The 72,089-nt window shown below is 36.0% G+C and overlaps 3 protein-coding genes across 3 annotated transcripts; all 3 read left to right on the top strand.

Annotated features, from left to right (window-relative positions):
* Nucleotides 1–1,320: 1,320 nt before the first annotated feature.
* LOC146136214 (uncharacterized) lies at nucleotides 1,321–6,720 on the top strand. The gene is made up of 5 exons (XM_083396182.1): nucleotides 1,321–1,724; nucleotides 1,794–1,931; nucleotides 2,637–2,718; nucleotides 2,954–3,082; nucleotides 5,890–6,720. Exons 1-5 carry the CDS (start codon nucleotides 1,321–1,323, stop codon nucleotides 6,436–6,438), a joined length of 1,302 nt encoding a protein of 433 aa, XP_083252308.1. The 3' UTR covers nucleotides 6,439–6,720.
* A 15,836-nt stretch (nucleotides 6,721–22,556) lies between these two features.
* On the top strand, nucleotides 22,557–42,938 carry LOC146136213 (adenylate cyclase type 8-like). Its single transcript, XM_083396181.1, has 28 exons — nucleotides 22,557–22,646; nucleotides 24,084–24,212; nucleotides 24,299–24,381; nucleotides 26,369–26,563; nucleotides 26,622–26,769; nucleotides 26,964–27,115; nucleotides 27,189–27,357; nucleotides 27,950–28,411; nucleotides 28,532–28,689; nucleotides 29,769–29,870; nucleotides 30,425–30,606; nucleotides 30,678–30,844; nucleotides 31,037–31,273; nucleotides 31,611–31,725; nucleotides 31,796–31,918; nucleotides 32,820–33,040; nucleotides 33,538–33,706; nucleotides 33,764–33,905; nucleotides 34,076–34,277; nucleotides 37,727–37,858; nucleotides 38,014–38,198; nucleotides 38,363–38,492; nucleotides 38,704–38,820; nucleotides 39,428–39,574; nucleotides 39,727–39,896; nucleotides 39,974–40,116; nucleotides 40,258–40,382; nucleotides 41,738–42,938. The coding sequence occupies exons 1-28, from the start codon at nucleotides 22,557–22,559 to the stop codon at nucleotides 42,059–42,061; spliced, it is 4,719 nt and encodes a 1,572-aa protein (XP_083252307.1). The 3' UTR covers nucleotides 42,062–42,938.
* A 10,555-nt stretch (nucleotides 42,939–53,493) lies between these two features.
* LOC146136212 (protein FAM8A1-like) lies at nucleotides 53,494–64,614 on the top strand. Its single transcript, XM_083395481.1, has 7 exons — nucleotides 53,494–53,729; nucleotides 54,762–54,908; nucleotides 54,967–55,042; nucleotides 56,441–56,555; nucleotides 61,431–61,566; nucleotides 62,231–62,361; nucleotides 62,563–64,614. The coding sequence occupies exons 1-7, from the start codon at nucleotides 53,712–53,714 to the stop codon at nucleotides 62,696–62,698; spliced, it is 759 nt and encodes a 252-aa protein (XP_083251607.1). The 5' UTR covers nucleotides 53,494–53,711; the 3' UTR covers nucleotides 62,699–64,614.
* Nucleotides 64,615–72,089: the final 7,475 nt, after the last annotated feature.

Below are 72,089 nucleotides of genomic sequence, written 5' to 3'. Positions count from 1 at the left end.
AGTTCTCGTAGACGGGGATGCGAGCTTTTTTTGCACAACTTGATCATAAATGTGCACTCAGAAATGTGCGCAGATTTAAAGTGCAATCAAAATGTGCGCACATTTTAATGTGTATTCAAAAATGTGCGCACATCTTGAAATAGGTAATGTGGGCGAAAAAAAAATTTGTCTCTTGAAAATTCAAGCAAAAGCTTCACATTAAAATCCATATTTAATTAATGCCTGGAAACTAATTATGTGTTATTTTCTATTAGTATTTTGGTATTATAAGAGTTTATATATTTGGCATACTCCAGTGTGTGTTTGTCGGGTAGGCCTAGTTAAGTTTTTATAAATGATGTGGTTTTTGGAATAATTCCAAGCATACAGAGTACTTCTACGCTTACACTAAGGTAAAATAAAGGTTAAGAAATACTAACTTTGATTAAAATAGAGCATTATTTTTAGGTGTGTTTATTTTACAATTTTTACCTTTATTTTAAACAAAATTCTGAAATTTTTTTGAATATTGCTTTGATGAATAAGAAACAAACATATTCCGTAGTTTGTTCCCCGGCGGAAAAAACTAATTCTTTGGAACATCATGATGATTACCAAAAAATATGCTACAAGCGCAAACCGAACACCAACCAAGAGAATAAAAAGCCTCTCAACATATTGCAAGTCAGAGGGAAAAATACGCCGACAACAAATGTGTCTGCAAGAAAATGCAAAGGTCCGTCAGCAAAAAAACTACCTCGATCCTTATCCAGTAACTTCGATAAACTCCTTAATGGACTTGAATATTCGAAAACAAAAAATTCTAAACCTGTCGAACCATTACAGAAAACCAGTATTTCGATAAATGATAACCATTGGAACACTATGGCGAAAAAGAAAACAGAACGTGCGTTATCCCCAAATAGGAAAAGAAGCTTCAGTAATATTAATCAATTACAACTGAAATGCGCAAAGCCTTATAAAGGTGAGCTTGATAAAATAGGCATTTGCTCACCATCAAATAGAAATGAAAAATTTCGGTGTGAAAAATCAACAACTGTTTACAAGACGATCAACTCTTCAACATTTACTACTCCAAAGAAGAGTAAAAAAGTGACGAGAACTCCAATGCGATCTCTGAGTCGTCCAAGAACAATCGTCCTGCCTTATAATAACAAAGTACGATCGCCAATGACCAGAACTACGATTTCAACGTCATCATCTGAAAGAAAAGCAGCGTTGTATCAAACGTCGAAAGACCACACCAATTGCAGGCGATGTCTGTCAATCAGCAAACCAACTAATTATAAAACCAGGACAGAGCTGCCAAAACAAGGAGATATGCCAGACGCAGCAGTGATGCGACCACAGCGCGAAGCTCGGGCTGACAAAGTTAAACGTTTGCAAGGTCACTTCTGTGATGAGAATAACAACAGCTCCGATGTCGACTTAACAGATGACGAACCTTTAGTGCTTGGAGTTATTCCGCAAAGTTTGCCAAGTTTACCACGCAATTCTGCTAGCAACGAATGGATATACTCGGAACTCCATTCGACATCGAAGGTTATGGCACAGCTCTCCCCTAACCTGAGCGATGATAGCACTCCTCGTGTTCCACATGTTGGGGCGTCCGCATCGTCGTCGAGTATATCGGATAGCGATGTGGTAGTTCAGCAGCCAGTTCAAGACGCAGTTGAGTCTTTGAAAAGTAGTTCCTGTGGCCAAACAAGCTTAACAAAAAAACGGTTTGATACATTACATTATATTTTCGTTCATTTATGCAAGTTTGCTAACGTATCATGTTTGCTCAGTAGAGAGAAGTCTGCCAAGAAGAAAAGCGGTAACGGTTGGATGCGAAATAGGTCGTTTTTTCTAAGAATGATGGAAACTAGGAGGAAACAACACAAGAGGCAATGGGAGAACAACAAAGGAAGCGCAATTTGGGAAAGCAGGTAAACTATATTCCTATAAATATACGCGGTAGTTTCATATCGGACCTTGACTGATGATTGCACCTAGCAGGTGGCTAGACACAAAAATATTTGAAAAAATATCTCGTAGTGTAATTATTTAAACATAGTTATTGAGGTACCATGGTCTTTTTTTATGATGCGATTATGTCACAAAACGCAAATTTCGTGAAATAATTTTCTTTGTTGGCATTTTTTTTTATTTAAAGGGGTAGGCCTACATTTAAATAAATTAAGATAATGCCCAATATTATTGATACAATAGTTTGTTACATGCGCAAAAATAAAGGCATCCTTTGGATGTTTTTTTATATGCTAAAACAAATGAAAAAAGACTAGAATATCTTGCTTGTTGCTGGATAAGGAATTTAAAAGCTAAAAAGGTCGAGTAGATCGACATAAATTTGATTAAGACGTTTCGATACTAGGTGGTATCATCTACAGTTAATGTTTGGTTACATTTATACTAACTAAAGATGATACAAGCTCGTATCGATGACGTCGATCTACTAGACCTTTTTTACTTTGCAATTTATTATCAAGCTAGATTGCAGATCCGTATATAGTATACCCAAATATATTGATTATTTTAGTGAGAAATTCCTTTCAATTAAGCCTAAGGTATTATTTAAATATGCCAAATCACATTTAAGCCTAATGTACCCTTATTTTTGTGTTTTTGGGCAGTTCATTTCTTTTTCAAAAAGACTTTACTATTGAAGCATTGGCTGACAAATTGGAAGAAGCAAACAAAATAATTTATATGCAGGTAGCATACAAAGTTACATTTTTTTACGAAAATTCCTTGATATGTGGTATCGTGTATAAAACATTTTACATCGGTGTGCCCTTCTTTTATATTGACACTACAACAAGTATAAAGGTTATATATGAACTAAGTAGTATTCATACAGAATTAAATATTCTGTTATACATTCTTTTAAAAAAAAAGCATAACAAATATTTAAAGAGCGTCAAGTTAAAATTTACACTATATTTTACAGGAATCGGAAATTACCTTTTTAAAAAGTGAAATATCAAAAGCCAAAGAAAATGCTGTAGAAGAGGAATGCCTTCGTGTGCAAGCCGATATTTATAGAGACAGGGCAGAAAATGAAAATCGTTTACTTAAGGTAGATACATTTATTCTATGGTTTAATCCATTTAAGCAATATTACTGTTTAAACGTGAGGTAAAATCCAAAACTAAATAAAAGTAAGACGGCATGTTAAATCATTTCGGATGTAACTATCGCATTTTATCTTTTTTCGAACACACCCGGAACTAGTTTTATCTACAAAAAAATTAACAACAATAACTGATCACTTTTGCCTTTGCGAAAAACGACGTACAACCATTTTTGGTCATACATTACATGAATTAACAATGTAAAGGACAAAAACTGAAGCGTTCATATACACAATGTGAATTCTGTGATCAAGCCCTTTTGGAGTCGTAGGGGAAGGTTGCACTAGATGGGACGTTGCCTGAGTCGGTACTTGGGGATTACATCCACGTGCCATTAGGTAGCGCCAATTCCTAATTTTTTTGGAAGCACCCAATTATAGCCAACCTTTTAGCACAAAACCATTTAAGTAGGCTGACGGCGTTTTTACGACATATCACAAATAGGGGTGTTTTCTTGCTGGTTTTATTATTTTTATATCTGAGTTATTTCATATTTGTTGAAGTTGTATAAAATTCATTTTTTACTAATATATGGGTAATTTACCAGGCTTACTTATACAGGGAAGTTTTTCATATTATCTTGTACCTATAAGCATTCAGTATATCTTCTGTATATGGTGATGTGGGGTGCGTAAGATGGGACAGGCCGTTCCCAAGTGAGGAACTATTTGTTGCAACCTACATTTTGGGGTATTGTGACAAAAAATGGACTTACCATTACCTCTTTTTAAGAAGCTAACATTTTGTTATAGTTCAAAAGTTTTCAACTAACAAATTTTAATATGGTTGGTTATAAATTTTTGATTTATGACGTAAAACATTTTATACGTTTTCCCTATCCATAAAATAGAAATGCACCTGGACAAAATTATTGTTTAAAAGTCCACTAAATACAAACTAGCAAACAGACAAGAATTGGCCTAGGTCGTGTGTGTTGAAAGCTATCACTACAGGCAGAATATTTGTATAATGTATTCAATGTAAAAATATAGACACAACAAAACTAAAGTTCCAAGACAGTCACTCTTTGCCACACACTTGTCCTGTTAATTTAAAAATATTGATTTTCGCTTACCACAGCAAATTCGTTCTAAAATTCTGAAAAAATGTTCTAAACAGGCTAGTTTTAAACTTATGTAAGTGTAGCAGGTGGAGTTAAAGTTGTTTTTAATGCTTGTGGTACAAATAGATCAATTTAAAACAACGGATTATTCCAGTCCCATCTTGCAAATCACACTGTCCCATCATATGAAACTCTGGTTTCTAAAGACGTGACACAACAACGTTTTTTCTAAAACGATTTTATAAAAAAGTTAGAACGTTAGAGGCAAAGTTATAGGTGTTTTTAACCGTAAAGGGTATAGGTATCAAGTAGGCATGATATTATTCAAAATTATTGTTATAACTGAAAACTACAATCATTTGAAAAAACGTGTCCCATCATGGGCAACCTTCCCCTAGTGGCCAACGTAAAGGCATACATTATTATAGTACATTGAAAGCTTTCTGAAACGTTTATCAAAATTAGTCAGCCTAATCAAGAATATAGTGCAAGCAAGGCATGCAAAAGAACCATATCCTATGGTAAGGTTCGTACTCACGGCCTCTGACCATCCAGGAACTATCGCTTTACCGACTGAGCTACACAAGCCTGTCCGAAGTCATACGGTGTACTTAATGTGTACCGTTGGCGTTGGCCACTACGACTCAAGAAGGGCTTGATCTCAGAATACACATTGTGTATACCGTATATCAGTGCTTCCCAACCAGTGGGTCGAATTGGTGAGTCGCGAAGCTGTTTCAGGTGGGTCGCGAAGCATTTCTAAATGTTACAGTTTTCTATTATATCGGGAAATTATTGCATTATTATCGGTAACAAATGCGTAACCATACAATATGCAAGCTCAAGTTTCGCCCTAATAGTAAATTGGTTGTGTAAGTATTGTTTCTTTTGTCATAAATTTGTTTGTCTTTCGTTTGGTCTTATTTCATTCGCGAACTGAAAAAGGTTGGGAAGCACTGCTCTATATGAACGTTTCAGTTGCTACAAATACAGTCAGTTCATCCCCTTCAATTAAGGTTTTGCTTAAGAACAGGATGTAGTATAGGCAATGGTTCTTTTATCGTTTCTCGAGGCTGTGTAGCTCAGTTGGTCGAGCGACGTTCCCGGTATGGCCTGAGGTTGAAACATTTGTTGTTGTCGAGCAAACTCGCAAATCTGCAGTAATGCAGTTCATTAGTACAAAGTGCGAAAAAATGTTTTAATAGGTTTATATGCGCAAAACTTTTAAATTGAAAGAATATGTAATTCATTTGTAAAAAAAAGAGATTAGCATATTGCTTGAGGTAACAGCATTATTGCTTGGGGTAACAGCAAAGTCCATCTAACTTGTAGAATTTACGAGTCACACAGCCCAACATGTCATGTATAGCGCCTTCGGGATGATTTTCCTAAAGCGGTAAATGCAAAAATATAAACTGGCCTGTTGCAAGTAATCACGAACATAGTTCTACAAAAGAAGATGCATTGACATAAGGGAATTTTCAGGTTCTACAACCTTACCAATAAAAATGAGATCTAGTTTTCTAGACCCAAACATATTTATTTTTTGCTGATTTCCCTAACATGTCGGTTGCACTGTGGGTAAATATTTCCACTTATTCCAGGTTAATGAAGCATTAAACATTTCTTTGTATAATACAGATTATTTAAAAAACAAATAATAACAATAAAATCACGTGACTTAAACAGGCTACAATCGAAGATCTTCAAGAGCAGTTGAATCAAAATGAAGAAGAAGATCTTTCTAACGTAGACAGAAAATCTAATGACGTTACCATTATTAACAAAGAAATTTCGACGACATCTCTTTCATCTATTATTTCTAAAAGAGATTTGGGTGCACCTGACTGCCCACACTTGTCCTGTGATTGTGATCATGAATGTATTGTTAAATCAAGACTGATTTGTAATGATGTCAATCACACAACGCAATATAAAGGAAAAAATGTGAGTTGTTTTACCCGCGATACGGTGATTCGAACGGAGCACGACAATATAAGTGCAATAAACAGTTCATTAAAAAAATTTGACAAAGGAACTCGATTTTACCCCACAATTTCGGTTAAAAAGATGATAATTTTGGCTTTGCCTTCTCTGTTTTTATTGGATTTTATGCTAAATAAATCCGACGCTACTTTGATTGACATAATTCCACTTCTCTCTAGATTTGGTATTTCGCATAGGTGGAATACAACATTTAAAAGTTCGGTTGATAAAATTACTTTTTATTCGTCGTAAAACATTTCAAGCTTCGTGTCACTATTTTTATATAGGTTAAGTTATAATTATTATTACAAAATAATAAAATTTATATAAATACATTTTTCTACCAACGCTTTGTTGCCTTTCGTTTTGCCTTTTATCATCAATCGGTGTTATAATCTAACGAAATATTTGGTTATCAGTATGGTATTCAACAAAACGAAACGCTTCTGCGTGAACTGTGCTTATACATGTATACGTGAAAAATTTGTTACAACACTATTTACGCATTTACGCATTTATGCCGATCACGATACAAGTAGCGTAAATAAACTTTGCCGATTGAACTGTTCGCAATTGTCCCCCTGAAATTTGATCTTTCAAGGGGTTCTGGCGATGCGTTTTGCGTTCATCTTTCGGATTAGGTTTAATAGTGTTTGTCAATTTGCTGCGACCAACACAACGAAAACATTTAGAGAACTTTTTGAACAAACACACGACAATAAATTCATTACAAAGACTTTTGGGGATGAATTCGTATTTTTTTTAAAAAGGTGAAAGGTAAGGTTAAAAACTTTAAGCCATCAAATAGGTCAAGAAGACATACTGGAAAGTTCAACGGGTTTTTGAAACATTTTTGCATTTAGGTGCTTAAAATAGAGTTGGCTTCCTGGCATAGGCTATTCTAAAAAGTGCCAACATTACTATCTAAATCAGTTGACCTTAATTGTGCCATACAATGCAACCGAAAAATGCTTTTTTGCTTGTGTTTTCCAGAGTTAGTAGAATTATTATTAAAAAGACCAAGGTATAGGAATAACTAGATTATATACAGTAATACCAATTCAAATCAACTAAAGTACATTTTGGGTGGGGTTGATACTCGCGTGCCTTTGCATATTGGAGCAAGTTACGAGCAGCAGGTCTTTTTTACGCAGATAAATTGAAAAACATTCGCTAAAAACAAAAGATAACAAAAAATGTGAGATAGAATTAATAACACTTAAACCCACCTTAACCCAAACGCTTATAGTAGCCACTTCGTCATATTGTGTTTACACAGAGAATTTTTGTTTTTAATCGATGTGTCGTAACGGAAAATTTTCAGTAAAAATCTATGGCCTAAATTCTTTGCAATCCTTTAAATGTTTGCGTTACTCCTTGCAGCCAATGTGCAAACGATAAGCGGAAAGTTTTCGGTAAAATTCCGTTACGTAGATTTCTTGCAACCACATGCTAATGTTTGCGATACTCCTTGCAGCGAATTTGCAAAAATTCAAATTGCTGACACCAATTTTTATGCGTCAGAGCTGTATGTGATGTGACGTATATCCGTTTAAAGTTAACGCATGTTTTGAAATTTGCCTTATTGTCAACAATCCGGTATTTTTTAGAATCGAACGCCAGTTACGTCGCAATGTAGATCGAAGCGCTTTTGTTCAAGCCATATTGGGACAAAAATATTATTTCCGTCTATAAGAGTCGAGAGAAAAAGGTTTAGACCACGCCTTGTTATCACGTGATATTTTGTTAAGTATTATAAGAATTAATGACGTAAATCTTTCTCTGTTCGCAGAAATTTTCTTAACTGATTCTCGTCTATAAATAGCGTGTTCAATCAATATAAAATGAGAAGGCTTTTACAGCTTTTACTAAGACAGCAAAATTGACTGTTCATGTATCTGAACTGAAGGAAAGAATTGGACCTATCTGGCCTCACGAAGACAGGCCATCTCAAATCTTGTAGGAGTGTGGTCGATTCATCTTGGCAATTATATAAATGAAGACTCATTAATCAGACCATACCCCTACACGCTAACCCGAATTCTAACCCATATAATCTGCATTAATAAAAAATTATTTAAACGCTGGGAAAAAAATCTCAAACTCGGGTTGGCATCAGATGTTTCTCGATCATGGTATTAATATAGGATTGTTAAATCACAAATTGAGGTATTGGGACCTAAAGCGTTTATGTACTTTTTAAATCAACGCACATTATTTGATGGTTAGCGTTTGGGTTTGGGTGGGTCAAGTATTATTAAACCTAATCTTCTTATGCACATTTGTTAAGTCAAGCAAGTGCATTGTCCAAGACCTCAATGTCTAAAAGTCAGACTTTTATATCCTTTGGATGCACTAATTGTTGTAGACCAGTGGTTCTTAACCTTTTTTCAGTCGCGCCCCCCTTAGATAATTTTCTGATGCCTTGCGCCCCCCTATGAAAAGCAATTCGACATTTTGCAATTATATATCACTTAGACAAAATAAAAAGAGTAAAGGGTATTGTTGGTCGCGCGAAGCGCGAAAAAATTGAATTTTAGTTGGTCGAATTGGATAAACTGTAACTTAGGAGGCGTTTCGCATTGGGCACACAACAAATTGCTCGTGCTCGACACGAGCTGATTTTGACAAACGTGTTGTGAGGGCATTGACTCCACAGTTGTAAGGTTGTATGATGTCGAGCGCAAAAAAAGGTCAAGCGCAAATATTAAACATTGCGTTATCCTGTTTCAAAAGATGTAACGACACACAATACAACGGCAATATTGCAAAAACAATATATTTTCGCGCTAAAAAATTCGACTCCCCATGTTGCTAGCCTGTTGTCATATATAAAATATAGATGAAAATAGTCCGAAAGGGCGATAACTTTTATCGTTTATCTATAAGTTAATGAAATAGTGCGGTGATACCGTCGATGATATGTGTATTACAAATAGACAGAAAATATGCAACGGCACTCAAAAAAACATTGTTCTAAAACGGAACTAGAAGACTCGCGCGGAGCGTGAAAAAATTCGGCAGGTTTAATGTTAAAGTTGACAAAAAACAGAGTTTGTATGTAGAAGTTATGCTTAACCCAAACGAAACCAATAAAATCACTGCAAAAAATAAAAATATTGAAGTCGAGCTCGCGCCCCCCTTAGAATTGCTTGGCCCCCCCCTAGGGGGGCGCGCCCCCCGGTTAAGAACCGCTGTTGTAGACCTTTTTGCTTAAAACTGCACTAATTTCTGACGAATCGGGTGTTTTTGCGCTTTGCGCAAACATCGCTTCTATTATATTTTTTCCGCTTTCAGAAAATTAATTCAGCGCGCCATTAAATTGGATTTTGACTGCCTAATGGGGGGCGAAAAGGCGTAAAAGTTGGAGAACCACTGTTTTAGGCATATTCGTCAGGTATAATCGCAAATAACCCCGTTTTATATTGGAATAGCGAATGTTTTGCTTTAATAACAATGGCGTTCTGGCTGAAAATCTTCTGGGTCCACAATATTCTTCGCATATTGAACGCGGGCCGCACACACCAAGCAGGGTGGATCTATTATCTTTTGTTGGGCATTTTTAAGACGACGTCGCAAAGATATGTCATACCGTGACGTGTGACCTCATTAATGTTTAATTTTCACACAAATCTTTCGCACACTGCTCAAAGTAATGGCGTATTTAAGATGCTCTTGTATTTTCGTTAACAAATATAATTTGACAAAAACAGCATTTTGGAGAAAGTCTACGACAACCCGGCCGTAACGTGAACACAATTGTTATTATACTGTATAGTTCTTAAAAAAAACAGAAAAAAACATTTATAAAATGCATTTGTATAGGTTAAACCAGGGCTGGGCAACCTACGGCAATCCAACGTAAATCACCCGGCCCGCCGCCTCTAAAACTAGGCACCTGGCAATAATCGGGCTATATTACCAAAATAAATACAATATTTGCGCTTTGCGAATCTTATTTGACATTCTGGGTTGTTTGCAAAATCATTTTTACCCTAAAAATTTTGAACACTGCTGGGACCTCGCCCGTTTTGTTATATAGGAAACGTAGAAATCTTCTCCCTATGTAGTAGCAGATATCTCGTTCAGAAGTATTGAATGAAGCATGTTGTATTTCGAAATCATGGCTTGTTTTGCCCTTTTTCTTCAACAAAAATGGGAAAGGCTCAGCACTGACCTATTTAAGTTTTGACTGTGAACCGTCAACATAAAATTTTTGCTAAAATCCTTCATCTTTCTATTTTGATTATAAAACTACAATACACTATCTAAACTTAACTCGAAATTTTGTAATGTCAAAAACGTATGTTTTACTTTTTTCTTCGGCAATTTTCCGAAGAGACAATAATTTATCAATAATGATGACGTCGACCCCCAAAACAATATGCAACCTATTGATATGAGACTGACCACCTCGTGATGTAGCAAAGGATTTTTTTTACGATTCGCATACATACTTTTTTTTACACGTCTGATTAGGACGAAAAAACGATTTTTTATTGCAATAAGGATTTGGTCCATGGCTTCATCCAATCCTTCGTCGTCATCAAGAAATCTCGGATTTGTCCATATTAAATCACAAAACTAATAGCTCTGGCAAAAAACATAACAAGAGCGCTGGAAAAATCAACTAGCATGCTTGGTAAATTCAGTGAAGCATAACACGGCAGAAGCATTTTTGACGAATCGCACTCGTAGTCGTGTCCAGGCTTGTATTGTTGTAGGTATTGGTCAAATGGCTAACGATGCTATGTATATTGGACAATAGACTTTCGCCATTAATTGAAACCAAGTGTAATTGTGACGTTATAAACAAGACTGGTTTACGCAGACGCCTATTAATGGTTAGACTGGCGGTTATTTTTGATCCTTTTAATGCTAAAGTTTATATTTTAGGTGTATTTATTTACATTATTTTGTTTAGCCAATCGGCGACTCATATTTGGGTCTCGACACCTAAGTTTGTCACCACTGCCCTTTGCATAGGGCCAAATATAGAAAAGGAACAAATTGCTACAGAGGGTTTTTTGTTGATTCATGACGAGGAAGGTGCTACGAACTATCTCAAAAAGTCCCCGGAAAATAATCTTGTTTCACACGTCATAATGACGTCATCCACATTTCTTATGATCTTAAAAATTTAAAATGCTTTTAGAATCTAAACACTTGAGATTGGTCTCAAATTAAAGAATATATTATGGTTAACAAAAACATCAGTTGGGTCAAATCGATCAAATCAACATTACGTCATTAAGGAGTCCTGAAGAAAAAATATCCTGTAGTTTACGTACAATTTTCACTTAGCGCAGGCATGCAAGACGGCCCCCGAATAGAAACTAACGCTTACAAGTACATAACGTTAAATTGTTATATTAATAACTAGGGCGATTATTTTTTGACTTGTCCAAAAAGTAAAATTTTGTCAATATTTACATGTTAGGTCAAAATTTGTCAAAATTAGTCAAAATCGATTAAAAATGCACATTAATCATTTACAAAATAAAAAACAAACATAGCCAGCTTTTTGAATCTGTCGTTCATTTTATCAAAATAATTAGTTTTGAGTTATATTTAACGACATTTTAACTGTATTATATGGTATTCACGAGCTTGCAGACAACCTAGGTCTAATTTATAGGTATTTTCATGAGTTTTGCATAAATTCGAAAAAATAACTGATTGCGTTCGACCGGTACTCAGTAGAACATTTAAAACAGTGGTTCTCAAACTGGGGTCCGCGAGACAATTTTCTGGCAACGCGAAGCACAAAAAAAAATCAACACGACGCTCCTAAAGAAGAAATTTTTCTGTGCATTAAAATTTTCAGGCAACTTACTTTTCCAAACAAGCTGATTAGTTGTTTATTCACGTTATTGTAAGCTTCGAGTTAAATTGTGCATTGTGACGTCATAGTGTTGCATTGTGCTAATGGGAATTACGTTTTAACAGCTGCTGCGTTGCCACTGTGAGCTGTACGGCAACGGTTTTAAAACTGTACATGATTGCTTTACTTAAATAACGTGATTCGTTAGAGGTTAACAAAGCCGAGCGGATAGCAAAGAAGCAAGTGCACCCGTCCCATTGATACCATTAAAAACAACGTGTTATTTTGTGTTTATGTGTTTATATTTTCAAGGGACCGTAAGCAATTTATAAAAATTTGGGGGGACCGTTGCGTAATTTTTTTTTTTAAGTTTGAGAACCACTGATCTAAAACGTGTGGTGATGTCACCAACATACTAATGCAGTACTTCAAACAACAATATGTTGTTTAAATCAATGGATTTCTAGTAGGTCAAAATTTTGTCAAAATATATATATTGAGGTCAAAATTTGTCAAAATTTTAATGTTTTACGTCAAAATTTCTACTTTTAGGTCAAAAAATAATCGCCCTATAAATAACACATTATATAGTACAATTATGACGTCACAGTTATCTAATTAAACCAGAATAGAATAATAAACGTAGAGTCGTGTCGCAACTAAAGTATTGCGTGTAGGAAATGTACTCCATGATAGCATCTTCCGGAGCATGTAAGGACTGTACATTTGCTTTTATTGATATGTGACCTAAGCAATTTAATATTTTTTTATTTTTTTTAATTTCTAAAAACTGCCTTTTTCGCATGTTACATAGCATGTCACGACAGAAATCAACAATTACTCCTGTAGTATGTGTTCTTCTTTGTGTGAATTGACGATTCAGTTAGTATCCCAGATTCGTAACCATTGACAACAACAAGAGCTGACTTATACTTCACAACATATTCGCAATATGTTTGACAAATTTCATCTTACGTGTGGATTGCTGGGCTCCATGATATTCTGTGGTCCACTATCAACCACATATTAGACTGCGGTTCGAGGCCAATAGGAATATTTAGGGCTCGGCAGCCTACGGCCCGCGGGCCGGCCCACCAAAGTAATTCATCCGGCCCGTCGCGTATTTCACGAACTAGACACAGTCCATCAGTGCAGTGTAATAAAAACTTGCAAGAAATTTAAAACAAATACCCGTAATACCAAAAGAATAAGGCTCGCTTTGCTCGCTAGGTACGACCAGACTTAAAAAGTTAGCAAATACTGAACTAGATTAACCAATAAAGTTATCGCGTTTCTTTTTTTTGCTTTTTATTGATAGTGCGGATGAGGATGTGTAGAGTCGAATTTTACACCAAAAAAATGCTTTTTTCGCGCTTTGCGCCAACACTTTACTGCCTCCTTAAATGTAATTAAATACGTCTTTAATTGCAAAAAAAAAATCCGACACACGCCTGATTCACAGTTGTTCTAACATTTTAATAACACAATTCTTGGTTGGCTTTTTGTGCGGCCCGAAGAGACATTTCTGAGTTTGGTTTAGGCCGCGACTAGAAAAAGGTTGCCGACCCCTGATCTACATACACAGTTTTCGATTTGTCCATAGGGTTACAAATCAAAAAACAGCTCCTCTGGAAACATTTTTTTTTTCTTCGTGTGTTTTCCGTTTATTATATAGGCGTTCAGTGTCATTCACCCGGACGAAGGCGTCCTGCATAGGTTGCCGAAACGTTGGTCAAGAATTAAAATTGCCAGAGGAGCTGTTTTTCGATTTGTATTACTATGCCTGGTAGCAACAGTTTATATATTGTCCATAGTGTATTTCCCAAAGTTGGTTTGCATGTTTGCCGTATTACGAAAGGGAATTTGAAAAGGACTGGCAGATGATTGCACAGTTCAAAATTGAAACACTCTTTAAAAACATCTTTATCTAAGTTATTCGCAGCAATTATTGAACGTTGAAAAAATGGTTGTGGATTGGTGTGTGTTTCAGTATCACGTGATAATGCAGCATTATTTTCAAGGCCAATACCTCTGAATACAAACAGCAAAATCCAAATTAATTCATTAAATTAAAAAGAAACCAAGAGCCAATTAGGCTTAAGGCTCCTTTTTAATGTTTTATGTGTTTACACCACCTACAGGTCGTAGCGCTATGTGAACTTAGACCTCGTACGAAATATACTTCTGTCAAATTATCTAATTAACATAATTTTGCAGTTTGTACAAATCTAATGCTGTCATTCTATCGTGAATAACACCTACCTATCCTTTCAAAACAATATAAACAATGTATACGTTTTTGAACATCGTGCGAACTTTTGGTGATTTTACTGCACTCATATTGAGTTATGGCGTTAAAGAAGTTAATTTTTCGTTGGTTTATTGCGTGAATTCTCCTATGAAATGCTTTGCCATCTAGAAATCAAATAAACGCAATTTTTCGTAATACATAAATAAGACGCCACAAACTGTAATCGTATCGTCACCTATACAACCCTAGTATCGGACGAGTACCGATACCAATAGTTGGAAACGAGTATCGGCTCCGATCCTATTTTATGGGACATTCCTACTGTGTGAAAAATAATTATGTTAATGTGGCCGTCATTAGCTAAAAGGTTGTGCACTCCTGATCTAAAATATATAATCATTGTTATATAATTACTTGAGCCCGCAAAAGTCAATAAAGTCAAAAATTCTGAAGGACCTCGTCTGTCTACGAATCACAGAATAAAGTTGTTTTCAGTACCAAGACGACTGTTTCTAAAAAGGCTATAAGTCAAAATAAAGTTTACAATAAGGTCAAAATTTGTCAAATTATGGCTTTTTCCAAAGTTTTTGTAAAATCGTCGTGGAAGCATTGTAAATCAGGAACTGCGACACAATTAAACCATATTAACCCATAAAAGCAGGAAATATGTCACAATGCCCACTTGGATCAGCAGTAACTTTTATCGCAAATTGTCCATTTTTTTATTCATGGTTACGTATTTAAATAATTCTTATAAAACACTTTCTCTTCACAAACGTGGTCTTTTTGAAGATCAACAGTTTGTTTTTTAGGAATAGCCTACTGATATTCTGTTATACAAAAATACCTAAGCAAGCTTTTCTTTAGTGATTTTTTTAAAGGGGCGTGCCGCGTAAAGGGGGTTACTTTACCTTTTTCCAGTTTAATTTGCTGTATATCAGCATTTACCATGCGGAGAAAATCAAGGCAAAGTGGCCTTTCCACAACCACAAGGACAAAATAGCACAAGCTACCTAAATCTATCGCCAAAAAACACGATGCACTTTTTATAATCCTTAAAAAACCTTGACTTTTCGACAAAATATTACGTTTGGGAGTGAAATCGACAAAATATTATGTTTGGGTAACTGGTACCAATTCAAGGAAGAACTGTGAATAAGCAATTTCGTTAGGTCAAAATAAAGTCAAAATTTGATAAAAATAAAGTATACATTTTTTTTAGGTCAAAATAAAAATGGCCCTAATCAGTTTTTTTTAAGGTTTGGTTTGGGTGACCGCTAAGTAGTTTTAAGAGACCGCAAATGTTTCATTTAAATACCAAAAAGTTGCAAGTCCAAAATTTGGGAAACCGCTGGAGAAATTTGAAAAAAAAACATCCTTAAAACAAACACTGGCCCTAATAATTACAGTACCGGTACCTTCGGCCAGCCGTTATTTAACGCTCGCCGAAGTGAATCAGAAATGAGAAATGTGATTGTTAAATCATAATCAACTGGTTCAGATTTGTAACAATAAGTTCAAATGCACATGTTAGGAAACAATAATATCTGAAAGCTTTTCGTTACAACACCTGAGTTTCGATACGGAATTGTTGTGCGACTTTCTTAGAAGATTGAGACGACACACCGGCGGCCAGGGCGTCTCTACTCACAGTTAGAGAACCTCTTGCCTAAACATTTTAGACAACATTCTTTGATAAATCGACGGAGCTAACAATAAGATAAGTAAAGTTTGCGTAAAGCTTTGTCTCTGTAGGTGTCAAATAGCAGAAGAGTGTTACTTAATCTCTTCGAAACCTTTTACAGCAGAAAATATTTTGTATTGTTTGCTCATCAAGCGCCTTTTGTTAAAACGATACTGAGATAGGACTTCAATAGATTCGTCGGGCATGTACTTATCAGTGGCAAAGATTGCGAATGGACGTTTAGCAAACATAAGGTGAGCGATTTGACTTGGCTAACGCTGATTTTGTTAATATACTGATTCTCCTCAAGCCAGATATTGATACAATATATTTTATAACAATACTCAATAATATACAGATGCAATTATATTGAGTTTCTTTGTGTTAAAACTAATTTTATTAACACAAAGTTAGACAGAACTTACGCTAAAATTTGTCGTACTTTAGATAGTAAAAACTGTGTATAGCGTAGCTAAACCTTGTATTAATGTTGATTGTTAAGTAAAATAGTTGCTCTGTATGTGCAGCTTGTTTGCTGCCCAGCATACAAAAGTAGGCTACCATTTTTGAATGTCAAAATTTGGCAAAAGACTAGATGTTCAATTCTCAAATTTACATTTAAAAGCGTAGTTACATGAGGATTTTTGAGTATTAAAAAATTAGAATTTGAATCAGCTGTACCCCACAATAATATTTGTTTTTAATCTAAGGACTTTTCGCTTATCTAACACCATCTTCGCGTTAAAAAGGCGCGAAGTGTTACGTACGTTACAATTGGCTTCGACTAATAGTGATTGATAGCAAACTTTTCCATATTGAATGACAAGGTGATTTTAAAATGACGTAAGGTCAGCTCAAGTGTTTTGCAAAAAAATATCAAGTGAAGTTCCATGCCAAGTCAGTGCCATAACACGTAAATAAAAATCGATAAAAAACTAACGAAATTTAACAAAAAATATTTATAAACAAGTAAGTTAAGTCGGACTTAAGCCATAAGACCGAAATAGGAACAACATCAACTTCGGAATAAAACACAGTTCAGAATAAGACAAAATAAGACTAATACCTACCTAAATAGTCGTAGTAACCCTAGGCAGGGGCGGATCTAGGGGGGGGGGGGGGGGCGATATGGCCATGCCCCCCCAAACTAAAAAAGATGCTTAAAAAGTCATTGACTGAAGTCATTACAACACTGCCGTACGCTGACCTCGACTATATAAAAACTAACTTAAATCCAAGTACAATTAAAAGCTTTTTTGTTGTTAATGCAAATCTATATCAGAACCAGCCTGTCAATATACTTCATCCGGCCCGCCGCCTCTTTGACAAATTAGACACGAGTCCATTTTAAATACTTTTTGACTATTTTAAGTGTGTAAATGCGAAAAATTTTCGCGCTTCGCGCTAATGATCTTTATGCATCCAGTGTGTTTACGTTTTGATGCTCTTTTTGACCTAGATCAGCGCTTCTTTGTTGCGCCGTGGAAAGCTGCCAAGTGCGTCGCGGACAAACGGAAAACGTATTCAAACATAATCGAAAAATATTTTTTAACCATTTTTTTTAAATGTTACAAAAACAAGAAATTTAAAAGCAATACCGGTATACCAAAAAAATCGCGCTCGCTTCGTTCGCCAGGTGTGCCCCAAATGGTTAACAAACACTAAAATAAATTAACTATAAAATTTATCGCGTTTTCTAAAAGTAGGCCTATATTTATTACCAGTGATTTTTTTAAGGTGTTTTGGGGGACCGAAACGGTCCCCCAAATTTCTCCAGCGGTTTCCCAAATTTTGGACTTGAAACTTTTTAGTATTTAAATGAAACACTTGCGGTCTCTTAAAACTACTTAGCGGTCACCCAAACCAAACCTTAAAAAAACCTGTTTATTACACTTTTTTAATAGTAGTAGGGGGATGACGACGTGTAGACTCGAATTTTAAACCAAGTATACGCCTTTTTTAGCGAATTTGCTGCCTCCTTAAAAGTAATTATAAACACGTTTTTAAAGTGCAAAAAAATCCGAGGCCCACCTGATTCACAATTGTTATAAAGTTGTAATAACAGAAAATTTCATTCAACATATGTTGTGCGGCGCGCAGAGACCTTTCTGAGTTTGGTTTTGGTCCGCGACTACTACACAAAGGTTGCCGACCCTTGTGTAAGGATTTGAATAACCTATCCAATGTTAGGATCAACTCTGCATAGAGTTTTGCTCATTTCAGCAACCTTATTTGACAAAAACCAACTACAGTATAACTTAAAAATTGAGAGAAGTGTCATGAAAGAACCACATCTGACCGCAGCAGACAATGGTTTTATTGCGACGTGGCCTCGGCGCTTTTTCGGTGGCATGTGCGGTTGCTCTCGACTTTTCGGGAAAAAGTAAGATGTGTAGACAATAGACATGGTAGCGTCTTTTAGCTATAATCTTCATACCGGGTCAAACTAGTAAACCGGCCCACTGTAGAGGCTAACCTTATTACTTTTTCGTGCTTTCAAAAGGTATGTTTTTCGCGTTATTTTGCAGGAGTTAGTTTATTCGGCCAGCCGATGTTATTTTTACCTGAATTATGACGTCAGGCAATGGTATACTTTTGTGACGTCATATCTGAAAAAGTTGTGACGTCATATCTGAAAAAAATTCATGGCCCTCCCCAAACTGAAATCCTAGATCCGCGCCTGATCCTAGGGTGCACCGTGCACACCGGTTGAAGATCACTGTGCTAGCATAAACTTAAAATTTTCCAGGTAAGTGTTTATCATACTCTTGGGCAAAGTAAGTCCACAGGTCGGGTAATGACAAGCTTTCGCCCAATAATATTTAAGGGCCGTCTTCAACTTTTTTTTTCGATAAGCTAAATGAAGATAGTTAAGCCTGTTCTTTTAAAAAAATTCTCGCTTATGAATAAACTTTCTGGTTTGCAGTGTTGTGATAACCTAGTTAGGTCGTAGGTCAAAGAATGTTAACTTGTTATTTCTTTCGACTTATTGTTGTTACAAATGACCGAAGTCGTTTCAAAGCGAATCGTTTAACTTTAAACACTACTGGTTTGTTGAATTCCGCGTTGATGTAGACAATAAATATGTATTATTGCCATAACAGTTGTTCTTAACACTAAACTTTATTGCAATTTTAGTCAAGTTGCTTAAACTTACTTAAGATCTGTTGTAGCCTACATCATTTGTGGTAAAAGTTGTTGTGTTATTATTGGAACAATATTCTAATGTAAATGATAAATTTTCGATCGCATGGTCGTTGCCTGCGTGTGTATTTTAGGTTTTCAATTAATAACCATAAAAATGCCGCCCGTCCTTATCAAACGTCGTGAATAGCAAGCATAGCCTTTCGCGACACAAACAGACATTACAACATACCGCATACATTAAGCCAGGTAATCAACGCAGGTAACATTCAAGAAAATAGTAACAATTGTATACCTTTTAGAATAAATTAACACGTATTATTATTATTATTATTATTGCAGCTTTGTTGTAATTAGTATATCTTTAAAAACCATCTAGCAATGTAAGTAATTTTATAAATCAATCCTGGCCCAAGATAGGCAGAAATATTGAAAGCAATTCAAAATATCTGGACATCAACACAAGTTTAGCAAAGAAATGCATTATGAATACAGGATTCAGTGAGGTGCCACAAGGTATGGTATTGTATTGCTATAGTGTTGTTTATTCATACTCATATTGTTTAGTACTGTATATATGAGTTTTTGAAATCGCATTTTTTAGACAAATATGAACAAATTGTTTGAATAAAATATAACCGGGGTAATATGGAGAACTTTATTGCTATTCTTGATCATACACTAAATATTATGCGTTCAAGGCCTGGGGAACTAGCTAAAGACTAATAATTAAAATAAGCAGGATTTTACAAAACAGTAAAAAATATATTTGGCCAACAAAACGATTTGGTGAAGAGCACTAGAAAATTATTGTTCAAGTGTTAATGTTTTTTTAGTTTAAATGCTGTTGGTAACGATATCGTAACCTACCGTATTTTTAATGGGAATTTTTTTATGACGTGTTTCACTAAGAATAACTAATTAAAAGAGTTGCTATAGAAAAAAAATAAAAATTCTGACAAACATTGGGTAATTTTCAAACTCATTTTCGACTGCAGGGCAAAAGAGTTCTTGCTATTGACATGAAAAACGTCTACCTATTTTACCAATTGAGAAGTATTCAACGAAACTTTTCTTTGGTTATCAACCGAAAGAAACAGCCACTGGGCGTACGCCACTGGGTAGCAATGATGTTTGAAAATCGTTTTACGCGGATTCCTACAGTTAAACGTTTTGATTTGTTACACACAGTACAAACAGCCGTGAAAGTATTTGTTTAAGGTAGTCCCATGCGACGACACCCGCACATACAGTTAAACACACATATAATTATTGTTTAATCAAATCGCAAGATAACTGCTGAGTAAATGTGAGGTTAAAACGTCCCAAGTGCCATTTTACTAGTGTTCCCAAACCTTTCATTAGTCATGGTCACCTTCAATTTACTCCCAACAACTTGCCTCTACCTTGCTCATGTTTCAGAATAAACGTTACAGAACGTCGCAAGAGAGGTCTCCAAAGTCATAATAAAACCATAAATGTGAGTTCAATTAACAAACTTTACTAAACTAACAAAAAACAATAAAACAAATCAAAAAATTGAGTGGCTATAAAATTAGGTTCCAATTTAGTTACACTTATAAATTTTTGTATTGCTTACTTGTAAGTAATTTTTCCCTATTTGCTATTAAGTAATTTTGCTTTTGGCCAAATACATCTTTCAGGTTTGGAGCCAAATCACATTTGCTATTAAACGCAACATTAGATTATGGCAGTCTGTATTTATTCAAGTCATGTGTAATAATTACGTATTGTTAGGCAAACGTCACTTGTGGCGTGAATATATTAGTGCTTTAAACAGCGCTCTTCAACCAATGGACTGCAAAGCTGTTTTCGGTGGGCCGTGAACTTTTAGTGAACTATTTAATTTTCGTTAAGATAAATAAGTAAGGCTACAACTTGGTCGACCATAAAATTAATATTTGTTTTATGTCATGTCTTGATCATTCCATATACCAGAACTGGTGTCCGAACTTCTTTAATTAACGCCAAATGAATTTTGGCCTGATCCTGAAACAAATTGCCGCTGAACGGTTTGCTTTTATCTGTTTTGATTGGTATCGAATAGGATCGCGATGCTTTTGGTCTAAAATATCGGGTATCGGTATCGGAATAAAATGACAAGTATCGGACATCCCAAATCACAAGTATCGGACATCCAAGTTCAGAAGAATTGTTAATGCAAAGATTCACTTTTATTCCGATACTAATGTTTGTGCAAAAAGTTAGGGCCGTCGGATTTTATACCAATTGCCGTCATTGACTTAATTAATATTAAGGTCAAATAAACTTATAAAACTAAAATTGCAAAAACAATGTTTTTAGGAATCTTAGTTACTTTCGATTGTTAGTTTATCATCTTCTATAACATATGTTTTGTGATAACTCGGCCAAAATTCTGCACAAGAATAGGGTATTTTAACTAGACGAAACTTAGAATAACATTACCGCGGTACCGCTATTTAAACAAAATTCGTTGAAAAACCCTACACTAAATCTTCAAACTATTTTTTTATTTTATGAGTGTGTTTTTTTATGTAAATCAGACCTCTATATCTCGAAGGAAAAAAAAAATCGTGGCGATGTTACGCCAAATAATTTATTAACATTATCTAAGTGTGGACAGCTGTGGGTGATAGCGCACGTCCTTTGACTAGCGTGTAAGATGCACGCTTGAAATGTTATCGACAAATCTATCAAAACCTTATGCGTAACGTCATTATCGACATTCTACAAAATTTCTCCTTTGTTTTTACCAAAAAGATAGTTGGTTAATGACTTGTATCTTTTGCTGTTTCTGTGACTATTTTTTCTTATGAAATTGTCAGCTTGGTTATAGAATTTGCCTTATTGCAAAGAAGTGTAGCTTGAGATTTTTTGCTTTTCAATAGTTATAGAATTTAATCAGGGCCACAAAAGTAAGTTATACCAGGACGTTATAAAACAATGGAAATAGTGTTGCCTAAAATACACCACAAGCAAAAAAGTTTGAGAACCGACGATGTAATCGCTTGAAGACTAACGCCTATAAAACTTAGATTTAGAAAAGTCTTCCAGCAGTTTATTAGTACAGAAGCAAGAGATTGTCTACTAACCGCAAGTGAAATATATATACATTAACGTTTGATTGTCAGGCAACTTGGATTCTTATAGGGCTAAACCGAACTATTATTATTTACATTTTGCTGAAATATTGTTAATACCAGAAGCATTGCTTTTGGTAAAAGACTACTTTTGATAAATATAGGCTAATAAAAAGGGTGGAGGTTGCCCGAGGCTCCAATTTAAGAAAGTACGGCCCTAAATATGGTCAATATGGCTTACAGCAAAAGTTAAACCGTTTCACGAAAAAATGCACCGTACTCGTTTTGACTTGTATATTGGGAATCATTTTAATTAACAAACTATTTTTAGAAAGTCGTGACTGCATGCAACGAATACCAAGCAAAATATATAGTTGTTCGCCAATGTCTATCGTTCAACAAGCATGGGAAGATAAAAGTGATGAAGAGCTTACAACGATAAATCAAGACAGCGCTCACTCAAAAGGCGACCAGGTAAAAATTGGTTTATCGGGTACCTATAACGTAAATTCGGACCCCCCCTTTTCGTAAGTGACATTATCGTTTTTTGTTTGTTTTTGTCGGAGTTTTACTCACCGTCCGAAGCTGCGTGTTTTTAAATGTAATTCGGTCACGCGTCTTGAGCTTGTGCGAAACCAAAATCAAAAGCAAAACGCCGTTTTTCGTCTTTTGTTTGGTCGACCGTAAACGCTAGATAGTTTTTCTCTTTCGCCCTTCGTTATTCGTTCAGGTTGGCTAATCAGCAAATGTGTGTTCGACAATTAATAATATAAATCAAGCGGTTTCCGCTTTTTTCTCTCTGAAAACGTCGAGTTAAACGGTGCTGATGTTTCTCGCTGTTTGTTGTCTGCGTTAATATCAGATGTTGGTGTAAGACTGGGTTCGGCAACCTACTGTATCGGGCCAGTCGCCTCTTTGACAAACTATACACGAGTTCATTTCAAATACTTTTTGACTATTTTAACTACGCAAGTGCGAAAATTTTTCGGAAAGCTGCCAATTGCGTCGCGGACAAACCGAAAACGTATTCAAAAATATTTGACATATATTTTTTAACATTTTTCATTTTCGGCAATGTGATAAAAACTTGCAAGAAATTTAAAAAAAACGCCGTTATACCAAAAAAAAAATCACGCTCGCTTCGCTCGGCGGGTGCGCCCAAACTTAAAACGGTTATCAAACGCTGTTTAGTATTGCAAATGGCGAAAGACGTGCTTGTAATATAGCCTAGTCCCGTACATGGATCTACCAAAATCAATCACACATATTTCACGGTCTTGGTTTAGTTTTTCGCCTGAAGTTAACGATTGCACACTAAGCGGTTTCGCAGTTGGCTGGCAGGATTTGTCGACAACGCACATGTTTGCTTTGCGTCTAAATGTTCGCTTTTGCTGGACGTTAATTGGCTGTTTCGGATGATTTTTTTTCTTGTTTATGACGTCATTACCATCGCTATTTTATGACGTCCTATCCGTCACTATTTTATGACGTCATTAACGTCAGACGAAAAAACAACGGGGAATTCCCTAAGTTGAAAATTCGTAACCCCCCCTTTTTGAATTTCTGGATATACGCCCCTGGCCCTAGGTTAATTTGCAAACCTTGGCTGAAATTCCTATGTCCAATCAAGCAGTCAAGGAAAAGCTAAAATACAGATGCAACAAGTTACGACCTTAGGACTTCCACTGAGCTATGAAGGCGTTGAGTTACCAGGGATAACTAGAAGTCAAATAACAACCACGACATTATTTCCCTGCCTTGCTTGCACGCATATCGGGATAGGTTATCTACATTGTAATTAATCTTCTATAGAAAATGCTATACAAGGTCGATGTATATAAAACTACAATATGCACTCCTCATTATAGATATTATACGATGTCGTTACTACAGATCTTCTATTTTTTGTAGGAGAAAGGTGAATTATCAAGTAATAATACTAAGACTGATCATAGTCTTGAAGACACAGTACATGTCAGTCCTAACGGCGATATGGACAAAGCAAACTCAGGAACGGGAAGGAATAGATGGAAGATTGCGGTATGTATGGTATTGATTTCGGAAAAATGAATTAAAAAAGAAGAAAATTATTGATAATGTATTCTATCATATTTACGTTATTATAGGTCCACCATTTGGCAGCTAATCACTCAAGCCAAGTGGAAAGAGGGGAAAAACCTGCAGATAGTCCAGTGAAAAATATTAACAGGTAAATAGTTTGGAAAGGTTTTGATTTACATGGATTCTGATTTCCAGAGTATTTTCATTATTATATTGCGCTGTTTTTCAATAGTTAAGTGTTAATTTAATGATTGACCTCACTGTTTGCGTAACATAATGTTTTCAGTGTTTTTTCGCACGACGCTGCGTCGCTTTTTCTTTAAATCAAATTCAGTTGCACGTTTAACCCTATATCTTCAGATTTCCAGAGGATATAAATAAGCAGCCACCTAAATTCGACTTTATTCGAGGTGGACATAGAGTAATTTTCTTACCAGAAAGCATGGCATTTTTTTAGATATGACATCACAAAGTTACGCCGTAATGAGACTTTATAAAAAATTAAACGTTAAGACGTTATTGTTAGATCTCGAGCGAAAACGTTCAACCGAAATCCTAGTCTAAATTCCATTTAAGAAAATTGTTAATTGGAATTAAATTTTGATTTTGGGTGTTTTGTATCGCTCGGACGCATTTTCTGGATATCTTGCAATATCATGGTTAAAGACAAGCTGTAACCTAATGCGAGCACTCTGTGTGCATGTATGTTTGCTTTATACCGATTCTCGTCCTGTCCAATAAACGTCCTGCTCGTGAACGTCCATTTCTAATACGTCTTGAAGAGGTTCCCAAGTCAAACCTTGAAAGACTCCCGGACGAGCACCCGATTGTCGCAGGTTCGAGAGACAAATAGCTGCTAAGGATAAGGACGACAATCAGTATAAGGCAAACACACATGCACACCAAGTGCTCACATTAGGCTACAGCTGGTTTCTAACCACCATGTAGAAAACTATCCTTAAATGCGTCTTGTTCTCTCGGCTTTTGCCCGAAGAATGCTGACGCTATAACCAGCAAAACACCCGATATCACCATTGTCATTTCGGCGAAATAATTTTTTTGAAATTTTTATAATATTTTAATGCCGTTTACCCTAAGTCCAACATAACTGGTTTGAAAGGTAAAACAAAATTTAGACATGTTCTTCAACGAATTTTAGGCTGAAAATTGCCATAGTAGAAATTAACGTAACTAAACATAATAAAGGTAATCTGTATTTTCATTCGTCACTAGGTTACTTGCGAAATCACTTTTCTCAAGAGTGCTTAAGGTTTTCAACCTATGGGCCATGGCCCAGCATTGGAGACGGGGATGCGAACATTTTTTGCACAATGCGCGCAAAAATGTGCACGCCAAAATGTGCAAAAATTGTGCGCACATTTTAAAAGGGCTTCAAAAATGTGCGCACTTTTTTTCACAATGTGCGCACATTTTAAACAGCCTTCAAAAAAGTGCGCACTTTTTTTAACAATGTGCGCACATTTTAAACAGCCTTTAAAAATGTGCGCACCTTTTTAACAATGTGCGCACATTTTGAACAGCCTTTTTAAAGGTAAGGCTGTCGGTTAGCGTTTGGGTATGGGTGGGTCAAGCATTGTTATATTTATTATTAATTATAATGCTTGATCCACTCAAACGCTAACTCGCACCCTAACCCAAATAATGTGCGCTGCGGTATGCGGTATTTGTAGACCGTTTTTTAGTTACTTTCTACGTATCAAATCGATTGAGCGCAAGAACTTTTAATGCTTCGTTGCAAAGTTATGATTTGAAACTGTGGTTGACCGGTGGGCATTTTTAACGTAGCGAAGAATATTAATTATATTCCCTGTTATATTTCTCTCTAGCGGAAGTGGAACTGGAGCCATTGTAAATGTGTTTGATGGCTCCGGAGTTTGAACCGGAACCGTGGTATATGTGTGTTACAGGTCCGCGGCTGGAGCCAGAGCCAGATCCATTGTATATGTGTTTAATGGGTCCACAGCTGGAGGCGGAGCCATTAAACGTGTTGATGGCTCCGGAGCTAAATTCAGGACCAACACCATTTACAGTGGCTCCCCAGTCCTGTGTACAAGTTCTAGATTGCATTGCTTAAACCTTCTGTCATTATAAATTTGTTTCACTGTATATTCCAGAGACACCGTACTACAAGGGGACACGCCTCAGCGAATTTCCAAAGTCCAAAAATCAAAACCAACCAGTAACAAGCATCTTGTACTAAAAAATAATAAAATCCGGCCTCGAACCAGTATTGGACCAAGTACTTACCAGTTCGACGAATTTCCTGAAGACTTTCTTAAGAAAAACGAAGACAGCTTAAAATACCACAAGTTAGTCATGCAATGTTATCACGGTATTATACACCGTCGAAAATATGTTTTATTGCAGGACGGGAAACGTTTGTCGAGGCGTAATACTTCCGTCATTTAATTGCAAATTTTCTCCACCAGAACTAGAGGATCTTTATCACAAATATTTTTTGGCAGAGCAGCGTCTGCTGCTAATTGCTGCAACCATAGTGGCAACCCTAATCATGGTTAGTATACATATTAAGAAAATAATTTCATTAATTAAATTTAATAAAAAATTTCATCAACGAATGTTTAAGTAAATCGCCTTTGATTGTTCAATACTGTTAGGCTCTTTGTAAAATGGCTATTTGAAGTGAAATATTAGTTTAGCTACAGGCTTATTAAATAACATTTATTGTTAAAACAAACATATTGGCAGATTATTTCCATTATTTTAAACGCGGCGTCTGGCCATTTGACGACCAGGAATGGAATTCTTTATGGAGTGCCAACCCTTGTTTATGTAGTAGTGATATCTTTGACAACATTCTGTACTTCAACAAGACAGAAAAACTCGTTCATCATCTTAAGGTAAACCTTTTTCTTTTCAATTTTATTTGGTTTATGGTTTTCTAACTTTAAAAAGTCTGCCTAATTTTTACAGGTTCTGCGGTTTTTTAACTTGGTTGTGTTTAACTGCATTTGACCAGGCAAACATGTACACGATGTCATCTTTTCAAAAATCACGTTTGTCTTTTCTTTCGGACGGATTTGTCTATCTAATATTCATAGTGTTCGTAACTTATACATTACTCCCGTTGCCGCTTATCTTGGTAAGAAGTTACTTCTTTGAAATCAAGTACCAAGTTAAACTACTTTATTATTATTTGTATTTAATAGAGTCCATTGTAGTAAGACAAGCAACAGAATTATATTTGCATTTAGAAGAAATCATATGGTGCAGGGCTTCCAAAACACTTCGACCCCTTTTAATTAATGCAAACTTCTCACGCCCCATGTTGAACAAAACATTTTCGTTGCTTCTACAGTAAACATCTATTTAAGCAGGACTGTGGAGTCGCTTTTTTTCCGACTTCAGTCCTGTTAAGATCCCAAACCTTTTTACATCTAAAATTAATCGAAATGGTATAGCTTCAACGGTAATTTAATCGAAAGGTAGCTTTAACATTTTAACCGGTGGGTAGCTTCAACATTATATTTGAATATATCTTTAACAGTAATTCTTCGCTATCGCATAGCATTCTGTAAGTGTGTGTTCGGGCGTCAACTAAAATTTAAAGTTTCGAAATATGAAATACAGTACTGGTATTTCATATTTAGTAACTTAATTGGTCATTTGTTTGATTAGTTAGGTTTGTTATTTTATCATGTTTTTAATATTAGCTTCTTTTAACAACTATTCAGGCTATTACATGTGCAACCTTGACGTCGATTGCCAACATACTTGGGAGATCGTTGACTTTTTATAACTTTTCGTCAACACTGATTACTAGCAGCAACCATACCGAGAAAAATTTGTTAGTCAACGAACAAATGATTTTTATGGAAACCAACAAATTATCGTCCGAACATTTCAATACAACTAGAAGTCAATCAGCTGATATTTCAACCAACCCGATTATACAAGATAACTCTCATGTGGTATTCAAAGATTCAACAGTACAGGCGGACAACACACTGAACAATACAAACGACGCTACATTTTGGGGAAATCACTTATCCTCTCTAATTTTACTAATAGTGTGCGTTCATTTTGTTGGCCTTTTTATAAACTTTTTGGTGGATCGGTCGAGGCGCGAAGGTTTTCAGGAAACGAGACAATGTATCAGCACCAGAATCAGACTAGAACGAGAAAATCACAATCAGGTAGCACCTAGCCAAAACTTGTAACATCCTTGTTTTTTTTAAGTTTTAGGTTTAATTTTAAAATTTGAAATTATCACGGTATCAATTGGTTAATAAGCTTGAGTAATTTTATTTATGCAGGAGCGCCTTATTCTATCAATCATTCCGCGTTTTATTGCACTTCAAATGATCAATGACATTTCAAACAATCATCGTGATGCACCCCATATTCGATTTGCTTCGATTCTTCATCCAAAAAAGAACAACAAATTCTATATTCAAAAGTACGACAATGTCAGGTGTGTGTTTGGATTATTTACTAACAATAAAACAAATCGAACCAACATCAATAGACGATTATAGTGAAAATGCTTTATAGCCTACATACATTTAAATCCGTATCGCTACTACCATCTTACATACAGTATGAAAAAAATTCGTATCAACAGAAAAAAAATTGCAAGGCACTATTATTTTTCTGAAATGCATGCCTTGCACAACCTTTGTTGTCCAAGGATAAATGTTAAACAATAATCTCAGAGAAAAACTTATACATTCTGAGCTTGTTATATTTCTCAGCTTGCTATAACTAACGTTTACACATACGGTACGGTATACACATTGAAAGTTAACAGTCGCAATTGATCTCGCTTATAAGTTTAATTCACATAGTTAAAACGTGCGCCGTCAAGGTCGTCATACCGTGTATCATCACTTTATCAAACAAATGTAGTGTGTTTATTGTGTTTTAGATTCCACACTGATCAATGTGTGCGCTAAATTGCAATTTTTACGTAATTTATTGTATATGGCGTGATAAAGTTTGCCTTACTATATTATTTAATATGAGACCAATCACAAGTTACAACAGACATAATGGTGTTGTCACATGATTTTTAACGAAATTGTTTTAGTGGGGTAAAATTATTGAGAAACGTGTTGCCTTCGGAAAGGCTTACCGAAATCAGGATTATCGCAAAAGCATGACCAGCGACCAGGTAATGAAGAACTACTGGCCTTTGGCAAGGGTTGAACTTAATTAGAACCTACGGCTAAATCGGATGAATATTTTGGCCTTAGGGAACTGATCATATCTTCTGTTCTATTGACGCAACAGAATATACATATATATATATATATACTAGGAGGGCTAGATAACACAATAGACAACTTTTAAATGAATATTTTGGCCTTAGGGAACTGATTATATTCTTCTGTTATATATATATATAATATCTATATGCTCATTTTTGTATTTACGTATATTAGTTTCTTTAAATTGTGTTCCTTTTTTCAACCGCTTGTTGGATGAACTGGTCACTCAGCTGTAGTACAGTACACCTAAAATGTCCCTCAAATATTGTTCAATTTGTTTTAGCATTTTGTATGCCGACGTAAAAGGATTCACTGAACTTTCGACTCATCTAACTGCTCAGCAGCTAGTTGCCACCTTGAACGAACTTTTTGCCAGGTTTGATGGGTGAGTAAAATCAACAACACCAGAAGGAGCTTGAATGATTGAAATAACACATTTGTTCGCTGTTAATATCGAAAGTTTGAGTTTAGGCCAGCCAATATGTTTTTACCTTCAAATTTCAATAAAATACAAAAGCTTTAAATATGACAAAGAGTGATTTAACATGGCTTAATTTACCGAAACTTTTTTATTGGTACCTACGCTATCTTTTATACTTTTATTCAAACAATATTCGAAAATACTTTTTATAAATTTGAGTTTGAAAAGCATTATGCATAAACGGCAAAATTCGGTAAACTTTCAAAAAAATGAAAAAAAATTAAGATCAATAACCGCAACCTGAACCACTGTTTATTTACATTGGTGGATCTATAGTCATCTAAAGTAGTTGTGGCAAAAATTAAGTAACATACTTTACACGGAATGCCTTATAAAAGGCTATTACGTAAATTGCGTGCACAAAAATTCTGGTAAGGCGAACTAATTTCGGTACCTAATCGCCTATTTTAATGTACCCGATGTATTGTAGACATCAACTGCTTTCGTTATGTTTATAGGTTAGCTTCGCGGCATAATTGTTTACGAATTAAAATTCTTGGTGATTGTTACTATTGTGTTTCCGGCTTACCGGAACCAACAACCGACCATGCTCATTCGTGTGTTGAAATGGGTCTTGACATGATATCAGCCATTGCTAGAGTACGTCTTTCATTTCAACGGGAACTTTCAATGCGCATAGGTAAATACAAAATTCATAAAAGAATAGCGTGTTCGACTATTGTTTCAGCTTTATTTTTTATATTCTTACAGGAATTCACTCTGGCTCTGTTTTGTGCGGAGTCATAGGCCACCACAAGTGGCAGTTTGATGTTTGGTCAACCGACGTCGATATTGCGAACAAAATGGAAGCAGGTGGTGTTCCCGGACGAGTGCATATTTCTCACGCAACCAAGCAATGTCTCGGGAACGATTATGAAGTAATTATTTTTTTACGATATTGACGTAAGGTACAGGACAAAAACAAAAAAGTTAACCGCTGTCCTTGAGCATAAGGCTTAACACTTTGTTGCGTTTCGGTATTTTCTCTTTTGAAGGCTTATTATATCCTGGTAAAGACATCCAAGGTATTAAAAAAGTTGTACCATGTTTAGCAAAAAAATAATTTTAAGGTTGAAGATGGCAATGGAGGATCGAGGAATGAATATTTGCAGAAACATAGTATCAGGACGTACCTTGTTGTCGACAAAAGGCGAAAAAATCACGTCGATTTTGTTCCTTTCCCAAGCTTTAATCAATCTTCTTCTCATGTCGATTTGACTCAATTGTCTTCACCTGGATTAAAGAAACCAATTCAACCAAACTTGACTATTTTGCTAAACGAAGTTGCATCGCCTAGTTTACTCAAGGTATCTAACCTAATCGAGCATATGTTGGTTTCAAGCTAAGTTTTTTTTTTGTGTCATGTCAGTACGACTAGGGCACAATAAGCTCGGATTATATTGTAGTAGAACATAAGAAAATATTGAGTAGAACATAAGAAAGAGTACTCTTGTTATAATTAAAAATAAAACTACTGTCATTGCAAATCCCCGTTTAAAATATCTTTATAAAAAAGACTTGCAAGCCGTGTGAATGTCTTAATTTTTGGATTTTGTAATTAGGTTGCTTCTTATTAGCATTATCAAAATCTATTTTTGGTCAACATACCAAACGAACAAAATTTGCTTTACGATCTGTTGGCAGAAAACAGCAACAAACGAACAAGTCAATGAACAAAACTCGGGTACTAATGATTTTTCTAACACTTGTAGCGATCTTTCTAGAGAAGAAGTTATTGGCGTCGACACCAACTCAAACGGTTTTACAATTAAATTAAATGATATAAGTTATTGTATTACTTCATCCGAAAAGTCTTGTTTTTTTTACAGGCTACCCAACATTTTCACAGAATAAATGTTCTAAAAAGCAAAAAACGAACGTGATTTGTCGACTTTGGCGTCTATTGACGAAATTGTGCCAGGATGAACCCCCGAGAGAATCTAAAGCAAATGGTTTGTAAAATTGCCTTAAAATGATTTAACTTTAAAAATAAAAGTTTACATATATCTTGCAAAATATGAATTTATATATGCATGAGATATCCTTGTTCATTTTGATAAAATATTGTTTAAAAACCTGTTTATATTTTTTTTTTTATTAAACATCTCTTATTTTTTATCATATCTTTTTATTTACTCTTATTATAACTAGTCCTTTTATGTTTTGCCCTGAATTTTGAAATAAAACATGTATGGTATGAGTAGCGACCGTACTAGGTTTGAACATATTAGGCCTACTAAAAAATGTGTGAAATACTATCTTATCGGGATTGCGGAGCCGGACTCGGGACTCGGGACTCGACGAAGTTGGATAATTTCGATATAGCCGAAGTAGCTTTTTGCGGCAGATAGTTTTGAACGATAAAGTAGCACACTTTTAATCGTAAAAGTAAAATGGCATAGGGTAGAGCATTTACACCAAGGTGATTTTTAAGTTGCATTACACCCCCATAACTGCATTACTTGTATCCCCGCCCCTATTATGGTTACGGGGATGTATGAATGGAACACAGGGATATGGGCCGGGAACACTCCAAAGGAACCGACAAAATTGGTTAGATTGCTTGAGTCGTATTGGGGAATTCAACGACTTTTTTCGCCGAAGATGGCCTTCAAAGTCCGATTCGGGTCGTTTGACCACCTTCGCAGGTCTACCATGTCCATCCACACATTTTTACAAATAATAAATGAAAATCATATGTTGTAAATTATTTATCAATAGAAACATGTTTTATCAAACGTGTTGAAGCTGTTTGCCTCTGGATTGACAATGGTCTAATTTCTAATAGAGGATCTTGACCATTGGCAGATCATACCAAAATCAAGTATTTTACGATCGTATTTGTTGTTTCAGATACCTTATCAACTATTTACCAGATTGATTCACAGCAAATTAACGCCGTAGAGCGATTAGCTTTCGAAGTAAACACGCCCTCATCAAGTGGATTCCTGCCACAAAGATTTGTGTGGGGGGATAATGACGACGCGATTGGGCAAACTAATAAACATTGGAAACCAGAAATCCCTTTTGCAAATATTTTGCGTACTCCTCATCTCAAGCCTAGAAAAAAAGGGGTATAACTTTTTAATTGCTAAAAAGCAAATTAAAAACTAAAATAATTTTTGTTGAAAACTAAAATAATTTTTGTTTTTTTATCTACCCGGCGTTAGCCTACAAAGTATATTTGAGGGGATTTTAAGTGATAATTATTGCAGGACCTAATTATCTGACAAATAAAGGTTTTCAGCATATTTAGAATTAAGATACGCTATACGTGTCATTTGTAAAGTGTTGTAAATTTTGTGCTGGTAGTTAATGGTAGGATAATTTTTCATGTTTTTCGTATTTATCGCCCCAGTATCCCGTCTGGAAACACTAGCTACTTTTTTGAATGGATTTCGGTGTTGTACTTTTTACATTTCAATAGTTAATAAAAATTTCCTATTTGTTAAAACGCTTTTAAATAAATCAAAAGTTATTGGGCACTAATTATATGCATTTTGTACACAATTAAATCGTATATGTAAATGTGTTTTTTGATGTTTCGGTAATTTTTGTATTATAATAAAAGTTCGTTCAGACATTGCCCGCAAAAAATGAAGAAACGTCATTTTCTCTCTTACCAAGAAGTCTTGCACCCACCTTGCCACGTAGGTCCGACTATCATGAAATAAACAATCGCCTTGAACGTGTTATTCTGGCTCACAAAGGAAATTCACTTGGAACAAGATATATCGAAAGTAGGTTCAGGTCCGTTTTTGTCATTAATATCTTTTTTAAAACTAGTATTTTTCCAGGTACAACCTGTCGCTTTAAAGATCGTGAACTTGGAACGCAATATTCACTTTTACGTGATGATCTATTCAAGACAAGCTTGCTTCTGTCCTTTCTTATCATTTTGTTCATTATGGCGACACATTTGTTGATACCTCCTGTTTCGTAAGTTAATTTTAGGTTAAGTCTACTTTTAGCAGTAAATTGTAACGAGTCGCAATAGAAAAAGTAGTGTTAAAAGGGACATAAAATATCATATTATTATACACGTAACTTATATACACGAATACAGAAATGCTTCAAAAATAATCCCAATTAACATTTTACAATTTCAGATTGTTGGAAGTGTACATAAACTTCGGTTTTTTTATTGTTATATTTCTCTTGCTCCTGGTTATTACAACAGCCGAGGAGTTTTCGTCCATTCCAGCAAAACTCTACACTATAAGTTGTTATATACAAGAGACCCAAAGCTTCCGTTTTATCATAATGTTGATAGTCTTTATCATGATTCTGCTTAGTGCCATACAACCTATGGTAAGATATATATATATATTTTTTTGACAATGCCTTACCACCAACACTAGAACAAAAAGTTAAAAAAATGCACACTATTTATCTGCACCACCCTCTTCTATAGACTTTTTGGGTGATAACGGCACAAAATTGCGCCAGTAAACTAAAAGTAAGTCTATATATATACATTGATAGAATTGGCATATTTGAATTAAATTAGACTCGAAATTTACGGTATCTGACAATTTTTTTATTGAAATTAAGACGCATTAGGCCAGAGGTCGGCAACCTTTTTCTAGTCGCGGGCCAAAGCCAAACTTAAAAAGGTCTCTGCGGGCCGCACAAAAAGATAACTAAGAATTGTGTTATTAAAATGTTAGAACAACTGTGAATCAGGCAGACCTCGGATATTTTTTGCACTTAAAAACGTGTGAGGCAGTAAAGTGTTGACGCAAAGCGAATGAAAAGTGTAATAAAATTACTTTGAGCGAACGCGATAACATTTAAAGTTAATCTATCTCAGTGTTTGTTAACTGTTTCAAGTCAAGGCGTACCTGGCGAGCGAAGCGAGCGCGATTTTTTTGGTATACGGTATTTCAATTTTTTTGCAAGTATCTATTACATTGCCGAAAATACAAAAATGTTTAAAAATATATATCCAATATTTTTTAATACTTTTTCTCATTTTGCGCTACGCACTTGGCAGCCCTCCACGGCGCAACGGTAAATAATCGCTGATCTATAGTTGAAAAGGTAGCATCAAAACGTAAACAAACCGGACGTATAATGAACATTCGCGTGAAGCGCGAAAATTTTGCGCAATTACTTTGTTAAAATAGCCAAAAAGTATGTGAAATAGACTCGTGTCGGCGGGCCGGATAAATTACATCGGCGGGCCGGATCCGGCCCGCGGGCCGTTGGTTGCCGACCCCTGCATTAGGCAAACAAAAAGGGGCCATTGACCCAATCAAAGATGGCACATACGTTCAAATTTGGAAAGTAAGGTAATTTACCTCAAAACTGTATGGCTTCATTTTAAAAAGTATCATCGAAGGCATATTTCACGCCATATTTTAGCTTGTTTCCCAGACATAAATACGCCTTGAAAAAATACTAACAGGCTGAAGTGACAAAAAGTCGATAAAGAAAATTTCAGTTTTGACTAATTAAAGTTGACAAAAAAATAGTTTAGGAAAGCCTCGACTTCGTTTTCCATGAATCAACTCCTGTACTTAACAGAAGCCTCCTTTAACTTCAAGCCTGTCACAGCCGACCATCACTAAAACTTAACCGAATTGGTTGTGAAAATTTGCAAAATAAAAAAATTATGACCTTTGTTTCGCAGTTTTGGATTTACAAAACACCTATAGTACAAATAATATTATAAAATTTACTGTTTAACCTTGCATGTCAAAATATCCACCCAGTGAGAGACAAAAACACTCATTCCCACTTTATTCATCATTTGTTAATTGCCAAAAGTCACACAGTACACACAAGTAAATTAGAGCAAGTGCAGTGACAGCTATTCATAAAAGCTGCATGTTATTCGCGTTTCACCGTTGTCTATAGGCCTGTGACTCTGTGCAAATGGTTTATTATGAATGCTCACTATTGTGGTTTTGTGACCGCGGCAATACAAGGATTGGTTTGTACGCGACGGTGATAATTAAGTAGGATGTCTGTGTTTTTTGCCAAAAATAAAAGATCCTACAGTAAAATTAATAAAACAAACAACCAGTGTTCCATCTAAGAAAATGTTCTACTGCGCAAATATTTTTTGTAGTGCGCAAGAATATTTTAAGGCTGCGTTGGCAGGGGCCAGCGGCAGATCAACGATTTTTTGTTTTGGGGCGAGGCTTGAAAATTTTCAAGATGACTTCACGGGAAACAAATATTTTCAATAAACTTGTATGTGCAACTGCAATCAGGTTTATATACGTTCAAGAATATGGCAACCAAGCGGTAGCGCGAAAAAATATCCGAATATTTGGGTAAAATTGATAAAAATTTTCAATAATAGGATGCGTGATGCTTTTAGCGCACAAACAAGAATCACGAACGATTCGCTCATTTGCATTTATCAAGATGATTTTGTCAACTTGTGAGGGCCATTGACCCCACTATAAAAACTGCAATTGTGTTAGGAATTTACGTCCTAAAAATGCATTTCGGTTTCATGATCCAGAATTATTGTCGAACACTCCACTGCTGGGTACGGCACTGTTCTAAACTCTTTTTTTCTTTAAGCTTGATTTTCCTGAGTAGACATTTAATTCTACGTGAGATAAAAAACATACACAGCATTGATGATGAAAAACGATTAGACAAAGTAATTTATTACGTCACAATCGTCAATGCAGATTTGATTTGTTTACTTCCTTTTAGATACAACGAATAAATGACCAATGCGAAACTCTCAAACTGGTGTGGCAAAAAAGTGAAGATATTTTATATATTTTGTTTTAATTTAAAGATAATTTAGTTTTAATTTTGAATGATGGAAGTGCGCAAAAGCAAATTTTACTGCGCAATTTGTCTGGTATGGCTGCGCAATTGCGCAGTTGCGCACCTTAGATTAGAGCAGAGGTTCTTAAACTTTTTTACTGCGGACCCCTAAATTGAACTGCGGGGACTACGGTCGGCAAAAAATTCCAAAATAACGTCATAAATTGACGTCACTGTACAAATAGACTTCATACATCTGCTGATTTCGGTCCAAAAATGTGAAAGTGAAATGGAGCCTAATTAGGATTCAGTGCAAAACCTTTTTATTTTTAATCAAACTGTTTTCTTTAAAACAAACATTACTTTTTAAATTTACACCAACATTTCAAGTAGGCCTTCATGGACCCCCTAAAACTAGTTCGCGGACCCCCAAGGGGTCCATAGACCCCAGTTTAAGAACCCCTGGATTAGAGGGAACACTGCAAACAACTCTATACATTAAGATCATGAATTACTGATTTATGTGTAATAACAAATGTTTTCAGCGAGATGGTTTGGCTTGATCTCACCGGTCTGTAACTACAGAGTAGTTGTCAACACTGTTATAAATATTTTTATGTTAAATTTGCTTTTTTCTTTTAGTGTGTTTTCGGCTAAAAGTAAAAGGTGCATCGATTTAAACCAGATAAACGCATATTTGCACACAAATAGTTGAATGTATTTAAACTCGATTTTAGTTTCTTGTTTATGACGTGATTTATCTTTTTTCCAGTTATAATGTCACTTCCAAATTAGGCATCCAAATTTGTCTCCGTGTTTGTTGTAACAACTAACAAGTGGGGCACAGAGGGCGTTACAAAATCTGTCGAAGCCATAAGGGGACGTTAGTACAAAAAACTTAGAAGACACTGGTATAGGACAATATAACAACAAGCGGACAGCGTATTTCCATTGAAGTTACAAATCTTATTACTTTGCTGATCTAATATTTTCAATTTAATTTCATCCACCATATTTTTCAGCTTGTCTGTTCATCGATAATGAACTCCAGAATTACAACAGTAACAACTTGCGTCCAAGCCACTGGAAATACAACTGTTGAAATTCCCTACTACAACGAACAGAACAACAACAACGTCTGCAACTATCCGGCGGTTAGTGTTGGTATAACTATGAAGTTTTATTTTTTAACTATAAAATATATGCAAAAAGTAATAATGGAAATAAAATAGATTTTATCTACTTAACACAGCATTTAGCCGATTTTTTTTTAAATTACTCGTAATTAGTTTGCAACATTTCCTTGCAGTTTTTCAACATCAACGGAATGCTGGTTCTAATTTTTTGCACTTGCTTTCTTCGGGCTCAGAACTTTGTTCGTATAATCGGCCACATCATCGTTTGTCTCACGTATTCAGTGATGATGCTTTCAACGTATAAAGGCATTTTTGTTGACTACGTTAAACGATTGTCCTTGGAGGAAAATCCGTGCGAGTAGGTTTTATCAACTAGTTTAAAATAAGGTTAATACAGCCTCGACAATATTTGAAACCATACTTCCCCAACATATGTATGCCAGCACCTTACCAGTCATCAGTGTGTTATTGTTATTGAAGATAAACCAAATTAAAAAATTAACATAATTTCATGTCGTTTAGAGTTGTCGATGCTGACTGGGTTGCAGTAGTTGATAAACTGATAATGCTTTATTTGTTTGCTGCCCTTCTCTATTATCATGGTCGGCGCGTTGACTATTCAAGTAAACAAGATTTTCTTCGAAAATTGCAAGTAAGCCTATAGTCATTTATAAAATTTAAGGCTTGTCCAATACTTGGCGTTTTACTTAACAGTGGGTATGATTAAACTTTTGTCTGAATGAAAGATGTGATTACAGTAGAAGAATAAACCCTTTTTAAGTAGGGGAAATTTTAGTAAAAATGACTTGCTCATTGAAGTCATATATTTTAACGAATAGTGAATTTTTAGTGCTTTTCTGCAGGCCAAAGAAGAGGTTAGTGGAATGCAGAGTCTTCAGGGTCACAACTACCAACTGTTGCGTAACATTCTGCCGGAACACGTGGCGCGCAACTTTTTAGGAAAAAACAAAAATCACGAGGTTGGTTTAGTTAAAACTCTTTAAAAAGATATTTGTTTTATTTGATTTGACACATAAAGATGTGTTAACGAGGCATAAACGTATGTTGAAGTAATAATAGAAGCGTTACAAATGGCTGATCTGTTTACGTGTTAAAACTAATTAATTGAAGACTGAAAGGTTTTTCCAAAAAACACCATCGGTATTTCGTTTTGTTTTACAATGTCTGGTATAAAGTTGCCCAGTCAAACCAAAATCGTTTCCTAATACAAAGTATTTCCGTCAAAAGCGTGAAAGGGTATAAACTAAATCTGGTACATTTGGAACCAGCCAGGTCGTCGTCCCATTATGCTACAAGGAAGTAAAAAAGATTCGACGGAACTTTTAACTTTGTGCATTTATACGTTTTCAGTTAAAAATAGAGAGATAAAGTCTCGTGCATTAAAGTGCGATTAAGTTCCAAATCCAGCCCAGACTCTACAGCCTGTATTCCGCCAGTTTACGTAACTCAAATAACGTGGTTATTCAGCAATCCATTTATAGGTTATTAAATGATTAATTCATTCACTCACAATACACTGCTTAAATAAAAGTAAAACTCCCCAAATCTATTTTTATTTGTATTTAGGAACTTTACTCCCAGGCGCATTCTTGTGTTGGCATTTTGTTTGCTTCCATTGTGGACTTCTCGACTTACTACTCTCAAATGGAAGAAAACAAGCAAGGAATCAAGTGCATGAAACTTTTAAACGAAATTATATTTGATTTTGACAACGTACGTGAGTGTCAGGTTACTGTGCTTAAGATTATTTTGCTTTAAACAAACCAAAATAATTTTTTGGTATACAAGTCTGCCGAGTTTCAAAGTGTTATGCAACACAAAAATAACACATTTTTTTACCTGACTGTTTGGTTTCCTTATTTTAGTTAATTAGTCAGGAAAGATTTCACTGTCTTGAAAAGATAAAAACCATTGGTGGTACGTATATGGCCGCATCGGGCTTAACTCCCCACAAAGCTGTTTTTCCAACAACAATGGATGCTGAGAAGGCAGCTGTGAAACAACAACTTACAAATGGTATTCAAGACCAAACAACGTGAGTTTTGTAGGCCTACGCGGCGGTTTTTCTCAAAATGATTATAATTTAGTTTTCTAAATTAACCTTTATTCAAGCGTTGAAACAAATCGCGCTAACTGCGTGCTGCCCGCTAGTGACGTGAGCCACTTGTGCATGTTGGCACATTTGTCACTGCTACTTCGTCGAGTTATCGCTGACGTTAACGTACATTCTGGAAACGACTTCCGGCTAAGAATTGGTGAGCAACCAAATAAACATATATGACTTTACAACTTTGATTTTACCTCACAATGATGATGGCACTGGCGAGCATTATTACCGAAATGTTTGTTAACATTAATCTGATGTACTAATGTTGTAGTTTTGTAATCTGTTATAGGTATCGCTTTCGGGCCTGTTGTGGCCGGAGTTATTGGAGCAAAGAAACCTCAGTACGATATTTGGGGCCAAGCGGTCAACATTGCCAGTAGAATGGACAGCACAGGATTGCCAAATCATATCCAGGTGAACACACAAATAAAAATTATTATTCAATCCGGAATTTTTTTACAAAAACCAAAATAGGTTTTTAGAAATAGGGCAAATGGCAAAGACTTTTTCCAACAAAAAACTTTGTATTACATTCAGAGTTACCTCTAAAAAAAGTTTCTGAGCAAATATTTTTTTTAGCGAGCAAGAATGGGAGCGAGTCGTGAAAATTTAAACATGACGTAACAAAGCGTGACGTCATGAAACAAGTATTCATAAGAAACTTAGTGTTCCCGGTTTAATTTGGAAATGTGCAACTGCAATCGAGATACATTCAAGGATATGGCAACAAAGCGTTCATGCAAAAAAAATTTTCGATTACTTTGTTTTAACAAAACGTCAAATTTAGAAAGATATGATACGTGATGCATTTAGCACGCAATCACGAATAGCGAACTGCTTGATTATTTGCATTTATCAAGATGATTTCGCCGATTTATGAGGGCCATTGACCCCACAGCTGTGTAGCTGTACAGAATCCACGTAAAACTTGCGCTAAACCCGAAAAACGGAGAGGTTTAAAGAAGAGGTGTTACCTAATTGCTGTAGAGCAGATTCAGTGTCATTCACCCTGACGAAGGCGGCTTGCATAGGTTGCCGAAACGTTGGTATAGAATTAAAATTACCAGAGGAGCTGTTTTTAATTTATATTGGTTTCTATGTTGAATTTCTGTTTGTTTTTTAAGTTTAGTTATAGTTTATAATAATCGGGCGAGTTTGCCAAAATAGAAGAATATAAAAAATGTAACTTCTCCAAATGCGCATATGCTTTAATTCCTGCATTTATAAATGATTTTAAAACAGCAAATGATAAAGTAAATCATTACTTTAAAAAAAGTCGAAAACAGGTCATAAAATATATATTTATTTTTTTACTTTTGAGCAATTTTTGCTGCAACTTCCAGGAAATTTGCTCGATATATATATTTAAAAATGCCCTATAGAAGTCATTATAATCCAACTTACTTTTTACGTAGGCCTATAGTTATAGGAAATTGCGAACTTTGTTAATTTTACAGAAACATGTCATTTAACGATTTAAATATATACAACATTTACTAAATTGGTGAAAATAAAACCTTATAAACCGATTCTAACCTTTCATTGATAAATTGTTAAAACTGACATTTTCAAAGTAGCCTATTTATTTGGCACGTTTATAAAAGTCTACAGCTTCCTTAAAACCTCCAAATGCTTAACACTATTTTTATTCCAGTTTTTTATTATATTTTATCGCAAAGTGAATTAAGTCGTAAAGACATCTCTAACTTGATATTTTAGGTCACTTTGGCGAAGCTTTATTAAAACGGACTATTTGTTAACCTCTATAGGTCCCTGAAGACTTATACATTATACTGAAAGACAAAGGATTTCGATTTGAATTTCGTGACAATACTTGGGTGAAAGGTATAGGTAAAGTAAGGACCTACTTCCTCACTGGTTGCACCGAAGCAGCAGCAAGGTCAGCTGGAATCGACAAGGCAATGTCGGCTCTTGGGACAGTTGTTGATGCCGATGGACGACTTGTGTTAGGGGAGGCCTCCCCCAAAAGCGGACATCACTCACTTGCTCACGTGGTCTTCAGTTTGGTACAAGCTGCCCAACGACATCAACGATACGGCGATAATTCAAATCCCATACAGTCTATAACGTAGCGTTTTTTGTTTAATTCTTATGTTTATTATTAGTTTAAAATAATTTGCAGTTTACCGCCCTGTGCAATTCCATGGCTTGTTTTATTACCAGTCGTTCTCATGCAAAAAACGCCCAGAACTGGTTATGTTCCATCGACATCCCAAAGTTCGGCATACCTTGTTCTACTTCATTATTCGCCGTCGTCGGATCATCGGGGGCAAACCATCCTTCAAATTTACTCATTCGCTTCAGTGGCGTAGCCAGCCGAAAATTTTGGGGGGCGCCAAAAAGTTGGAATTTTTTGTTTAGCTTTTACCATTGTATTAACTGCCGCAACGAACACAAATAACAATGCTAGCAAACCGTTTCGAGCAGCAACTGACTGAGTGTTAATGCAATACTCAAAACAAAGACAAAGAGCAAAAACTGTCTAAAAGTAGTAAAACTACATTATTGTATAGCAAACGTTTATTAACTACATCGTTTGTGACGTAACAATGCATGGCAATTGTAAAGTGTGGCATATATGTGATCAATGATACTACATTGCTGTGATGAACTGTTGTGGTACTCCTCATAAATGCTACAAAACAAATTATTAAGAGTAAAATATTTATAAATTTTTGGGAGCATTGCCCCTCAGGCCCCCCCTGGCTACGCCTATGAATCGTATTTCATTGACGTTTAAGTGAATCATTTTACTCACAGACACTTGTGCAACATTGGACCAGGATGTCTTATAACATTTGCCTGCAAAACGTTTTTTTCTAGGACATCGTAAAACATGCACACAAGTGACAACTAACGAATATGACTGTATGACATGTGATAACTGTAACTGTGAAACAATCGTGTTTATTGCGTAATAATTATTGATATAAGAGAAGGTTCAAAGAAATACAGGTTTATCTTAAAGAAAAATAACAGTGTTTCTCAAGATTATTGCTTTAGTTACTTTTAAGTGAATTTAGTTTCCTTAGCACACGATAGATATTTCAAAAAAATGATACGAATAGAGGCTTAAACTGCTGTCGTCAGTGACGTGCGGTGACGTTCCTAGATGGTGAGGCACTATTTTTTTCATGCCACGCTTTTCTTTAACAATCACAAAAACGGTATCGTACTAATAAAGATAAAAAATTAGCGGCATGCTTTTGTGGGGCGCAGCCACAATGAAAACATGTTTATAGAATGTTTAATGTTTACATTCTTTCATTGTGGCTGCGCCCCACACTTTCACGTTTATTACAAAAATGAAAATAAGGAACAGGGAAAGTATAAAAGGCGATAGTTTTTAAAGCACAGCCACCGGAAGCGTAGCCAGCCAAAAATTTAGGAAGGTGGGGTCTGGCAAAAAGTTTAAACTTTTGTTGCTTAGCTTTTGCCATTGTATGAACTGCGTATCGAACACAAATAAATACGCTAGCAAACCGTTTCGAGCAGCAACTTACTGAGTTTTAGCGCAATACTAAAGAATCATTCAGAGAGCAAAAACAAAATGACTAAAAAGTAGAACTACATCAATAAGTAGCCTATAGCGAATTTAATAATAACTAAATCGTTTATGACGTAACAGTGCATGACAATTGAAGTTCTGGCATGCCTGTGATCGACTTTTGTGGTACTGCAAAACAAATATTATTTGTACACAATATTTATAAATGTTTAGGGGGTCATGGCCTCTGTGGCCCCTGGCTGAGCCTATGACAGTCACATCCACTCCTTTTTTTACCAATCTCTTTGAAAGTTGCGTGTAATTTTTTTGTCCAGTCGTCTGATGCAAACCTTTTAAATGGGAAACAGATTTGCCTTTATTTATAACTCTAACTTTAGAATTGATTGAAAGTGTAAATTTTCCTCCATTTTAGTTAAATTTTATATAAAAACAATCCTTTACACTGCAAGAAGTCAATGTAGAAATGTTTCATAGCTGGGACGTCACATTTGAGGCATGCCTCAAATCCTAGCTAAATCGTTTATCATGTTTTCCGAGAGAATTGGGAAAGAAAAAGGCACGCATAATGCAGTACGTAGAACTTTTGTGATCTGAAGAGAGAAGCTGGGCCTGGGACGTCACATTTGAGGCATGCCTCAAATCCTAGCTAAATCGTTTATCATGTTTTCCGAGAGAATTGGGAAATAAAAAGCACGCATAATGCAGTACATATAACTTTTGTGATCTGAAGAGAGGCACAGCTTGGCACTGCCTCTCTTCGCGTATTTCAACGATTTTGAACGCTTGATATAAATAACGCAACAGAAATTGGAAATAATAACGCTTTAGGTATAGAAGTGTAAAATTTGCGGAACGAGTATGGACTACAGGAATCCATTCAAATTAAAGCACCCAAAAACATGCAATGTGTACTGTACTTTAGCAAATAATATATATTCTGTGATAAACATCTCTTTAATATACGTTTTGCTTTGCCAGATGTTGGCAGGTGAGGCAATGCTGCCTCACCTGCCTCCCCTGACCGCACGTCCCTGGCTGTCGTGCATATGCGGCTAGGCCTATATGTTTTTATTTGGAACAGTAATAATAATTATAATACTGTCAGATATTTAAATAACGTAAACATTTTTTTTATAAAGTAAATATATTAACGCGTGCAAGGTCCAGAAAAAAGTTAAAAATTGCGATATATGTTCTACGTCCCAGGGGTGACGAACCTCTCTGCTGTCGCGGGCCACTTTGTCAGTTACCGTTGAGTAAGCGGGCCACACATCTTTTTACTCATACTATAAAACCTGTTAAAATCATAAACAATTGTTCATTAAACGAAACTAATCAAAACCCATGCGAACCATACAGCTGAAATTATTTAACGCAATATTGAAATATGAAATAATAAAATACAACAAATTAATGAAATTGTTTGCTCAATGAGAAATTTGGAAACATTTTTGCTTTACTAAGCGCTTGATATTAGGACGAACTGTCGATGTGTCAACTCTGAACTGCATACTAAGATTTTCGTCTGTTAGCCTTGACCTATAACGACTTTTTGTGAAGTTCATTTTAGAAAAAAAATGTTCGCATAGATAGATATGTGCTTCCAAAAACAGATGACCATTTGAGTGCGCTAGCTCTTAAGTTTGGAAACTCTTCCTTTACTACATAAACGCGATAAAATTCAAGCAACGGCTTGTTCAAATACACAGCCTTCAGCGTGTCATCACTATGTAGTTTTTTGAGTTCAATTTGGAGTTTAGAGGGTGCAGAAGCAGGTGTAGCCTAACATTGATGGGGATAGAAAAGATGTCAAGTCCTAACTGCTTGCTTTTGATATCCTGAAATCTAGCATTAAAGCTTTCAAATAGAATGGAACATTCCAAAGCAAATTGAGCACAAGAAGTTGGATTGTATTTTTTCAACGTGGGAAAATCAATCGTTATCTTTCAACTGATTTCCCAGAGGCTCAGCATTGACGTGAAAGATTTGATCTTGGAAAACATCGAGTGCAGTAGTTGATCTGGTCCTTGAAGTTGCATGTTCAATTCGTTTAAATATTTTGTGATATCTACCATAAATCTTAAGTCGCACAACCAGTTTTTATCTTCAAGCTCAGTCAAAGGACATTTCTTCAAACTTCTAAACTCAATAATTTCTGGAAAAAGTCCAAAGCATATTCCCACAACTTGTTCAACGAACAGCACAGAAGTAAAGAAGATCATCATAATCAGCGTCAAAATCTTTGAGAACTTGCTTGAATATGCGGTTGTTCAGGTCTCTTTTTTAAATAAAGTTAATACAGCCTGTAGCCACCGATATTACATGATCAAACTTCACAGATTTTGCACAGAGGCTTTGCTGGTGAACAATACAATGAAAAAATACCAACTTATCATTACTAATTCCTCTTGCATCCATTTCCTTCCTCAACAATAATACCATCCCTTTATGTTTTCCGACCATAGCTGGTGCGCCATCAGTAGCAACACAACACAGCTTATCTAACGGCAGATTGAACTTGTTTAGGGCTTGAAGGAATTTTTGAAGCAGATCTTCTCTGCGAGTAGTTTCGTGCATTGATTTTAGAGACAGGAAGTTTCATCAATTTGAAAATCTAGTGTAAAGCCTCGAAAAAATATTGCCACCTGTGCAGTATTTTTGGTGTCCGCTGTTTCATTGAGACAGAGGGAGAAGTTTAGGAATTTTTCAGCTCTTTTTTGAGATTATCTTCGGTGTCTTGACCCATTTCTTTTATGCGTTCACAAATAGTGGGTCGGGACAAACTCAGCTTCTGGTACAAATAAAATGACTTGGGAGACAACTTTTCAGCAGCTTTAACAAGTATTTCCTTGGCCCATGCCCCATCTTCATACGGCTTAAGCTTTTTAGCGATCAATTCCGATACTTCATAGCTCACATGAACTCATTTGTACTGCAAAAGGAAGTCATAACAATTTGTTGTGCCTACAGACCGTTTTTAAATTCATCTATTTACATTTTTCTGATCTTTTCATCGAAGTTTATAAGTTCAGGATGGTTGGTCTCGTTGTGACGCTTGAAATTTTCTTTTTTCATAACTGCTAGCGATTTTTTGCACTTTAAACAGTGCGGTTTTCCTGCTTTCTCGATAAAGAAAAACATGTCTGTCCATTCTTTTTGAAATAACCTTCTTTTATCTACAATCTTTCTTTTCTTTGCTGAAGACATCGAAATAAACGGCAATTTTTGCTTAAAAAAAAACAGAATGACGAATAACAAATTATAAAACCTGTTAAAAAAGACTGCAACTTATGTATTTACTACCTATAAGGCAAGACTTACACTCAACTAGTTGTACTGAAGCAGCAACTGGCTCATTGTGTTAAAATAGTATATTTTATGACACAACAATGAATAAACAGTTGAATTCTGAATTGATGTTTATTCACCGAATCTGTCAATCAATGATGCAAGCTGAGCAGACTAGAAAAACAACTAGCCTGCAGTGAGGTTCGAACTCACGAACTACGGTCAAGCCGGGACCGTCGCTCGATCGACAGATTCGGTGAGTCTGCAATGGCTTTCAGTGTACTAATGATATGTAAGCCGTAATCGTTGGTAAAAAAGCAGCTTCAGAAGGGCTAGATTTCAGTTGTTAGCACACATATGTGTGTACATATGTTTCATTGAATAAATGATATGGTACAGTGAATCCTCTTCAATATGAAGTTGCTTGTACTAACTGATTGATCAAGCATTGGCGTATGGTTTTTCTCGACTCGCTCCTCTCTGAGCCTGCATAGCTCATTTGGTAGAGCGACGGTCCCGGCTTGACCGGAGGTCGTGAGTTCGAACCTCACTGCAGGCTAGTTGTTTTTCTAGTCTGCTCTGCTTGCATCATTGATCGACAGATTCGGTGAGTCTGCAATGGCTTTCAGTGTATTGATGGTTACTGTAGGGATTTACACAACAGTTTCTACGATTCCTGCATGATATACGCGATATTCACTGCGGCTATCAGCTTTTGATATCGTATCGCAAAGATTAGTAGCGGGTCAAATAAACTTCAAGACTGCCGTGGTCTCACCTGAATTCTTCGCGGGCCACACAAAATTTTTTCGCCGGCCATTTGTGGCCCGCGGGCCACGTGCTCGTCACCCTTGTTCTAGGACCTAGGAAGTTCTAGCCTGATTAAGCGTTTCTTAACCTGTGCGTCGTGGAAGGTGACCAGGTGTGCTAAGAGGAAATAAAAAAATATTACAAAAATTCTGTATTATTTTTAGAATTAGCAACTAATATATAATATGTAGTCGAACGTTCCCGGGGATATAATTCATTCCAGAAGGATTTTCATAGTTCGCAGGCTGTCTCATGCACGTAGATTGAGATTTTTTTAGTAGATCGATGCAATTATTCAAAATAATTCACCAGATACTGAAATCAGTTCAACGGAAGTAAAGGCGTGGCATCACGTAATCTTGTGCTGTAAAGTTAAACGCAGAAAGTGCGTTCGTAGTTGGACTTGAGATTGAGATCACATTCTTTCCCAATAAGCGGTCGGAAAGCTGCTATCGTGACAAGCTGGCTCCGATCAGTAGTTGACCTTTGAGGATGTCTGGAACCTTTTAAAGTTCGGAAGCATTTGATGTAAAGAAACCTAGGATATTGCAAAAGGAGCTCCACATGTCTTGCCATCAAACAGCATCCATAAGGCAATGATAGATGTGGGTTCACAAAGGAAGGGTGAAAAGGTGAAGGGTAGATTTGTTGTTAAAAACATTTTGTTACATTGCATTTTGCCTAAAGTTTTCAGGTTTACATTGTCTTTATAGCGTCAGTTAGTTACTGGGGTGTTGGCCATTTTTTTAAGAATTTCACCAATTCTTTTTCAGACAACATAATAGTGTCGTAACATGTTAAAATATGTTGTCACAAACAGTGCAGACTTATATAAAAAAACATAAATTGCTGCTTTTTTATAAAATTTCGAAATTCTGTACAGAAAAAATTTGACGTGATAGAGAAAAACTAATGCCATTTTCCGAATCAGTGACCTCGAAATAGGGGTAAACGCCTAATAGGGTGGCTGGAGCTTTTAATGACTCTAAATTTGTAAACCAGTGTTATTATTCAATTTGCCAATTTTTTCATTTTGGGAGGTGGATCTTCACAAAGTATTATCCAGGAATTTTTGATCCCATGTGTTGTATTACCTCCTTAACTTTTTTAATATTTTTCTCTCTATTACATGCTTTACACCATATGACACCTGGTGAATATCCGGATTTCTTGCCCGGTAGCCAAGTTGCTTCTAAATAAAACACAATTTGAGATTTGCTCTGTGGAGGATATATACTTTTAAAGCTTGGAAAAACAATGTAAGCGCACATAATCCAGCTGTTTTACAAGACGCTTATTAAGCAGAATAAAATTATGTAGGCTTTGCAATAAGTCTTTTGTTTTCTCCTTTGTGGTGTTTTTGTATATTTTCCTTTAATTCTAATTAGCTGTAGGTGCCTGCTATAGCTTTAAGCAAATTAATAAAAACAACCTTCGAAGAATAGTTCTTAAATAAAAACATTTCTTAACCATACCAATTTTTTGTTTGTTCGTTTGTTTAAAAATTATTGTTATATAATATTTAATTTTTTTAATTGTAGCAAAATAACTACGCAAAACCAAAATTAGATTCGTTGCCATAAGACCGAGATAAGAACAACACCAACGTCAGAATAAAACACAAATTGGAATAAGGCCAAAATAGGACTAATACCCAGTGGTATTAGTACCGTCTAAATCGAAATAAGTCCTATATCCGTCGGAATAAGACCTAAATGCTACCCACAGTTTCGGGCCTTATTTCGGCCATTTAGGCCTTCTTTCGATGAATTTAGGCCTTATTCCGATGAATTTGACCTTATTCCGATAAATTTAGGACTTATTTCGATGAATTTAGGCCTTGTTCTGCTGAATTTAGGCCTTTTTTTGATGAATTTAGGCCTTATTTTGCTGAATTTTGGCCTAATTCCGACAGATTTAGGTCTTATTCAGACGATATTGATCTTAAGCTGTACTGGATATTACTATGTATTTGGCTGTATTATGTGGTTGGTCTTAATGCTATGGTTTTATAGATTTTTCTGCTTTGGGTATTGTTGTGTAGGAGCCAGAGCAGTGCACACGTCAGCTTGTATTTTCGAATGACCGAGCGAGTGACCGCTCGGAAAGAGCACGATAGAAAGACGTGTCGCGTGTAGCATGTCGCGTAACACATATAATAAAAGGATACGCTACAAAACCCCCCACCAGTGCGTTAGTCACGTTCGGTAACGAGCAGGCACAGTAATAACACGACCACGTCGAGTTAACCTCGGTCGAATGGGAAAAGAGGGTTGCGGTGGTATGCATGGAATATCGGGACGTTGCGGTAAACATTGGGTAAAAGTGGGGCGAATATTTTCCATGTTTAATAAATCATTATCAGTGTAAGCCGGTTTAAGTCGGTCAATCGAAACAGTATCTACACGGCCATTAGCATTAATTTTGAAAAAATTACTGTTTCTTTCTATAACGTTAAACGGGCCGTCGTAAGGACACTGTAAGGGCGATCTATGACAGTCACGACGCACGAAAACAAATTTACACGTTTGAAGTATACGCGGTACACTACTATGCGATTGTCTGTGTCGTGATGTCGCAATGGCGCGAACGTTCTCCATTGATTTCCGGAAGTTGGACAGGAATGTTGTTACCTCCGCTGTGGTTGTAGTGGTGCCGTGTGACGGTGGTGAGAAAAACTCCCCTGGTAACCGCAGTGTCGTGCCGTACACCAGCTCTGCGGCAGAACAACCAATGTCTTCCTTCGGGGCCGTGCGAATGCCGAGCATGACTGCAGGAAGTTGGTCCACCCAGTGGTTGTTGTCCAATCGGGCTTTGAGTGCTGCTTTCATTTGCCGGTGGAGTCTTTCCACTATTCCATTGGATTGCGGGTGGTAAGCGGTGGTTCTTTGGCGATGGGAACCGAAGAGGGAGTTTAGGTTTGCCCATAGGTTAGACTCGAATTGACGGCCTCTGTCGGAAGTTATGGACTGTGGTGTACCGAAACGAGATACCCACGACAGCAAAGCCCTGGCACACGACTCTGACGTAGCATCCACCATCGGGATCGCCTCCGGCCACCTAGTGAAACGATCTATAGAAGTAAATATGTAAGAGTAACCCTGCGACATCGGAAGCGGTCCGACGATGTCCACATGAATTTCTGCAAATCTTTTGTCGGGAAGCGTAAATGAACCAAGCTGTGACAATGTATGGCGGTGAATTTTCGCCCGCTGGCATTGTAAACACGTGCGAGCCCACAGCCCAACATCTTTGTTTAAGCTATGCCAAATGAAACGATCGGAAACTAGTTTACGAGACGCGCGAATACCTGGATGTGAAAGGTTGTGTAGTACATCAAAGACAATGCGCCGAAATGCTAGTGGCACAACGGGTCTGGGATAACCTTTGGAAACGTCGCATAAAATAGTATCGCTAGATCCAAGGAGCGGAAGGTCCTGAAATTTAAGTGACGTTACAGCTGTTCGGTATGCACGAATGTCACGATTACCTTTTTGTGCTGTAGCCAAAGCAAAATCTATCGCAGGAGACATCGTTGAATTTATAGCAACGCGAGATAATGCATCTGCGGCAGAATTGTGAGTGCCCTTAATATGTCGAATATCCGTTGTAAACTCTGAAATGAAAGACAAGTGACGAACCTGGCGTGGAGAAAGTTCGTTGGAGTTTCTGTCGAACGCATGACTTAATGGCTTTTGGTCAGTGAGCACTGAAAATTGTCGTCCTTCTACAAAGTATCGAAAATGCCGAATGGCCAAATATACTGCGAGAAGTTCGCGGTCGAACGCACTGTACCTGGTTTCGGCGGGTTTTAGTTTTCTGGAAAAGAATGCAATCGGTTGCCACTTGCCATCGAGGTATTGTTCGAGAGATGCGCCCACAGCAACTGCAGAAGCATCTGTTATTCGTGTTGCCGCATCAGGTTTGGGATGTACCAGCATCGTTGCTTTGGCAAGTGCGTGTTTTGATGCTAGAAAAGCAGTTGTACAGTCGTTGTTCCATACGAAATCGTTGGTTTGCCCACCCAGGGCAAGGTGGAGTGGGTGGAGAATTGTTGCTGCTCCTGGGATGAACCTATGGTAAAAGTTTAAGAGTCCCAAATACTCACGAAGGCCTTTCTTGGATGTCGGTTGCGGGAAATTCTTAACAGCTTCAACTCCTCCGGCAAGTGGCGCGATTCCTTCAGTTGAAATGCGGTGTCCTAGAAATTCAAGCTCTGAAGTACCGAACTCGCACTTGTCTGGATTCACGACAATGCCGAATTTTACAAGCCTTTGAAACAATTGACGCAAGTGCCGCCGATGTGCACTTTTGGTCGGACTGAATATAAGAATGTCATCTAGATATACAAAGATAAAATCCAGCCCTCTACATACCTCATCCATGAAACGTTGAAATGTCTGGGCTGCATTGCACAACCCGAATGGCATACGTGTGTACTCAAAAAGGCCGAACGGCGTAATAATGGCGGTCTTTGGTACATCTTCTGCTGCTACTGGAATGTGGTGATAGGCACGGATGAGGTCTATTTTGCTAAAGATTTTCGCTTCGTTTAAGTTAGCAGATGAGTCCTGTATAAGAGGAATCGGATATCGATCAGGAATAGTTCGACTGTTTAGATTCCTATAATCGCCACATGGCCTCCATTTGCCGGACTTTTTGCAAACCATGTGCAAAGGCGAAGCCCATGTACTAGACGAACGGCGCACGATTCCTAAGTCTAGAAGGTTTTGGAATTCCGCTTTAGCGATTTTCATCTTTTCAGGAGAGAGTCGACGTGCCTTTGTATGTACTGGGGGACCATTAGTTACGATGTGATGCTTAATATTGTGTTTCAAAGAAACGTCATTGTAAACCGCGCTTTGAATAGAAGGAAACTCTTTAAACAGTGTTCCAAATTCATTTGTGGCATGGGTTAATGCTACCAAACCAAAAGAAGATGAGCGGGAAACACCAGCGGAAACACAGTTAAATGTTTTAGCATCGATAAGTCGATTTTTACCAAGGTCGATTAGTATTCCGTTATGTCGAAAAAAATCTGCGCCGAGAATCGGTTGCGTGACTTCGGCTATAATAATAAAAGACCGTCATCTGGGTTTTTTATAATGTCCCGCACAACGGCGGCGATTTCGGGTGACACTGCTGCTACCACATGATGGTACTTTGTTTTCGATAGTGTCACGCCTTTCACACTGAATTGTGCTTCTACTTGTAAAAACCATAGTTCGGCGTCTTGTGGCCAGAATGGCGGAATTTTAACAGCAACGGCTGCGACATTTTCTTCGTCCATCATAGAATTAAGTTAAGTGCGTTGAACATAAGCTAGCCTACAACCTAGCAATGTGTTGTGGTTTTACCTTGCACTTACTTTGCTTGCCGGGGTCACCATTTGTCGGAGCCAGAGCAGTGCACACGTCAGCTTGTATTTTCGAATGACCGAGCGAGTGACCGCTCGGAAAGAGCACGATAGAAAGACGCGTCGCGTGTAGCATGTCGCGTAACACATATAATAAAAGGATACGCTACATTGCTTTTTAGGTCTTATTGTGTGTTTCCAGACGCTACCGCACAGGTGTAGGTGACCGCGACGATAGCCGAAAGCGCATGCATTTTATACGATCGTTAGTTGTATGGAGAGGCCTTTACAATGGTAAACGCCTAATTTGATCTTAATTAGTAAATAAAATCAGTTCTGAACGTTAGTGATGAAAACCCAATACAAAATACAACAAATTTTGATGCCAAAGCTTGTTTACATTCACGACCGAAGTGAGTGTCATTCAAGCGGAACGGTATGCAAATGAGGCAGTGAGCTTTCTATGTAATTAGTATTCTATGGTAAAAATGCATGTTAAATGCTACAGGGTTGTGTATCAAACTTTCTTGGAAAATGGATTGTGCACCGTCATTCAAATTACAAAGTTTGATACTGAGTTAGTGTTAGCCAAGTCCAATACTAAATTTGTATATTCTAGGTTTATTCTGCAAAATCTAGATCTACACCTGTGTTTTGAAATTGTTTTTCTTTAAATTTTTGCTGGCAACCTTTTCCAATATTTTATGCTGAATAGTATCCTAAAGATTTTAATTTGTGCGAGTGTTTTAAGCCAGAAAACATGGAAATCAGAGAAAAAGTGAGAAAACTATTTTTTATTGTATTATAATATCAAATGTTTAGTCGCTTTGAAAACACAATGTATTTTGCACTTGTTAATTGTGGTAATCATATAGGCACCGAACTTTTAAAATTCCAGTGCGTTATTAACTAGACAGTGCAAAATTGCTGATTAGTTCTAAAAATGTGAGCTCTTAGATAACAGCCGGTATCACTGAGTCAACCAACAGTTGCGCCTTTAAAACTTTATTTTCGCTTTAGTCTAAAAATGGTTTCATTGAAATAGACAAAACGTAACAATAATAACATTACCATAAAAAACACAGTTTGGAGATTATATGACCTCGTTGATACACATGGTTGTTATTCAGGAATATTTTAATCACTCCTGGTTAACTAAGAGTGTGCTACAGAAATTATAATTCCAGTGCTTTCGACGCTCAGACGAGAAACCCAGTTTCGGCACCCTAATCAAAATTAGTAGAACTACGATAATTTTATTTTTTGCATTTGATTTGCAGCTGATCCTGGATTCCTGGCAGGAGTGTCAAATATTCATTAACGTTATACATACTGCCGGGGAATTCCCTAAGTTGAAAATTTGGCACCACCCCTAATTGATGGGAATTGATGTTTTTGTGAAGTTCTAGACAATAATATCACTTTCAAAAAGGGGGTCGGAACCCTGCCCCTGGATATGCCACTGGTTCCACATTTAAACTTTTGGGCAGTTGTGACATTTAACCCTTATAAAAAATGCTAAATGAAATTGTTGTTAAGTTTAAAAAAGCTTAGTTTCGCAAACAATTTGTCAATAAAGTATTAATAAGCATTTTTAGGCATAATTTGGAACATATGCCACTGGTCAAGGGAAATAAACTGGTGGGCCTGATACGACCTGCGGACCTTAGTTTGGTGACTACTGTCTAAGGATCAGGTGCCATATTTACCCTAAACACTACAGTATCTTTTAGAACCGGTCCTAGGTTAACCGGTGATGAAACTGGTAATAAAGAACTTTTTTGGCTATAAGTATACCATTTGTTTACAGATATCGTTTGAAGACTACATGTGCCAGTTACGGAAGTGGAAGCTAAGCTGTGAAGTCCAAAAATGGATTTGCTCAAATCATTACTTTACGCTTAACAATTCAATATATCAGTCACAACTCGGCCATCCAATTTCAACATATGAAACAGTAAGTTTAAGCTGAGTGCTGCTGCTTTTCTTGGCATAAAGCAAACGTTTTTTCACAGCCTCAGCAAACCTCCATAAGGTTGAATTCATCACATACAAGCAACCAACCAGTCCAACAAAATAATCAGCCAATTGGTTTGTATTATTACTTTTGTTTACAACTAGTTTTTAAATACTTGATTTGGGTATAATCTTATATTTGTACAGTGATTAATGCTTATATAATACAGTCAGTGGTATATCCAGGTTGTGGGTTTTTGGGGCCAGACATCCTCTATTTTTATGTTTTATTGTTATTTTTGCAAGGCTTTAACTCTTTGTCCAAAACCCAATGTTTTTTCATGTTAAGAATGCAAAACAAAAATCAACCCCAAAACATATTTCATCTCTTATTACACAAACAGGTATAATAAAAAATCGACCGCACAATACACTACACTAATTTAGGTTTCTTTTTTACACACTAAAACTATTTAAGCATTGCTCATTAATATCATTATATAACAGTTTGCAATGTTATTGATATGCCACATAGACTATTGTGACACTGAAATTCCATAGCCTTTCATGTGCAATTGAAATCACATAACAACCGCAAGTGAATGCAAAGTGAAATGTTGCATTTTCTTTTGCCTAACTAGACTATTTTGCAGAGCCTCATGCACCTAATAATTAATTAAAATCTATGTTTCCATGGTCTACAATATAATAAAATGCAAAATATTTTCATGGTTTAGCATGCCTGGTTGGTTACACCACACCCACAGACCAACTACATTTATTGGGTTGGTTAATGTTTGACAACCCCCTTTTAAAATGTCATGCTACGATATTTATACAATTAAAAAAAACAATCAAGAAAAACACCAAATCAAGTAAAAGTTTATACGGTGCTGTTAATAAACTGAAAAAAACAAGAATCACTTACCCCTTTGCCAAATACATGGTTGTCAATACTTTTTAATTAAGACCAGAAAAAAATATGTGATTTATTGGCTTGACAACAACTAAAACGTCAGAGCTAGGTGGATTCTGGCACAACTATCTATTTATACATCAAAACACTGTAGTTTACAACTAGCAAGTTACAATTTAATTTTGATGTTACAATATAAAGGAGATAGATGTTTAGAAACCAAATTTTCTGTAATAACATTTTCCCCCATATAAACGATTTTGACATATATATTGTGTTTTACTGCTTTAAAAACATCTTGCGTATTTAAGCCAAAATCCCCCATTTATTGGGATCAAAAGCCGTAAAGGCACAAATTGATGCTTGAACCATTAAGTTAGTTAGTCATGCATACTTTTTAGTGTAAATCAGGACATTCTTGCCAGTTGTTACCCCAATGTATGTCTATATATTTATTTGTTTTTAAAAATTTGTATATACATCAATTTGTTACATCTGAAGTCTGCTTACCTGACACATAAGAAAAGTAATTTTTTTGTTAAACCCAAGGTAAAAAGTAAACTCAATTGACTTTTAATTGAATTCTCTTCATTGTTATTTTCATTTATGTTTTTCAGTTTTTAAAATCCCTTCTTTAAAAAGAAGATTGGCTGCAGAATTCACTGACTTCATACTTTTGTTCACTTTGAAAATGATAGTTCTATGGCTTCTCTCTATAACTATTGGTTTAAGGTAAAAGATTACAAATAAATTTTTTTTCAAGACAATATAACATATGTGTAAGATAAGATATGTCTCATACTTTTATTTTATTAACCTATCTTAATTTTTGGGACAAATAACATGGTTGTTTGATATAATATATATTTAATATTGCTTTAAACCATGGCTAGGTTTAAAGTGGACACATGCTAAATTTCTTTATCAAACTGCTGATACTTGTAGTCAGGTGTAGGGATGTTCGAAGTAGAATATTGAATCATTGGATTCGTATCTAATTTTGCCGTTTATTTCGGGTAATTGGAACCGATATAATTTCTCATGGTTTTGCTTATTTGTAAAAACGCGAGTGGCAAATTTAGATAAAGGTCTGTGTTTACTTTAAATGTAGCGCTTGATATAGTGTGGTGTTAGAGTTTTTTTAGGGCAACTAATTACTTCGCGTCTCGCAAGAAACTTTGACTAATCATTCAGTGTTATTTGGCAAACGACTAACAGGTAATGCCAGGTGCAGAGGTTGCATTTTCCTTAAATACGATAAGTTGCAAAAGTAACATTCGCTATGTGCTGGGGTTAGAAAAAATGGCGCTACCTAGTTATTTAATGTCAACTTCAAGCTAATGTTTAGCCAGATTATGCATAGCGCTAATGTTTGTAGTTGAGTAGAACTGACACACAGCAATGCTTTAAAACAGGACTGAATTGCTGAAGAGTTTATTGTGTTGCATGGTACTCACTATATGGGCAAACAATATACAGATGCTAACAAAGTGTTTTGCGAATAATTGCTGTCACTATAGGCACTGTCCGGTGTATAATGATTAATACCCCCTCCGAACAAAATAGGAGTTAAATGATAAACAAAAATATACTTGGATTCGATATTCTGGATTCGTTATTTTCGATTAAAAACCTTATATTCTAGACCCCTGGGATTCTACTTTGAACACCCCTAGTCAGGTTTAACCACGACAAGCTGCATGATTTTACTTGCAATGAACCATTTGCCACAATTGGGAAGACCAATGGCCATCTAACATAACATGTCAAAATTTTAAATGCTTTTCATACAACCATTTTTGCATACCTGTGTTGTTTGTTATACTTAATGTGTTTGTTTGAAATTAGTTTAAGCACAACCAGGTAGATTTTTCATGAACTAGTACAGGACTGGCCAACCAGTCAGAGGCCAAGAGAAAATTTATTTACCTTGTTAACCGCAAAGAGTCACATCTTACACATGGGCCGAAATTAATTACACCCTATTTTTGCCCCACTTACACCCATACCTTTACTCAGCTAGATATATTATATATGTTTCACTCCAACAATATTGATTAGGTTACATTGAACTGGCAATTGTATTTTTTGACATTTAAAGAGCACATTTCCAATTTTCAACTTTTTAAATATATTTGTTTACTTTGTTTGACCAACTTTCAAGTTCAAAAATCAGTTATTCGTAACATAAATTTTTAAGCTGTTTGCTCTAAAATTTATCTGTAGGGCTAAAACTGAGTTTGTTAGGGGCTGATGCTAGTTTATGCTGGATTAAAACCGACTCCATTTGTTAAAGGTGGTTTGAAGGTTGCATGTTCCAACAGCTTAGCCACAGCAAGGTATTAAACGTATCTAAGTTTATTGAATAACATCAGAATGGCAATCAACTTCCAGGAATAGCTTAAGGTCCATGCACAGTACTAACTGTTCAGCATAATAACTTCTGTTCGTTACATTATTTTAGTTGAGTGACTTGAGTCATTGTCCAGCTGCGTTCAGTTCAGTTAAGTTAAGATTAGCCTTGTTAAGTCTCGTTTGGCTTTTGTACACATTGCCTGGCCATAGAATAGCAAAGGCGAGTTAACGGACTGCAAAAACATTCTTGTGTTACTTTACGAGGTCAATGTTTTATGGTGACAGCCGACTGGTCTGACAGGTCTACGTTTGGGTCACATCATTAAGTTGGTTGTAAAACTTAGTTTCGAATATTAAGAACAAATAATAAGACGACACCTACATATATATATACAGAAAATCAAAAAGGGGTCCCAGAATTTCACCTTAGGGAATTTCCCTATAAATTTTTAGGGAATTCCACCTATTATTTTTATGGTAATGAATAATGACGTCATAAAAAATAATTAGACACAAACAATTAACGTCCAGCAAAACGGAACCTTTACGACGCAAAGTGAACACGTTCGTGGAAACCGCTTAGTATGCAATCGTAACTTAGTCGAAAAAACACCAAGACGGTGAAATATGTTTGATTGATTTTGGTAGATCCACTTTTATACTATTAAGCAGCCCAATTTCCTAAGGCTAAGTTCCATGTACAGGATTACGCTAAATTACAAGCACGCCTTTCGCCACCTGCAATACTAAGCGAAGATCGTTTTTTTCCGGGTGTTAATATGCCACGATTACATCATCTGCGACGAGCAGTGTGCAAAGTCAACTAAAATACAAGTTTGAGAGAAAATAAGTTGTGTGAATTGCACACTAAACCCGTGGTCTTAGGAAATGCAACTTCGAACAGTCACAGTTAGATTGTTCAAGAGATTCTGCTTCAGTTAAAAAAATGTTGTTGGTCCCGGCTATTAGCGCAGACAGCGAACAGCAAAAAACATTCGCCTAACTAGACGTGTATAGTGAGAAAAAAATGGAAGAAGGCTTGACTTAGCGTTGTCATTTGTCGAACACACGCTTGCTAATTAGCCAACCTGAACGAATAACGAGAGGCGGAAAAATATATCCTGAGTTTATGGTTGACCAAGCAATAGACGAAAAAAGGTGTTTGCGTTTAAAGTTTACCCATTTCTGGTTTCACGAACAAAAAACGATAATATCACATACAAAAAGCGGGGGTCCCTCGAAAAAACATAGCGCGGTGCAACCGCCCAATGGTCGAGTAACTATCGCGCGTAAGCATTTTTAACTTTTAAATGGGTTACGCATTTTTCTTACGTTTATAACTTTGGATTAAAATAATATTTTTGCCCGCGTCTTTCATGTTTATAATGACATAAATTCAAGCTACTCCTTTAGTTGACACAACACGCAACATTGCCTTCTTGGGGTATATTATAATTTTCCATTATACACTGTTTTTTGCCAAAACGGAAAGTCCTAACCTTTTAAGCATTTAAATACAGCATGAAAAGTTCTTCTTGCAAATAAAAACATACGCAGATACTTGCAATAATTTCGTTTAAAAAAGTTTAAAGCTATTACAACGCGAGGTTTTTTATACAAAGCAAGTACTTTCCTATAACACAAAACATACAGTGCTAAACACAGATATTCAAGATAAAATATATCTCCAAATTAGGACAAAAGAAAGTTTTAAACCCAAAGATTTGCGCGTTTCACAAAAAATTCCAATTACTAAGAACCATGGCCTTGAGTCTAACCTTTATGCACAACTTAGATCCCCGTCAACTGACTACCTTGTTCAGACAAACTCCGTTGTAAAAGATGCAAATATGAGTTGAATGAACCTATAGACACCGAGAAATAATTCAAATTAGTAGCTCAAAAACTTGCCAATAACAAAATCACGAACCAAATTCGCAGTTACTAAACTACCACCCGATCCGTCAGAAGTTAGTGCAGTTCTAAGCAAAAAGGTCTACGACAATTAGGGCATCCAAAGGATGGTTAGACTTTGAAGTCTTGGACAATGCACTAATTTGACTTAACAAATCTGCTTAAGAAGATTACATTTAGTAATTCTTGACCCACCCGAACCCAAACGCTAACCAGCAACCTAACCAAAATAATGTGTGTTGAAGTATTATAAATTAGTTTTATTGGATTATTTATTAATTTTATCTCATAGTTTTTATCTCTGCCAGGGGTTTACCTAAGGTCCAATTAGTGCTTTGCCGCGACCTCAAGGTCTAAAAGTTAGACTCTCCTGGCCTTTGAAGCCCTAATTTTGCTTAGAACTGCACTAATTTCTGACCTACACATGCAACGCATGTAATTTCAAAGTAAAGCATAAGGCACCGAATATCCTCCCCTGATTAAGAACCACTTTTTTTGCACGTATATCTCTAAGCAAACTAATTAGGACACTTTTTCGTTGTACGTAGCTTGAATAAAACTAACTTCGGCACTTTTTTGTCTGTACGTAGCTCAAATAAAACTAATTTGGGCACTTTTGGTCCATACATAACTTGGATAAACCTAATTTGGGCACCTTTTTGTTCGAACTTAGCTCGAATAAAACTAATTAGTTAACTTTTTGGCCGTTCATAGCTAAAATAAAACTAATTTGAACACTTTTTTGTACGTACTTAAGTCGGATAAAATTTATTTGGACCATTTTAATGCTAATTTGAGCACTTCGAAACTCCATGAAGTAAAAATGGGGTACTTAAGGTATTATATGTAATAATCTTTGCAAAATACTAATAATGTTGGCTTCGGGACACAACTTCAGTTTGAATTTTTTTAGTAAAAAAACAACTTATAACTTATTTTTTTGACTTGACCCAAAATTTGGGCAAAGAAATGCCCTTAGCGGGAAAACTGAACTCTTTTCCAATTTGGTTATATGGTTTTTACAACTCTGGTTCTTGTGTATAACATCAAATTTGGGGAGTATCATACTTTTTTTAACCTAAAAGGGAGGGAACCACTTCTATCAACAAAATATTTACTGGGTGTACTGTTACTATTAGCCCAACCACAATTTATTGACATATACAGGTTTGCCCAATAGCTTAAAACGCCCATGGTTCTTATACCAAGATAATTTTATGTAATTTTGTGGATTGCCAGTAAATACAGCAAGTTATAAAACAGTAAGTCATACTGTTTTATAATAAATTGGATTTATTCCTTTCTAGTACAGTAAAAGTTTTTATTTATTCTTTCTAGTACAGTAAACCTCACACTTCATGTTTTGTGGTTGGATGAAATTAATTTAGACCAGTTTGAGGAGTTGCACCAGGATGAATTGGAGACAATGCTTGTGCTAGCGTTTGTTTATCGAACTAATGTCTGCTTGTATGAGGTAAGTTAAACCTTTTATCTAGGTAGCCATAATGTAGTTAATTCAATCATGTTTAAAGTGTTGGATTTAAAGCTAGGCCCATGCAGTATTACCACTAGTCCGATACTAGGGTGGATCCAGGCTGATCCTATATCAAATTGATACAAGAAATTAGGCTTGATTACATTCAGACACCGCGTTTTCTATTTTGGAAATACAATTTACTAGTACTAAAAGTTAGATAGCAATCAAAGGAGCTAAACCACTTAACCAAATTTTGCTTATTTTACATTATTAATTGCAAATATTGAATCTCTAATCCAAAAAGGTTAAAAAAAAATCGACAAACGGCATCATCTTAATAAAGACGTTTCAATACATTCGTGTATCATCATTAGTTTATGTGACTGAAAGTAGCAAAATGTCTTTTTTACTTGACCTTTTTGACTACTTTGAGATATATTATCAATCTACATTACAGATTCACGCGAAGTGTACCTAATTACTTATAACTTATCAGTCTCAGGTTTTGATATTAGTGTTTATTTGTAAAGACATACATGTTTAACAACCATTTTTTGTTGACATATCTAAAAGGCAAAATATTAATAATATTTTACTGAATAATTACCTGTAAAAATAATGCAGTCACCCTTGTTTAAAACGCGATGTTGCTTTTTGACAGTGGCTATTTGTTTGGTACCAAGGAGCTACACCAGGAAAGAGAATATTCAAACTTAAAGTTGTTTCATGTTTCACAATTTTAGGAAGAAATGAAGTGACTATTATACCAGCTACTTCTTTAAGTTGTACCAGGTACTTACGTCATTAGTGTTGGCTGTCGTGATAGTACCAAGTTATATTTTAATCTTTAAAGCTGGCCAAATTATTGTAATATTATAATATTTTCTTTACAGAGATGATCACAACTTTGTAACAAAATATCTAATTAATACATACTCTCTGAAACTGAATAAAAAAATATTGCTTTCAATTATATCACATATTTTATTAAAGTGCTTGGACGAGATCTCTGGTAAAGAACTTGGCCATTGCTTTCATGATTCCTTCATTTATTACTGCACTTTTCTATTCTCATCGAAGAACCTCTTATGACATCATTGCCAAAAGTATTGTTGTTAGTGAGGACTAATCAAACGGTCACAAGCGACTATTTTTCAAAATCAGTAGCTTCAATATATTTACATACCTTCGGTAGTTGTGTTACAACCAGGACTGCGGAGTCGGACTCGAGACTCGGGTTCGACGGAGTCGGTTTGTTTTGCGGGAGTCGGACTCGGGACTCGGGACTCGGGACTCGGGACTCGGGTAAGACCACGTAAAACTACCCGAGTCCCGAGTCCGACGTGCACATGCGCAGTATCAAATTTTAAAACTGTTACGGCGGCAAAATGTAAGTTGTAAAACTGTAATAGAAAATGGTGAAATATTTTTAAACCATGTAATGCGGGTGGATCAATTATGACATCAATATGAGTGGATTGCAAAAAATGCACCTTAATTTGATTGCGTAAATTGGTAAAATACAGGCTGTAGAGTAGGGCTACAATATTTTCAGCACCTTAAAAGAGGACATTTTCTTGCCTGCAAGTAAAAGGAAAGTAGAATTGTTACGTTTGACAAAAACGTGCCATATCCAAGTATTGCATTCAGCTTCGAAATTAACACGACCTTTTCAGAAACACGGATACTTCTGGCGTAGCTCATCAGTAAACAGAGTTTTCCTTTTCAGCATTATAATATATAGCTAATATTTTGCTTTATTGTTGTCTAAATTTAAAGAAAGCGTCTGCTGAGAACCACATGATGCCATAGACAAGTGGTTCTTAATATTTTTCAGCCGTGTTCCCCTTGGTAATTTTCCCATGCCTTGCGCCCCCCCTCTCTACGAAAAGCACTTCGGCATTTTTAATTAAATATCACTGAGACAACTTGAAAATAGTGAAGGTTGTCGTCGGTCGCGCAAAGCGAGAAAAAAATTGGGTTTAATTGGCGCTAAACTGTAAATTCAGGAGGATTTTAGCATTGGACACACAATAAATTGCTCGTGCACGAGATGATTTTGACAAACGTGTTGTGAGGGCATTCACTCCACAGTTGTAAGGCTGTGGTGTAAGCGCAAAAATTAAACTTTGCGTTATCGTGTTTCAAAAGATGTGATAACACACAACAACAGCAGCAATATTGCAAAAAACATTATCGATTCGCGCGAAAAAGTTTGAGTCCCCTGTTGCTAGCCTGTTATCCAATTAAATAAAACACGGATGAAAAATAGTTCGAACGGTGGATGAATTTTATCGTTTATCTATAAGTTAGCAAAATTTTAAATAGGGCCGTTATACCTTCAATGATATGAAAACATGCAATGGCACTCAAAGAGACTTTGTACTAAAAATAGTTAACACGCGGAGCGCGAAAAATTTTTGCCGTTTTAATGTTAAAGTTGGCAAAAACAGAGTTTGTACAGCGCTGTAGGAGTGGTGTACAACACAGCGAAACCATTGGAATCATTGCAAAAATTAAATATTAACTTAAAGCTAGGTCAAAAAAAAAGTATGAGCAACCAACTCGAAATGCGAAAAAAGAGGACATTTTTGAGCGTCGTCGGAGGACCATTCAGTTTTCTTTAGAAAAGAGTACAAATCATCCTAAAAGAGGACATGGTAGGCCTACTGTAGAGTCAGAGCTGGACTCGGGAATCGACAAAATCTTACATTTGGCCGGAGTCGGACTCGGTTTTTTTTTTAACCGACTCCGCAGCCCTGGTTACAACTATTGTGTGACAATGGCCATCCAAGGGATGCTCGTACTGTTGTTTCCAGGGACACTAACTGCAGTATGATGTGCGTTTTCTGCTTAGTGCCGAGGTGTGCAACCTTTTCCCGTTCACCTTCTAAATCCGTACTAAGTTTCAAAAAAAGATGCGCTCATTGAGTGATTTACATTGGAGGGCCTTAGGTTGCCGACCCCGACTTGTATATATGCAATTATAAATTTACCCGTAGTCAGACTTTGTTGTTCACTGTGATTTCCATGTAAAACCATAAATAAAACCAATATGTAAAGATGTATTTGTTAATTCCTTAGGGACAAAATCAGTACTTTAGTCACTTAAAAACACAAATTCAACCCGTTTGTTACCTTAATGTATAATCTTTGACAATTTTGTTGACTTAAATTATGTCGTCGCCTTTTTCTTGTTTTTGGTATAGGACTGTCATTGCATATATTAATTGTTGTAAAGTTAGTTACGATAGGAAGTGCAAGCTGATATGAGAAAAAATGACCTACTATCCATTATATAAGTCTGATTTTGGCGATTTTTTTAACCTAAAAATGAGAAATTTTGAGCTTAAAAACAGTTATGACTTCTGACGTATTAGGAATACTTTGTTTTAAACATTAGTATTTTGGCGTCGTCAGTCATTTGTTTTGATGTTTTACTTCATCCAGTGAACACAGCTCAGTTATGTTTTTCGGGATTAGGTCAATGAGAATGCTTAGTTGATTTTTTTAGCATTTCAAAAAGACAAAACGAAAAAAGACGTTGGTTATTTTAGGAAACTGTTAGTTTGGTTTAAGTACAAAGGAAAAATAATTGCACAAAATTAATGACACAGCACATATATCGAAATAGAAAATAGTAGTTGGAAATTACCACCGACAAAATACACCGTAAATAGGCTACTGTTCAATACGTTGGTCGCGATCAGAGATACAAAAAAAGGGGAAGTCAGAACGAAATTCGAGCTGAACCTATTGCCATAAACCAGGCCTGCGTGGTTAAATGTGATGGCTTGCGTACCTTCCAGGCGAGAAGCCGGGCGATAGGGTTAAATAAAAATAAAGTCATGTTCTCCCATACAGAAAACAATTACCGGTAGTTTCTTTCTATGAAAAAATGTCGCGCATCTCAAGCGAATGTCGTCGCAAACCGGTCACGGGTAAGCAATTTTTATTTACAAGGTTTTTTTATTGCGCATATGACGCAAATTTACAAAATGGTGTCATAAATGGACGTCACAATCAAATACATATCAATTTATGCCGATTTTTCATAAATTATCTCGCAATATAAATAGACTTTTAGAAGTATGCTGATGATTTAAGTAAAGTGGAGTCGAAAATACATTCAGTGCTAAACCGTTTTGTTTTTTTCTTTGAAAAATAGATTACGTTTAAGAACCCCTGCCTTATAGTGGGTAAATCCTATTTTCTCAACGTTGAAGGGTAGATTTCGAACGGTCTCACTGTAGGTTATTCTATGCTAAAAATAACAACTGAAAAAAGCATACCCTCTGAATAAATTAAACGTTTTTGTTGATTTTTTACGGGGCAAAACGGACCCTTCTGACAAAAGATATTTTAATTGCTTTTTTTGCTTGAAATGCCGGATAAAGGATTTTAGTTATCACGTTATAATTCAAGTAATGACATAAGGTGAGGTCATAACCAAGTAATTATAAACATGGCGCCTTATAAGGTTAAAATTATTTTATAAAAGTAGGCAAAACATACTAGAACACTAAATAGCACTACGCGTAAGTAGCAGTGCACCAATATAGGTCTATAAATTAAATGGTTATAAATAGGCCGTAAATCTGCCTTATGGGGGGGCACTGAAATTTCAAAATGCTATCATTAATATTATTTGTAAGTGCAATATGTATTACTTATAAAGGTTAAAAAGTTCTTTTTCAGCCTTATCACGCGAAGCGCTACAAATTGGGTTTACATGCTGTATCATGCCATGGTACGACACCTTTTTGACTAATGTATTTCCTTGAAACGTTCCCCAAACACACATTTAGAAAAAACACACAACTTGCTTTGCAAGAAGGCTGCACAAGCGTCCGATGGATGTGTCGCGTTTATTGTCGCAGTTTAAACGTGAGCAATTTTTATTTCAAACCGGTTACGGGTTTGCTTAACGTTGGACGCAGCCTTTCCGCAACCGTAAAACCCCACATTAAAGTCATCACGTTTGCAAAGTTAAGACTTTAAGCTCAGTGCGTTATCTGTAAATGTGCGGATTAGTTTAAAAAAAATTGTCTTTTTCTATGAGAGAAAGACGGATCAATAAGCGCGCGTCGTCGCAACACTCTTGAAAATCATCTCAGCAATTTTCACTTTTAAACGGTCACAGGTTGAAAACTTATTTATATTATTACTTACAGTATGTTGATCACACGCGAAATACCGTGTTTATCGAGACGGTTTACCAGTAAGCAATTTTCATACTTTGATTCAGCATCAGGAAACGTACACAGATATCATATAATGACAAACCTTTCCGAGAACAATTGGAAATCTATTTAGGACCAAGCCTAGTGGCTTAATTCTCAAAACGTGTTTAACCACGCAAAATTTAGGCAGAATTTGCAAAATATCGCGTTTATTGCAGTCGTTTTTACAGTAAGCAATTTTTATTTTAAACGGTTTACTGGTTTCTCTGACGCTGGGCGCATTCGTGACTGAAAAATCATCGCCTTTGTAAAGTTTTTCATGCTTAGTGTTTTCAAAACAGTGTGAAATTATAAAGCGTTTAATCAGTAAGTTTGCGGTTTAGTTTGTTAGTGGTGGCTTTTCAAATAGCTTATATTACGCGGTTTTAAAAAAACTGGCCTACTCTGGAATGATGATAAATTTCCATTTACCGACATCACAGCCAATGGGTAATTTAATTTTGTTTAACTACGTAAAATCCAGGTTGATTTTGCAAATTATCGTTCGTATTACAGGTGTAATTTATTTACATAGCAGGTGCAACTATATAGCTTACATTAGTCCTTTATTAGTTAGAAAAACTGTTTAACCTGAGCAAAGCTGGGTATTTCATTTTTGTAAAAACGAAGAGGTTTGTGTGTCAGTGAGTGTGCTCGCTTCTATAGGGCGCTTCAGTGAGCTGCTTGCCTTGGGATTTTGGGGAATAAATCGTCGCAGAACACTAGGAGCGGCAACGCCGAACTGCGCAGTCGCCTCCAAACGGCATAATAAGTTGGCTAGCATTTAGCCCAACCTGTCACTTCTTGATAGGTGCTATTTTTTTAATTTTCGTTTGTTTTCTATGTTGTTGTTTAAGTGTACCGGTAATAGTAAAAGTAAAAAATAAATAAATAAAAGGGTAAAACGTTTCAATCATTTATTGCGTAATGACCAGTGTGACCGTAAAAATCTAGTATATTGCCTTGGTAAAAATAAATTTTAACGTGGCAAAGTTAAGACTTTTATGTTAAATGGCTTCTTGCAGTTTGTTTAACCACGTGAGAGTTCGCAAAATTTTGCGTTTATTGCAGCGTTTTCCTTTACATTCCTTTTTTAGGCACCAAGACACATACACAGACAACGTACAATAAACCTAGCCGAGAATAAAATGTTGTTATTTAGGCCAAAGCCAAAAGGCTTCTTAAAGTCTGTTTAACTGCCCAAAATTTAGACTGAGTTCGCAAAATTTAAGGGTTTGAACAATAAGCAAATTTATTTTAAAACGGGATTTTTGTTGGACGCAGTATAATTGCGGGATTACGTATTTTCTTGAATTTCACGCAATTTAAACCGCTGCTACTAAGGGTTCACTTTGTTTGTGATTTCCGATCGATACATGTCACACCGTGTCACGGGTTTGTTAGGTAAAATATGTGGTTCGTGCTTAGGTTAGCCAAGGTTGTGTGTCCAGTCGTTCCATTTAAGCAAAAAACACAACATTGCAATTTGATTTGATATTAAATGCCCTAATATGTTTTTTAAATCATCGGCTGTAACATGCGGCTTTCAAGCTTACCAAGGCTGTTACCACGCGAATTAGTGATTAAATCGTCACAGCGCGTTCGCGTTTTTCTTTTAGTGACACTGGCTGTGAAAGCAGCCTTTCTTAACCTGGGATAAATTTTCTCGTTTTAGGGGTTTAATGAGCTATCAATCAAAATATCCGCATCAGTTAACATGACAGAAGAATTGTGCCAGCTGTAGGTATCGGTAGGCTAGCCTACTTGCCTAGTTCAGATTGACTGCTAATTCGAAGCTCGCTCCGTAGTTGTATATTTTGTCAGGGGATATATTTTCAGGGCTTAGTGTTTATTTTCAATTTTTACTTTATTTTAATTTTTTTTTTTTAAATTTTTTTTTTTATATTTTGTATTGTGTACTTTATATTATATATTTTGTTTTTCATTTTCCTTAACTTGTTTCTGCAAGCAAAAACAGATATGGGCCGAAAACTTCCCCACTTAAAATATGCCTTTGATGCGAAAGGGGTTCAAATATGGCGTAGAATTTGGGGAATGATCGAAACATATATTTGATAAATAGAATTTACTTAGATAATGCATATGGCTATTTTATTAAATTTTGACCAGCTTACGAGTTTGAAAATCAAATATTATCATTCTCTTAAAGACTAAAAATGGTTTAACGCCTATGGTTTGCTATACTTTTGCAAACTTTCACTAGGTAATTTTTTACCATAGCTTGGTCCGAGCAATCACTGTTAAAACAGGCTTTAAATCTGTCGTTTCAAACAATATGAAAAACACTATTACGTGCCTAATACGCAAACTATTAAATCGAAAGTTTTGCTAGATAAGTTTAGGCCTGATGTTGGTATGCTGGTTGGAGCAAGATGCACAACAGGTGCTAACAGAGAGGCGTAGACTGCCTTAAGATTTCGCATTTAAACTTGCGGCGGTCAATACACCCTATTGACACTTAATTATTAGGCGAAGCTTATCGCGAAGTAATTGGTCGCCCCAAAAAATACTGACGCCGCATTTAAAGCAAGCATTATAAATGTGTCGCCGATATTCTGCCTTGAACATCCCTACTCGAAATGCTTCCCTCCGTTAATTGTACGGTGGGTGAAACTTTATTCACGGCCTTACCTCTTTGTGTATTACCGCGACAATACGATGAAATACGATTTGGAGAATATTGGAAACATCGTATTTGGAGAATATTTGCTATTTGCACCTGTTCTGTATGTTACTCCAATCCAACATATCTACACACAATTATAAGTTGTGTATAATAATATAATAACTTATGGCTTTGAAGCGAAGGGGGTTCAAATATGGCGTAGATTTTGGCAAATGATCGAAACATACATTTGATCAATAAAAATTTACGTAGATAATGCTTACGGCCATGTTATTACATTTTGGTCAGCTAGCATGTTTAAAAAGTCAATATTTTCATTCTCTCTAAATGATTTAACGTCTATGGTTTGCTATACTTTTTCCTACTTTTACTGTGTAAATTTTTACCATGCCTTGGTCTGAGCAATCACTGTTGAAACAGAGTTTAAATCTGTAGTTTTGAGCAATATGCAAACACGTTTATGTGCCTAATAAGCCACGTTTTATATTGAAAGTTTTGCCAATTTAAATCCAATAAACGCAAGATTTATTTATTTATGACGCCATGTTATGACGTAACTTTGTAACGTCGTCGTTAAGAATGCGTTAAACTTAAGCTTTTTGTTGTTGCGGCCCTTGTATAATTATATTTGCTTAGACCTGGTGTTGATATGTTTGAATGGTGCAACAATTACAACATGTGCTAACAGAGATGTGTACACTGCCTGTAGGATTCGCATTTAAATTTGCGGTGGTAAAATATTTTGTGTTGTAAGAGCAATAGGTTTTTTTACTTAGAGAGGCCTCTTTATGAAAGGCAAATCGCATGTGCATAGTTTTACTAGGCAAGCCACTTCCAACACAAATGTTGCACGCGCGGGACAATAGGGCGCAGCAGGGATGCCAGCAGCCGCCTCGTCGCGACGCGAGCTGGACAAAGCAAGCGAATATGAACGAATTTTGTATGAAAGTTTTTCTGCTGCTAGATGGCTGTCGTTAGCTACAAAGTGCTAAAACGCAATATTTCAGGTTTTTACCCCCCAAGCAAAGGCCCCTGGGAGTGCAGCCTCATAAACTTTTACAAAGCACCTACATACCACTCTACGCCATGTCTGAAAATTTGAAGGTTCTACGATGTCTACTTTTTCTATAAAGCTTCGGACAAAACTCGGTCTGAAACAAACCATAGGAAACCATAGGAAACCAAAAAAGAACTAGACGGGGGTGCGGCTGTTGTATATTTTGTCAGGGGATATATTTTCAGGGCTTAGTGTTTATTTTCAATTTTTACTTTATTTTAATTTTTTTTTTTTTAATTTTTTTTTTAATATTTTGTATTGTGTACTTTATATTATATATTTTGTTTTTCATTTTCCTTAACTTGTTTCTGCAAGCAAAAACAGATATGGGCCGAAAACTTCCCCACTTAAAATATGCCTTTGATGCGAAAGGGGTTCAAATATGGCGTAGAATTTGGGGAATGATCGAAACATATATTTGATAAATAGAATTTACTTAGATAATGCATATGGCTACTTTATTAAATTTTGACCAGCTTACGTGTTTGAAAATCAAATATTATCATTCTCTTAAAGACTAAAAATGGTTTAACGCCTATGGTTTGCTATACTTTTGCAAACATTCACTAGGTAATTTTTTACCATAGCTTGGTCCGAGCAATCACTGTTAAAACAGGCTTTAAATCTGTCGTTTCAAACATTACGTGCCTAATACGCAAACTATTAAATCGAAAGTTTTGCTAGATAAGTTTAGGCCTGATGTTGGTATGCTGGTTGGAGCAAGATGCACAACAGGTGCTAACAGAGAGGCGTAAACTGCCTTAAAATTTCGCATTTAAACTTGCGGCGGTAAATACACCCTATTGACACTTAATTATTAGGCGAAGCTTATCGCGAAGTAATTGGTCGCCCCAAAAAATGCTGACGCCGCATTTAAAGCAAGCATTATAAATGTGTCGCCGATATTCTGCCTTGAACATCCCTACTCGAAATGCTTCCCTCCGTTAATTGTACGGTGGGTGAAACTTTATTCACGGCCTTACCTCTTTGTGTATTACCGCGACAATACGATGAAATACGATTTGGAGAATATTGGAAACATCGTATTTGGAGAATATTTGCTATTTGCACCTGTTCTGTATGTTACTCCAATCCAACATATCTACACACAATTATAAGTTGTGTATAATAATATAATAACTTATGGCTTTGAAGCGAAGGGGGTTCAAATATGGCGTAGATTTTGGCAAATGATCGAAACATACATTTGATCAATAAAAATTTACGTAGATAATGCTTACGGCCATGTTATTACATTTTGGTCTCTCTAAATGATTTAACGTCTATGGTTTGCTATACTTTTTCCAACTTTTACTGTGCAAATTTTTACCATGCCTTGGTCTGAGCAATCACTGTTGAAACAGAGTTTAAATCTGTAGTTTTGAGCAATATGCAAACTAGTTTATGTGCCTAATAAGCCACGTTTTATATTGAAAGTTTTGCCAATTTAAATCCAATAAACGCAAGATTTATTTATTTATGACGCCATGTTATGACGTAGCTTTGTAACGTCGTCGTTAAGAATGCGTTAAACTTAAGCTTTTTGTTGTTGCGGCCCTTGTATAATTATATTTGCTTAGACCTGGTGTTGATA

Source organism: Ascidiella aspersa, chromosome 8, assembly GCF_963924565.1.
Source record: "Ascidiella aspersa chromosome 8, kaAscAspe10.2, whole genome shotgun sequence".
NCBI classification, from domain to species: domain Eukaryota; kingdom Metazoa; phylum Chordata; class Ascidiacea; order Phlebobranchia; family Ascidiidae; genus Ascidiella; species Ascidiella aspersa.
The sequence above is the reverse complement of the archived record's forward strand: the minus strand, read 5'-3'. Positions and strand labels throughout refer to the sequence as shown.

Bases quoted from the DNA above. Each gene is read 5' to 3' on its own strand.
- LOC146136212 (XM_083395481.1), top strand. The intron at 54,909-54,966 runs GTAAGTTTAAGC...GTTTTTTCACAG, and splicing joins CAATTTCAACATATGAAACA to CCTCAGCAAACCTCCATAAG. The intron at 56,556-61,430 runs GTAAAAGATTAC...TATTCTTTCTAG, and splicing joins TCTATAACTATTGGTTTAAG to TACAGTAAACCTCACACTTC.
- LOC146136213 (XM_083396181.1), top strand. From the start codon at position 22,557: ATGTCTATCGTTCAACAAGCATGGGAAGATAAAAGTGATGAAGAGCTT. The intron at 26,770-26,963 runs GTTAGTATACAT...ACATATTGGCAG, and splicing joins TAGTGGCAACCCTAATCATG to ATTATTTCCATTATTTTAAA. The intron at 40,383-41,737 runs GTGAACACACAA...TAACCTCTATAG, and splicing joins GATTGCCAAATCATATCCAG to GTCCCTGAAGACTTATACAT.
- LOC146136214 (XM_083396182.1), top strand. From the start codon at position 1,321: ATGCCAGACGCAGCAGTGATGCGACCACAGCGCGAAGCTCGGGCTGAC. The intron at 1,725-1,793 runs GTTTGATACATT...TTTGCTCAGTAG, and splicing joins ACAAGCTTAACAAAAAAACG to AGAGAAGTCTGCCAAGAAGA. The intron at 1,932-2,636 runs GTAAACTATATT...GTTTTTGGGCAG, and splicing joins AGCGCAATTTGGGAAAGCAG to TTCATTTCTTTTTCAAAAAG.